This window comes from Lutra lutra, chromosome 7 (genome assembly GCF_902655055.1).
Source record: "Lutra lutra chromosome 7, mLutLut1.2, whole genome shotgun sequence".
NCBI lineage: Eukaryota > Metazoa > Chordata > Mammalia > Carnivora > Mustelidae > Lutra > Lutra lutra.
In genome coordinates this window covers 117,004,769-117,061,370 of record NC_062284.1, presented here as the reverse complement: position 1 = coordinate 117,061,370, position 56,602 = coordinate 117,004,769, and the positions used below count along the sequence as shown (strand labels likewise).

General features: G+C 39.7%; 1 protein-coding gene across 2 annotated transcripts; it reads left to right on the top strand.

Annotated features, from left to right (window-relative positions):
• The first annotated feature begins 293 nt into the window (after window positions 1–293).
• Window positions 294–32,761, top strand: CPSF2 (cleavage and polyadenylation specific factor 2). 2 transcript variants are annotated; one of them, XM_047736985.1, is made up of 16 exons: window positions 294–442; window positions 3,667–3,728; window positions 8,920–9,094; window positions 10,138–10,297; window positions 10,374–10,479; window positions 11,468–11,597; window positions 13,253–13,368; window positions 15,607–15,794; window positions 16,447–16,737; window positions 21,829–21,929; window positions 23,226–23,426; window positions 25,143–25,295; window positions 26,878–27,103; window positions 28,210–28,509; window positions 29,890–30,024; window positions 30,421–32,761. In XM_047736985.1, the coding sequence occupies exons 3-16, from the start codon at window positions 8,946–8,948 to the stop codon at window positions 30,511–30,513; spliced, it is 2,349 nt and encodes a 782-aa protein (XP_047592941.1). In that variant the 5' UTR covers window positions 294–442; window positions 3,667–3,728; window positions 8,920–8,945; the 3' UTR covers window positions 30,514–32,761. The 2 variants fall into 2 exon arrangements, with proteins under 2 accessions (XP_047592941.1, XP_047592942.1); XM_047736986.1 differs by lacking the exon at window positions 294–442 and adding an exon at window positions 1,832–1,884.
• Window positions 32,762–56,602: the final 23,841 nt, after the last annotated feature.

The window sequence follows — 56,602 nt, the reverse complement described above, 5'->3', positions numbered from 1 at the left end:
ACGAACTCAGTCACCGGCGCCGGCGGAAGCTGCGGCCGTGGGACCTGCCATTCGCCACGCCGGGTCAAAGAGAGGGGTGGCGCTGGGAAACTGTACCTCTTCTCCCTTGGGATGTTGGGATCTTCTAGTACTTATTTTAGCTTTTAGGCATTATAAATTATTTAAAAATAAGACTTCGGCGCAAGCTGACGAGACTTGTTGTCGTAAGAACCATCTCCTTTCCACAGCTTCGTCCCCACCCCCCGGAACATGGTATCGCCCTGGGCATTACCCGCCTCAGAGGGTCGCCTCCAGTTTCAAAATGGCGGCCGCCATCAGGGATCTTCTGCTGGCTGGTCTTCACGGGTGGTGTTGAGCGAGTATCAGCTTGTCTCGCTCTTGAACCTGGATTCGACTAGGGGTTGGGAAGGGCAGTGGACGGCGTTGGGGGAGGACTGACGAGGCAAGTGGGGGCGGAGGGAAGGAGTGAGCCTTTGGATGGGGGAGGGGGCGTCCTCGGCCCTCAGGGAGACCCTGGCTCCACCTTGTCCGGGTCTGCGCTGGGGACATGCTCCTGGGATTTCGGTGGCGACTGTCCTGGCCCGGCGTGGCAGAAGTGCTTATCGAGGGAAAGAAGTGATTTCTCCGTGGGTCTAAAGCCCCCGGTCTTTGTGGCAATCCGCACGATTCACTCGTGTGTTCTCCTTCCCTCTTTTTTGCTGTTTCCCGGCTGGATGAGTTAATCCGGCGCCAGCTTTGGCGCCTTTGGCCCTCGTGGTTGCCGTGTTTTTTAGCCTCCTCGCTGGGAGTCTTGCGTGGTCTCGGGTTCAGAGACCACGAGGTAGCTAAGCACTGGGCACAAAGTAGGCGTTCTTTTTTAGTTAGTCGATTCCAGGGACCTTTTAAGAAGTTACTGTGCTTTATTAAAATGGTCTCGGCCTTCTGCTCCTCCCGCTACCCCCAGCTCCCCAGCTCAGCCCCGCAGCCCTCCAGGCTCCCTTTGCCCTCGAGCGCTTCCATCTCTGTTTTATTTGCTCTTAGGTAAGCAGGGAGTCAGACTAGCCTTAACCCCGTCGAGTCCGGCCTCCTGTCACCAGCCGAACATGAATTATCAATTGCCCATACCCTAATTTTTTATCTTCTAACCCCTGTGATATATATGTATATTTTTTAGAAAGCCAATTTTCTTCCCGAACTGACCAGGAAGAGACTTTTTGGACTCCGTAAGCTCGGGGGCCAATCCAGATTTCTTCGTTTTCCCTTGGATTTTTGCCTAGTTCCCTTTAGCTGTCTCCAACACGCAAGGTCATCATTTCTCTCGCAAGTAACTGTGAAAGATAATTGATACTAAATGTAGTAGTGTCCGTCAGGAAGGAATTGATGATCGTTGGGGTTCATTCTTTAAGCACACATGTATGTCGCTTTGAGTGCTGTGCTTGAATTTGGCAATACAAAGATGATCGCTTTTGCTCTTCGCGTATACATTCAGCATCCATTCAACAAATATTCTTGGTTCCCCTTTTGCGCGAGGTGAAAAAAAATAACCTCCTGAGACTATGAAAAAAGCTTCGTAAAGGAGAACTATTTCAGCTGGGTCTTGAAGGGTCAGAAGGAATTTACAAGGCTCAGGAGAAGGTCATTCCTGAATCTAGAGACTTGGGCAGGCTTGGCATACTGAGAGTGGGAGGATAAACGTCCTTGAGCATGCAGTGCAAGGGTGGTTGGTGAAGGAAGAGGGAGATTGAAAGCAGCTTGTGAAGGACCTTGATTTCCAGCTAAGGAGTTCAGATTTCATTTGTTAGAAAGTGCATACTTTGCACAAGGAAAGGGCATGAGTATATTTGTTTTTTTTTAGGGTGGTCTCTGACAGCTGTATGGAGGATCAACTGGGAACAGGAAAACTAGGTAAGAGGAAATTGTCACTGAGGTAAGGTAATGATTGCCTCAGTTGAAATAGGATAGTGAAGGGTGTGAGAGAGACCTTTCTGAAATGGCAAATAGGATTCAACAGGTGGCAGCAGTTCGGTGGATGGAGGGGGACTCCAGGGGTTTTGGTCCAGAAGACTAAATGGTTGGTGATTCCATTAAAATCAAGCCCAAGATATGTACATAAAAATAGGGTGGTGCCAACCTGCACCTTATGGAGTGGCTGAGCACAGCGGAGTACGGTACAAAGCATTGATTTTAAAGTCTAGATTTGTGCTATTACAGTAGCCACTAGCTGCATGTAGCTGTGGAACCCTTGAAATTAGGGTTAGATTGAATTGAGATGTGCTGTAAATATAAAATACACACTGGATTTCAAAGACTTGATATAAAAGGTAAAATATCTCAATAATTAATTGGTTGCATAGGAAAATTATATTTTGAATAAGTTGGGCTCAATAAGGTATATTAAAATTAACTTCACCTGTCAAACTTATCAGTGTGGCTATGAAAAAAAAGTTTTAATTACGTTTGTGGCTTGCATTGTATTTTTGTTGGGCAGAGCCAGTGTAGTCTAGGAATTCATACGGAGGTGCAATTTGAGCTGGGCCTTGAGACAGCGGTGAGCAGGGATGTCAGCAACTTGCTGGTGCCCCCCATTGCTAGTTAAGGCATTCAGGTTTTTGTTTTTTCAAGCAGTGAGAAGCTTTCAGAGGTTTCTGAGCAAGGGTTAATATGTGGAGGGGTGTTTCTCTAGATTAGTCTGACCGTCATGTTTAGGTTGAGATGAAGGGAAGAAAGCCTGGAGGGGGAGAAACAGAAACCCAAATATAAGGTGATGAGGCCCTGCTTTAAGGTACTGGTGATGGGAAGGGAAAGGGGGTGATACACAGGTGAGGCATTTTGAGGGGAAAAGAATCAGGAGTTGGTAACAGACTACTCAAGAAGTAGCCTTGGTTAGATGAGGACTAATGAATTCATGTCAGAATTATAAAGTACATTTGAGGCTAAAGGAATTTAGTCTCAAAATAGAATCCGCAAAGTTGGAAGGAGGAAGTGATCTGCTAAATAGTCTTCCTTTTTATCTCCTTGCTTTCTGTATCTTATCTAATCAATCATACCCACCAGGTAATTTTCCTGAAATACGGAGTTTCCTGTATTGTGTCATCTTACTTCATAGTAGATCTTAAAATGTTTCTCTCTTGCTTGAAGAGCTAGGTCTAGAGTCCAAGACCTTCCATTATCTGGCCCTTTTCTATTCATTAGGGCTTTTCTTTCATTTTTGCTTATATGAAAGTGTTCCTGGCTGGTTTTTCCACTAAAACTCTGTCAGTTCTTATGTGCCTTTGATCATGTTATTCCCCCGTTTTCAATGCCTTTTCTTTTTGTCTCTCCTCAGGTACTCCTAATCCTTAGCAAGTAATTTAAGATCACACCTCTTTTATGATTCTTAATAATATGAGCTAATGTCGGTTTTTAAAATCTTATTTCCTAAATTGCATTATTTTAGCTTGTGATTATGACCAATTTGGTACATTATTATTTTTGTCTTTTATTATCCTTTTATTATCTCTGTTTTATGTAAGCTTTAGCTTCCTAAAATTATAACAAGTTTCTTTTTTTAAAAAAGGACCGTTTATTACACTGCTTGCTGCCGCTCATGGTGTTCATCTTAGGGCAAGACATAGAAGTTAAACACCATAAGTAAAAACAGAAGTAAATCTGTTACACCACATTCATCAGACTCTCTTTATTTTTTAGATTTATAAAGAACTCTTCCCTTGAATTCATGGTGTCTCACCCTATGTACAACTGAGATATCAGTAAGTAATGATGAGCAATTGTATTAAAAATATCTTTTCACCTGTTGAAATCTGGGTCTGTGTGCAGAGCTTTAACATGAACTGATTTACTTCTGTCTGCAAGATCTTTTGTATTTTCACTTCATGATCTAAAGAAAGTGGAAGTCAAAGTGGATTTGAGTAAAAAAGGGTTTCTCTTAGACCATTAATATAATTGTTGCACAGGAAGCTTTTTGGCAGGGAGAATTTTCTTTAGATCCTTTCCAAAGGATTCTTTCCATTAATACCTTTGTATTTACGAAGATATTAATCTTCGTATTTCTCCCACCTTATGAATAGGAACATGCTAAGCCAATATATTTTTAATTTTAACTTATTTATTTCATCAGTTCTTTACTGAACAACTGCTGTGTGTTTAAAACATGTGCTAATATAGTAGGATACAAACATGGGTCAAACCTGGCTTGCATCCAAGAGACCTCTCCCAAGCAAGGAGAAGTGCATATAAATGGGTAACTGTTAATGATGCAGTAAGGGCACTAAGCTCACCTGACACTAGCCATGCTTCATTCATTTAATAAGCTTTTATTGACCCCCCCCCCACTATGTGTTAGACCCTATAGAGGCATTGGAGGGTAACTGTACCCAAAATAGACAAGGTCTATTTTTACATGGAGTCCATAATCTACTGCTGGGGTGAGCAGGAGAGAAGGGAGTAGGCAAAGCAAGTAAATAAAGAGCAGGTAATAGCGAGCAGTAAGTCTTTCGAGGGAAGCGGAGTGATGTTACAGGATGTAACAGGTAAGCAAGGACGTTAGGGTTGTTAGAAAACCATCTCAGAATAAATTTGAGGCAGGGAAAATATACAAACTAGCTAGAGATCTTCGTGACAGTGGAGATAGACGGAAACTTGAGAAATCGCATGGAGGTAAAGATGCAGCACTTAAAGAGGGACTGGATGCGGAATACAAAGGAAAGGCAGGACTCAAGGATGATGCCGTCAGAGGTCAGATGATAATTTATAGCTGTGGAACTGGTGAGATTACCTGGAAAGAAAAAAAAAAAAGTCCTACTGAAGAGCCCTGCTGTGTTTAGAGGTTGAAGAAAGAAAGGAACTAGCAAAGGAGATGGGCGAGTGACCTAAGTTAGATACAAGGAAAACCAGGAGAGGGTTGACACGGAGGCAGAGTGAGGAGAACATTTCAAGGAGGCCGAACACTTACTTTTGCTGAATGCTGCTCTGGTTTCCACCAGTTGTGGCCAGAGAAATAAATGCCCAGTGGCTTAAATTACATAGAGGTTGGTCAGTGACCTTGATGAAAGCACTTCTGATGGGTTGGTGGAGAAAGATGCCAGCTTTGGGAGGAGAGAGAGTGGAGACACATTTGTGGACAAATATTCTGAGAACCTCTGCTGTGAAAGGGGAGCATAGAAATGATGAAGTGCTTGCAGGGGATTGTAGGATTAAGAGAGGGTTCTTTTAAATTGGGAAATTCTAGACGATCTGCGTCTGCTAATAGGAGTGGTACATCTGTGATACATGGATAATGCAGGGAAAAAAAGGGGTGACTGGAGAGGTTCAGTCCTCTAGAAGACAAAAAATTAGAATGGGATCCAGAGTACTCATGGGGATTGGCGTTGGATGAGAGCAAGGCTATCGATTCCATGTAATTGGAGACACAACAATGTTCATGCAGATGCATTAATAGAGTTGGTATTGGAAAATGGGTTATTGTCTAACAGCTTAGTTTTCTAGTTGAAGAATGAGGCGAGGTTATCAGCTGAGAGTCGGTTGGAGGGAGTGGAACATGATGCTTGAGCAGAGGAGGCAGTGTAAAATCACAGTCTCAGAGATAGTCAACCTACTACAAAAACTCAGATTGATAGGTAGTGCTTAGTGCCTGTTTGATACATGTATATATATATTTTTTCCATTTGAGATTTTTGACCATGAATTTAAAGAGCAAATAGCACAGTCTTGGGATTCTTTTTTCCTCTGGCAACATTCAGTTTCTGGAATAGGCAAAGTGAAGGATTGGAATCAGTCGGAGTTGGGAGTTCTACCAGGCTGCTACAAGGAAGGATCAGAGCAGCCAGATGCCTGATAGTGTTTTCAAGATACTCGTGATGGATTGTGGATCAGCAGGAAGGACGTGAATGGAGACAGGAGAGGGTGAAAGAGTGGGGGATGGGTTAGAGATTCAATGAAGCCGAAGGATTTTCGAAGTGGGGTTACTGAGTAAGCAGGGCAGGAATGACAGCATGAGACACCGGAAGGTGAATGTTTGGAAATGGTGCAGCTCAGGTGTGATGAGGTCCAGGGGTTGAAGTGAGATGAGGTTATTGGAATTGAGAAAGTCGGGGGATTAGAGTCAGTAGTTAAGTTACTGAGGAAGATGGAGTCAGGAACTAAAGTCTCCAGTGAATGAGGTCCAATTAACCCACGTCAGCAGTGAGGAGGAAAGTGGGAAGGCTCCTGGTGAACTAGCTGGGAGGGCCCGGAGTATATGGCAGAGGAAGGAGAAGATCTGGTTTGGGAGCTGCGGGGAGGAGCAAGGAGCATGAGTGTCCTGCTTTGGAGGCACAGGGGATGTACAAGGAAAAAACCCTGGGGAACACCGTAGGAGAAACCGTTTCGGTGAAGAGAACCTTCGGTGCAGTTACAGGTGAGGGTAAGTGGCATCGTTCCAGAGGGCCTACTGGAAGGACTTGGGAAGGATAGAAAGTAGAGGAGTGGATCCGACTGGCAGATGTGCACATCAGTGATAATGGACAATCCAGGAGTCTTGGGTCTTCATCTGTGACTGGGAAGAAAAGAATGGTAGATGTGGTGGGATTGGTCTTCTGACACCCTGTCATGAAAGGTGACAGTTTTCCTGAGTTTATTGATAGGACCTTCGGTAGCTGGTAAGAGGTCATCAGGTGTGCTTGATCTTTCCTTCTTGAATAGGCTAATTTACTTCAAGGAGTGCAGATCTGAAATACTGCTGTGGAGTTGTACTTTGCTAATGAATGTTTTTGTAACATCTGCTTAATAGCACACAATTCTAGGTCTTAAATCCCAGTAATTGTGTTGATGTTACATCTCCTTGAACTATATGTAATAGGCATCCCAACATAAATTCCATCAAATATATGTTGAATACCATCTGTGTGTCAAGTTCTTTTTTAGGAATTGCAAACATGAGATTCTACCTGTTTTTTTTAGTTGCTTTCCAATGCAAGCATTTTTAACATTCAACGCCTGAAAAGTATGTGGGTTTCTATGTGTATGTGCACCTTGTTTGTTTTTGGACGACTGAGGGGAGAAGGAATAGTCCATAGCTTTTTATCAGATTCTTAAGGGGGTCTATTTATTTAAGGACCAGTGGTCTAATAGGAGAGAGAGACATGAAAGCTAATCATTGTAATGCAATGAAATCATTGCCATCACAGAGAAAAATATAGGAAGCACAAATTCACCTTGAAGAATGAGTTCATTAATTCATTATGTAGTTATTTATTGAGGAACTTGGTAGTCTCCATTCTAGGTAATTTACACATTATTTGAAATCTTCCAGCATCCTTTTTATGTGTATTATTATTAATGATTGATTTATTTTTAAAGATTTTATTTATTTGAGAGAGAGACAGAGGTAGAGAGAAAGAGAAAGCATGAGCAGGGAAAAGGGAGAAGCAGGCTCCCCACTGAGTAGGGAGCCCCACACAGGGCTAGATCCTGGACCCTGGGATCATGACCTGAGCTGAAGGCAGACATTTAACCAAATGAGCCACCCCGGTGCCCCATAAGATTGATTTATTTATTTTAGAGACAGAGAAAGCATGCTCTTTGGGGTGGGGAGGGTGGAGAGCTGAGCATGGAGCCCCATGCAGGGCTCTAACTCATGACCCTGAGATCCTTATCGGAGCTGAATCCAAGAGTCAGATGCATAACCAACTGTGCCAAGGCGGCCCCCCTGGCTTTTTTTTTTTTTTTTTTTTTAAGATTTTATCCATTTATTTGACAGAGATCACAAGTAGGTGGAGAGGCAGGCAGAGAGAGAGGGAGAAGCAGGCTCCCCACTGAGCAGAGAGCCCAATGTGGGGCTTGATCCCAGGACCCTGAGATTATGACCTGAGCCAAAGCCAGAGGCTTAACCCACTGCTCCACCCAGGCACCCCTTTTTATATGTGTTGTTAATACTCATGTTTACAGGTGAGGGTACATAAAGTGAGGAAAGGTTAATTAATTGCTTAAAACCACCTGGTAGTAGTTTTAAATCTAAAACTGATTGTAAAGTCTACCACTTTTCTTTTCTTTTTTTTTTTTTTTTTTTTTAAGATTTTATTTATCTGACAGAGAGAGATCACAAGTGGGCAGACAGGCAAGCAGAGAGAGAGAGAGAGAGGAGGAACCAGGCTCCCTGCAGAGCAGAGAGCCCGATGCGGGACTCGATCCCAGGACCCCGAGATCATGACCCGAGCTGAAGGCAGAGGCTTAACCACTGAGCCACCCAGGTGCCCCAGTCTACCACTTTTCATTAAGCTTCACTGGGGAGCCACTGAAGGGCTCATTGTAAACAAGATTATGTAAGATCATGTTTGTACTTTCAAACTTAGCAGTGATGGAAATAGGTCTTTTAAAGTGTTTGTTTTCTGGGGTGCCTTTGGTGGCTGAGTCAGTTGAGTGTCTGCCTTTCAATTCAGGTCGTGTGTCCCGTGTCCTGGGATCAAGCCCTGCATCTGCTCTTTGTTCAGCGTGGAGTCTGCTTCTCCCTTTGCCCCTACTCCTACTCCCTTGCTCTCTTTTTCTTTGTTTCTCAAATAAATAAAATCTTTTTTTTTTTTTTTTTAAAAACAAAGCATTTGCTTTGTATGTTTATGGAATTTCTGCCCACTTAGAAACCTGTTATGGGGCACCTGGGTGGCTCAGTGGGTTAAAGCCTCTGCCTTCAGCTCAGGTCATGGTCTCAGGGTCCTGGGATTGAGCCCCGCATCAGGCTCTCTGCTCAGTGGGGAGCCTGCTTCCCCCTCTCTGCCTGCCTCTCTGCCTACTTGTGATCTCTGTCTGTCAAATAAATAAATAAAATCTTAAAAAAAAAAAAAGGTAGACTTGATGTCTAAGCCATTCCATGTTTAAAAAAAAAAAACAACCTGTTATAATCTTTATTTGTACGTTATGTTTGGGAGACTATGATGTATGTTTAATTATATTTTTATTTCTTTTGAAAAGACTTTTTGGATTGTTATTGGACCAAAATGACATCTATTATCAAATTAACTACCCTCTCTGGGGTTCAAGAAGAGTCTGCTCTTTGCTATCTTCTGCAAGTTGATGAGTTTAGATTTCTGTTGGACTGTGGCTGGGATGAGCACTTTTCTATGGATATTATAGATTCCCTGAGGAAGTAAGTTACTTTTCATATATCTAGACTTTTATTAAATCAGCTTCTCTTTTCTACACTGTAATACCATTTTGTGTTACACAGTGTTTGCTTTCCTTCCTCTGTTTTAATTCATAGAAAAGACCGAGTTTTACTTTCTCCGAAGATCCAAATAGTGAATGTTTCCATTTGTAAAGTTTTGATTGCATTATGAGCTGTGTTTATTGAAATTCAGTAAAATGTTAAGTGTTACTCGGCTAATGAATCTCAGTAGAGACTTTGCACCTAATTTGAGAGAAGAGTAAGTTTACAAGAATTTGAGGAGAGGATAAACCTTCCACATGGAGGGTCTGCCAGCAGATCACATTAGCTTACTTCTATATCTTTTGATCCTCCATACTGAGCTTTGGTGCCCAGAATAATGACCATGAGATACAAAAGGATACTAATCCATCAAAAAAAGAATTCGGTTACGCTGTCGTATTGTACTAATTATGGAAGGAAAGATAAATATTTAAAAACTTAGAACTTGTAGCAAAACATTTTTTTTCTAATTTCTTCTGTCAGTGAGACCACACGTTTTATTAATTGAGGTTTCACTGTAGTGAATATGCTATCCGTTGCCATGCTGAAAAGCAGAGGTAAAAATTCATAATAAAAATGTGGCCATTTAAATATCCTCTCCCTCTCTGAAACAAATAATACATTATATGTTAATAAAATGTAAAATAAAAACAAATAAATATCTTCTCCCTAACCATTTCTGAAATTCTAAGTTGAGTTCTTGGATTTTAATAAATAGTATATGAAGTAGTCATTCAAAATCAGCTTATGTGTGGTATCGACTGGTTCTCTTTTCTTTTTCCTTCTCTTTTTGTATGTGTATAGACATCATCTATTTTGTAGAACACACCATACTTTTGATATCTATGCAGGACGGGGTAATAATAATTGATACTGATAGGTATCATAATTTCAGCCCCTTTGCTCTTTTACCCCAACCTAGTCTTTACTCTTAAAAACAAGATTGGAGAAATTGAGAAGGCCTTTTGATCATGTTTTCCTAGGCATGTTCACCAAATTGATGCAGTACTTTTGTCCCACCCCGATCCTCTTCATCTCGGTGCCCTCCCCTACGCAGTCGGGAAGCTGGGTCTGAACTGTGCCATCTATGCGACCATTCCTGTTTATAAAATGGGACAGATGTTCATGTATGATCTTTACCAGGTAACTCACGCAGTTAAAAAACGCTTTTTACACTCCAGCAGTGACCATGTTTAACCTCTGGTTTGTGTTCTTTTAGTCTCGACACAATACGGAAGACTTTACCCTCTTTACGTTAGATGATGTGGATGCAGCCTTTGATAAAATACAGCAGTTAAAATTCTCTCAGATTGTGAATTTGAAAGGTAAAATATGTTTCCAGTAGTAAGTAATTGGACTAATGGGGTTTAACTGACTTTGAAAAGTACAAGGGGAATTTGTAGTAAAAATCATAGGCCCTGTGGTCTGAAAAAGAAGAGATTAGCATGTTCAGATATGTAACTCTGAACTTCTCCCAAGTCATTTGGATTTTAAAATATTTCAGACTAAATACTAACACAACGTTAATAGCTCAAGCCTTTTGACCTGTAACTTGGGAAAGACTTTAGTGTTTACTGTGTATGATGCGCAAAGGTAACATGGCCAGGTCCTCCTGGGAGTTCAGTTAGGTTGAGGGGCTCAGATGACTAAATGTAGTGATCAAAGTCTTGAAGGAAGTGCAGTGCTCTGGCAGCATAGTAGAAGATAATGGAATTCTAGAATTGGATATTAAGAAGTTTATTATTTAATTAGGTCAGGAAGTTGTTAAGTATAGATTTCTCATCTGTGGAGGGAGATGTATTAAATATGAAGCCTTGCTTTGAAATTGAGAAAATGGTGCCACGGTGGACTCTGATGATTTAGCCAAGAAATACCAACATCACAACAGTTTGACTTGTACTTAATTTTTCTATAGGATAAATTGTTTACCATGAGATTTGAATTGTTACTTCGTCAGTTTAGAGGTTCGCAAAAATGGAAACATTTGATGATTGTGTATGTGAATAAATATTCACATTTATTTGTTCATACTAAGTAATTTAATAGGGTACTGGGTCCAATCTCTTTGTAATATTTCAGTTTATGAACACAGGTATGTCTCCAAGAACTCATAACAAAACAAGAATGTCTATAGGGAGGGAATGGAGTAGCTGGGGGGCATAAGAGTGAGATTTGCATTTTCACTGTTTGCCTTTTTACTTTGGGATTTTGTATCATTGCATATATTAGCTATTAAAAATAGCTTACAAATAAATAAGCTTTCTTTAGGCTTGTAAAAGAAATCTGAGTATTGTCACTATCTTATTGACACAGGTAAAGGACATGGCTTGTCTATCACACCTCTGCCAGCTGGTCATATGATAGGTGGAACAATATGGAAAATAGTCAAAGATGGAGAAGAAGAAATTGTCTACGCAGTTGACTTTAACCACAAGAGGGAGATGTAGGTATATCAAGACAAAAGCTAATGGAAATGCAGTTGATATTGTTTCATTCTTTGGGGGGAAAATTAAACTAAAAAGTTCTTTTCTTTTTAGCCAGAAATCTTGAACTACTTAAAAGTCTCAAATAGTGAATTTTTTTGCATTGTAAGGGGGAAACTTTGATATAAGAGATAATGTATTTTATAAATTGGCATGTAAGTATCCACTATATAAAGCAGATATCACTCTGGAGATGCTGTAAAGGAGATGAATTTTTGTACATAGGATTGTATTTTATATGCTACTTGACCTACTATTTAAAGGAACTTTGTGGGTTGTTTTTTTTTGGTAAAGTTAGTGATTATGATATAACTATATTTAAAGTCAGACTCCTTTTAAAAGGGGACACAGTAGTTGTAATTTTAAATACTTCATTTTGTACTCACACCATTAGTATAAAATTGTTTTGGTGTTTAGTTTCATAGAGGCTTCTTTTGTAATTTCTGTACATTAAGTTCATAGTTGTTTTATATGAGATTACAGTAGCCTCAAGATCTTTTGTATCTTATTTAGAAATATATAAGACTAATAAGTTTTAGGCTCTTGTAATCATAGGATAATGAGGAACGTATGGGTATTCGAATAAATGGTATTTAAACATTTTGGGAAAAAGTCAGTTTGTGGGTTTTTTTGTTTGTTTTTTTAATCACATAACAAATAAATTTCAGATGGAGTTAAATAGAAAATGAAACAATACAGGTGAGTCTAATCTTTGATATGAAAAAGGGTTTTCTGAGTATAAAGGCAGTGGACCAAGTTACAAAGGAAAACTTTGATAGATTTGATTACATACAGATTTAAAACATCTGAAACAATAAACTAAAGAACATTAAAGTAGGGAGATTATTTGTAGCATTTTGCCTAAAGGCTTACATGTGTAAGACTAGGTTTTAACCAATTAAAAAGATGCCAGTTACAAAATGGACAAAAGTTATGAAAATCAAAAAATTTAAACCATAATTCTTTTTAAAATTAAATATCATTAAAATGATTTTTAAATGGTAGTATTCTTCTAGGAGATATTTAACGAATTGCTCATTCCTTCTGGAAAAGAGAGCTTTCTGAAAAAGATTAAATCTTTCTGGAAAGCCATTTAGCAAAATTGTATATTGTAGTAAATTCTAGGAATGTGTCCTAAAGAAACAGTCAGAAATGCAATTGAAGCTTCTTGCAAAAATGTTCTTTGAGATTATTTATAATGATGAGAAAAAGTAACCTAGGCAGAGGTTTTTACAATTGTTAAAAAACCGATTTAGAAACCAGTTTTAGTATCATTGGGAGAAAACCAGGCTATAGAACTGAGTATAGAGACATATACATGAGATACCTGTTTTGTAAAATATATTCACATACATATGCCTAGAAAAGTGTATTTGTGTGCTTAGAAGGATATATACCAAAATATATCGATTTCTCTGAGTGGTGGTACTCTGGAAGATCTTAATTTTCCTTTTTTTTTTTTTTTTAAATGTACTAGATTTCTTATTAATGAGCACGTGTCCTTTTATAGTTAGGGAAGGAAAAATCTTATAAAAGAAAGTTGCTTATGTTTTTGGGTGAGATACGCAGTTGTTTATTTGAAATGATATAATACTCTTCTTCAACTTTGTTATAGTCATTTAAATGGATGTTCCTTGGAAATGCTAAGCAGACCCTCCCTGCTTATCACAGATTCCTTTAATGCCACATATGTGCAGCCTAGGAGAAAACAGAGAGATGAGCAACTTCTGAGTACGTATTACGTATTACGTAGTAATGTCCTCCGTGGAGGGGCATGGTGGTATGAGTTACAGTTTCTTCTATTTTGTTTAACACTTTTCTTGTCATGAGAGATTGATTAACTCTAATTTTTTTTTTTTTTTTTTTTTTTTTTAAAGAGAGGGAGAGGTCGGGGAGGGGCACAGGGGGAGAGAGAATCTTAAGCCGCCTCCATACCCAGTGTGGAACCTGTTGCGGGACTCAATCTCATGACACTGAGTTCATGACCTGAGTCAAAATCAAGAGTCAGGTGCTTAGGGCACCTGAGTGGCTCAGTGGGTTAGGCTGCTGCCTTCGGCTCAGGTCATGATCTCAGGGTCCTGGGATCGAGTCCCGCATCGGGCTCTCTGCTCAGCAGGGAGCCTGCTTCTCCCTTTCTCTCTCTGCCTGCCTCTCTGTCTACTTGTGATCTCTTTCTCTGTCAAATAAATAAATAAAAAATATTAAAAAAAAAAAAATTTATAAAAAAAAAAAAAAAAAAGAGTCAGGTGCTTAACTAACTCAGCCAGGCTCCCCTAACTAATATTTTTGAAAAAATATTATGTGACCATATTTTGTAGAAAAAGATACTTTAGTTCATTTGAATTCAGCTTTTGTGGGATAGGTGTTGAGATTGACTTCTCCCTGTCATTCAGCACATAGCTAGCTCTACCTGGCATTCGCTGATACATGTCTAGGGAATGCCAGAATATAGAAAGAGCTCATAGAAATCTGTTAAAAAAGGGTTCCTAGATGGCTCAGTGGGTTAAGTGTCTGCCTTCAGCTTAGGTCATGATCCCAGGGTCCTGGGATAGAGCCCCACATTGGGCTCTCTGCTCAGCAGGGAGTCTGTTTCTCCCCTCTCCCTCCCCTGCTGCTCCTCCTGCTTGGGTGCTCACTCTCTTATGCCCTCTCTCTCTTAAATAAATACTAAAAAAAAAAAATCCATTAGCAAAACACTTACACTCTAAAAGAAAAATGAGCAAAGGTGATACCTGAGGGTGCAAATAGTTCACTGATTTTTGATGTTGGGTGTCTTAACACTCTAATTTAGTAGTCTCAGTTCTAAAGAGCAGCCTCTGGGCCATCCCTCATTGCTTCTGCTTTGGCTCCAGCTGCCTTACCTTCTTACTCTTCTTTTATAAGCTACACAGGATTTCAACAGGAAAATTGGATTCTACTTTTTTTTTTTTTTTAGGATTTTATTTATTTGACAGAGATCACAAGTAGGCAGAGAGGCAGGCAGAGAGAGGGGGGAAGCAGGCTCCCTGCCGAGCAGAGAGCCTGATGCAGGGCTCGATCCCAGGATCCTGAGATCATGACCTGAGCCGGAGGCAGAGGCTTTAACCCACTGAGCCACCCAGGCGCCCCTAGATTCTACTTTTAAACATGTTTGAAACCACTGCTTTCATTTGTCTACTTAAAAAGCAGAGCTTGTGGGGCGCCTGGGTGGCTTAGTCGGTTGAGCATCTGCCTTCGGCTCAGGTCATGATCCCAGCATTCTGGGACTGAGTCCCAGGTTGGGCTCCTTGCTCAGCGGGGAGCCTGTTTCTCCCTCTGGCTGCTGCTCCCCCTGCTTGGGCACATGCACTCTTCTCTGACAAATTTTAAGTAATATCTTAAAAAAAAAAAAAGGCAGAATTTGTGTACTATATTGTTTTCACTTTAAGAAGGTATCAGTTTGTATGTTTTTTTGTTTGTTTTTGCTAGAGTTTGGTTTTACCAAATGTTTCCAAGCCAACTTTAATGTAGAGTGAGGATATCTACTCATAAAGATACTTTTGTTGGAAGAGGGAATTGGATCTATATTTTATTGTGTGGGCATGCAAACATACAAAATGTGTACGTATAAAATAGAGAGTATGAATGTGTGTATTAGGGTGTATAAATTTGGGAATCATTTATAACAAAGTTTTAAATAGCCACAGTATACTATAAGAATGTCATTTTCTATGTGTACTGTGGGTGAAGAGGGCTGGGGACCACTGATTTACGCTTTTTCAGTGGAAAAAAAAATTGAGAATGAATGGCATTGTCTTTCATTCCTATGAACTTACATTCACAGAATAAAAACTAGTTGTAATAACCTGAGTGGAATTTTTAAAATTGTGTACCTGGCCCAATAATCGCTTATTTATAAGTTACAGTCTTTATACTGGAGATAAAGTCTTCTTTAATTTTATAGCAAGGTATTGTTATGTTCTCTATGGATTTTACATTCTTGTTTTCTAGCAAATGTCCTGGAAACACTTCGAGGTGATGGAAATGTATTAATAGCAGTGGACACTGCAGGCAGAGTTTTGGAACTTGCTCAACTCCTTGATCAAATCTGGAGAACTAAAGATGCAGGCCTGGGTGTCTATTCGCTGGCACTCCTAAATAATGTCAGCTATAATGTGGTGGAGTTTTCCAAGTCCCAGGTTTGTTTTCATGGTGTCATTTGTATTACAGAAGTTTTCTACAGAAATTGGACTTCTAGAAAACAATTTAGTTGCTCTTTGGATTTTATTTTCCTGTGAAAGAGGTTGATGATGATAATGGTAACGAACCACTTGTTCTGTCTGTTCACAAGGAATATTTCATTTAGTCCTTCTAGACCCTATGAAGTAGGTTCTGTTTTTGTCCCCATCTTACAGATTGGGCAAGTTGCTTCTCCTCTAACACTTGGTATCACAATTTGTAAAATGAGGACAAAAGTAGAACCTACCTCATAGGATATAAATGTTGGAATCCATTTTTCTCTTCTTTCTGAATAAGCTCTTTCCCCTGAAATAGCAATCTCGGGTAAGATATTTATTTAAAACTTAACACTCTGCTTTCTCAGTAAGAGTTAAGGTGACTTGTAACTGAACTACAATGCAGAATTGGATTTTTAGGGATGAGCTATGGGGTGGAAGGATGTAATGGGGGAACAGAACAGAAAATAAGCTGCTTATCAGAATGGTACAAGTTTTAAGAACTACTGGTGGTAAATACTTAAAAGAAGACAGAACATGAACTTTTAGACCTTGAAGAAGACATTGCAATTATAATTTAGTATTTTCTAATTATGGCCATCCTTTCCCCCTATAGGTAGAATGGATGAGTGACAAATTGATGAGATGTTTTGAAGACAAAAGAAATAATCCATTTCAGTTTCGCCATCTCTCTTTATGTCACGGTCTTTCCGACTTGGCTCGGGTACCTAGCCCCAAAGTGGTACTCGCCAGCCAGCCTGACCTGGAATGCGGATTTTCAAGGGATCTCTTCATTCAGTGGTGTCAGGACCCTAAAAACTCAATCATTCTAACTTACAGAACTACTCCTGGGACTTTAGCCCGTTTCTTAATTGATAATCCTTCTGAAAAAATTACAGAAATAGAGGTAAGTGCTTGTATGTGAATTTTATCTTAAAAGTGCTTGGGAGACACATGTGTGATGTTTATATAAATGAAATGAAACTTGAAATTGTTTCCAGATTTTTACCAGAGTAACAGTAGAGAGCCTTTAAGAGCACAGATCTGAGCTTCCTAATTGGAAATCCTCATTCTTTAACCCTTCCATGGTATCCACTGGAACCATGCCCAGAAGGTGCCACATACATACCTTATATTTTCAAGCACTCTTTGAAAAGTTCTTTTCACATCCTTTCCCTAATTGAAATCTGGCTGTTTCGTAACAATGACCTTTTTCCTGTAGGTCTCTCAAGTAGATGCTCTTTTTCTCTTTCATGCTTTGTGAACTTTGGGTGCGGCAGGGATCCTTTTTCTGCTTTCAAGCCATTTCTCTTCCCTTTCTAGGTCGTGCCATCAGACTTGACAATACTCTGACCGCTTCTGACATTTACTGATCCCTTGGTTGTTCTCTGTCCTTCATTGGTGACTTTAATCCTGGTCCACAGTCTTCCTGTGCACGCACTCAGGACTGCATTCTTGATGACTCTAGCATCCGTACATGTGATCTGGCCAAGTCCTCAGCCCTCTCAGTCCCTTCACACCTTATTTCTTAATGATCTTTTCCTTCATTTCACCTTAGCCATCCCTTCCCACAATCATGCTATCTACTCTTGTGATCGTACCCTTCACCTTGTTATGGGTTACCCCTGAAGATCTCCACCTCAAGCATCCCACTCTGATCTTACCTCAGACTTACTCTGATAGCCCCATGCCAACAATTCTTTGGTTCCATTGGACTTTTAATTTGTGAACCTTTCCACTTCTACTACTATCCATCATTGCTCCAGCTTCTAGTCAGTGGTCCATCATTACTTACAAACACTTTTATCTCTGTTACCCTCCTATTTATTGTACTCACCTGGCAAAGCTTTGACCCTAGTTAAACCATTTGCTTAACTGTGCTTATACCCAAGCAACCTTATGTTACTGGCGTTAAACATACTACTGTGTGGGCAGATTGCCCTTCACATTTGTGATGTCACATCTCAGACGGGTACCCAGCACCAGTCCAACATTCTCTAAGATACTCTTTTTTCCTACTCTCCAGTTAGATAGCTTTATACCCCCCTTCTATTCAAATATCCCACAACTCAACTCAGCCCTCACCCGTAGCACATGAATTTGTTTCGAACTTAGCTAAGAAGTAGAAGCAGTCAGACAAAAATCCCCATATCTTCTCCCCACTAAATAGCCTAACTTGTTTCTATATCCACATTGGCTGCTTTAGCTCTTGTTACCAGCACAAAACAGTAGCCAGGTGAACGGTATGCCAAAAGATCATTTTGCTTAATAACCAATGAGCACATCTGTCAGTTTTCCAAAGCTAGTATCATTAACTGAAATCTGTAGTAGTGGATACTGAATGGGCTAATAACTGCCACAGTTGGGGACAGCTGTAGATGATTCTTTCATTTTTCCTTCCTAGTAGACCTGTTAAGGAATGTTGTTTGTTAGAGGCTGAGTGATAAGCATAACTTAGTCTTTACTCAAGAAAAGCACAAAAATAGTAACTGAAATCTCCTATACCTTCACTATAAATACAGAATTATTGAGGAAGGATGCAGAGCAAACATATCAAAGTAAAAACTGCCATTTGGGTTATTCAATAGCTTAGAAACATGGAGTTTTCTTTAAATATTAAAAGAGCTCAGGGGCACCTGGGTGTCTTAGCTCGTTAAGTGGCCAGCTTTTGATTTTGGTTCAGGTCATAATCTCAGGGTTGTGAGATTGTGTGATGGAGTGGAGTCCCAGGTTAGGCTCCTGTGCTCAGCGGGGAGTCGGCTTGAAATTCTCCCTCTCCCTCTGGCCTCCCCCACCACGTGCATACATTCACTCTCTCTTTCTCTAAAATAAATAAATCTTTAAGAGAAAATGAAAAGAGCTCTTTGAAATACTTGTGAAATAGTTTCATCAGATACGAAATACTGAATTTGAAAATAATAATTACTAGAAATTCAAGTAAGGTTGATAGGCATAGGCCATTTGAGGAATTAATAAAGAGAATATTAAAAGCTCTTTCAAAAAAAATTTAAAAAAAGCTGTTTCAGTTTGAAAAAAATAGGAAAGGACATTTGGAGGTATAACTTGAAACATTAGCTTTTGACTTTTTAATAAGTAGTATTGACACTTAGGATTCTTTTCCTTTTCCCCTCGTAGGAGTGTTTCTTCTATAATCACACCTTCTCTCTCCATGACCTATCAGTTTTTCCCTCTACAAGGTCATCTGCAAAACACTGTACTCTTTCTTCTCCCCCTAGTCCCAGACTTAACTCTTCTCTGAGTCTTCCTCATTTCAGACAATAGCAGCACTTTCCACAGATTTACTGTAGCCAAACAAGTACAGATTTTTTTCAGTGTCCATTGCCACGTAACATACTGGAAGTGTGCGTGAGAGACACCTGTCTGGTCTGTACCCAGACCAAGGAATATCAGCAGTACCTCATACATCCCCTTCCAGAACCTTCCCCTCCGAGGAAAACCGCTCTCCTGACTTCTCATGCACAGATGGCTATATTATAAACACTCAGGTGTTTTCAAATAAATGAACTCATTTTAGTGACTTTATAATTGCACACGTGTGTGTATATACAGTGATTATTGAATACAGTGGTTCCCAAGGTATGGTGTGAGGGCCCCTGGGAGGGGGTCCCTGAGACCCTTTCAGGGAGCGCCAAGGGTCAAAACTACTTCTGATAGGAATATGAAGATATTGTTTGCCATTTCACTGTGCCTACATTTAACATGGCAGAGTCAAAGCAGTGGTGGGAAAAGTGCTGGTGCCTCAGCGTAAATCCAGCAGTGGCACCAGCCGCCAGCCACTGCCCCAGCTGTAGCATTGTACATCAGCACACAAAGTTCCAAAAGGGTCCATTTCACTTAAGAATGTTCTTGATGAAGCAGTAAAAGTTATTAATTTTATTAAATCCTTTTAGTAAAAGGTTTTTAAAAATAATCTGGATGGCAGGATGGGCAGTACGCACATAGCACCTGTGTTGTTTACTAACACACGATGTTTGCCTCGAGGAAAGCCACATGTGTAATTAAGTTAACTGGCCACTTTTTTCTTGGAACACCATTTTTATTTGAAATAATGACATGGTTATTCAGACCTGGGTATTCGGCAGATACTCCCCCAAAGATGAGTTAAGTTGAGCTTGTCACTCTAAAGAAAACAACTGATAGCATTGATTGCCTAAGTCTGATAAAATCTAAGCTTCGAAGTTGAAAATTAGAATCTTAGAAAGGGATATGCCCATCACTGTGAGATTGACAACTGAAACTTAGGCGGTTTTGCTGATTGAGTCTGGTGGTGATATTTGCAAATGTGATTTTTAAAATATTGTCAACATTTGTAAGATCTGTGTAACTTGGTGCACTAGTATTTTGCAAATAACCAATGCCTGTAGGTACAAAATAGTGCTCAGCTAAAAGAGCCATTCAAAGTGCAAGATAAATCAGTATATTTTAATATAACAGCATAAAAAGTTGTTGGTTTCAGATTCCACGTTACAACTAATCTTTAAGAAACCACCAGTTTTTGAGTTTTGATGTAATACCTAGGAATATTCATGGAAAGGCTATTTAAATATTTTCCCCTTTTCCAATTATACATCTGTGTGAGGCTGCATTTTCTTCATATGCTTTAACCAAAACAACATATTGCAAGAGATTGAATTCAGCAGATGTGAGGATCCAGCTGTCTTCTATTGAGCTAGATGTTAATGAGACTTGCAAAAATGTAAAATAATGCCGTGCTCTCCAATATTTTTTTTGCTTTAGAAAATATAGTTACCTTTTGCAAAGATATGATAATGTTAATATGCAATGATTTTATTTTTTAGTGAACAGATGAGTACTTTAAAACTCATTCTTGATTTCTGATATGGTGGACATTAATAAATGTAATCTACAAAAAAACCCACAAAAACTCTGGGGTTCTCAGTAATTTTTAAGAGTCTAAGGCAATCCTGAGATCAAAATGTTGGAGAGATCTACTGATTTAATCATCCCATGTTGGTGGATTTTAAAGTTGAGTCTGGTTTTTTACTGTTACAAACATAGCGGCAATTTTACTTTTTTCCTTACACTTGGGATTGTTTCTGAGGATAAATTCCTAGAAGTAGAAATGCAGTGTTAAATTACAGGCACATTTTTATGGCAAATCGCCTTCTACCATATTTGTGCTAATTTTTCCATAGATATATAGTAATTAGCTTTGCCAATCTAAAAGATTTTGCAATGGTATTACAGAGTACCTGGGTGGTTCACTAGGTTAAGTGTCTCTGCCTTCAGTTCAGGTCATGATCCCAGGGTTCTGGGATTGAGCCCCATGTCAGGTTCCCTTCTCAGTAGGGAGTCTGCTTCTCCCTTTCTGCCTCCTCATGTCCACCCCCCCAATAAATAAATAAATAAAATCTTAATGGTATTACGTTTCAAAAAAATTGCGTTTTTCAAAAACCGGCAAAATGAGACATCTTTTCATAGCTACTGGTTTACTTGTTTTTCTTATTTTGTAAGTTGCTTATATATGGATTTGTCCTTTTTTGACATGTTGATCATCTTTTTCTTAACTGATTGGGAAGAGCTCTTAGGAAAAAAAGAGCCTCTGATAGTCAAGTAGTGCTGCAGATAATTTTCTCCATTCCCTATAATTTTATGAGATTTTTAAATGTCAAAGAGATGTATTTTTTTTTTTCATGTTGGCCATATTTATTCATCTTTTCCTTTGTGGCTTTTGGGTTTTATGTCTTGCGTAGGCCTCACCTACTCTAAATTATAAAAATACTTATCCGTATTTTCTTTTCCTGATTGGTGATTTTTAACCAGTTTAAATTAAACCCAGCCTAGAAATGTGGCAGCTCAATTTTGGTCTTAATCTAAGGAGGATCTGTAATTGCATGTAATGGGAACTTGAATAATTTCAAATTTAAGATGGTAAATTCACAGATGTGTTACATCTCACACCCCAACACATAACCCCTGATAACGATGCTTCCTTCTGTCTGCTGTTTTTCTCCAGTTGAGGAAACGTGTGAAGCTTGAAGGGAAAGAACTAGAAGAATACTTAGAAAAAGAGAAACTAAAGAAAGAAGCGGCGAAAAAACTAGAGCAGTCAAAAGAGTGAGTTATTTTCAGACAGATTAGAAGCTTATATGTAAATTACATATAATTTAAGAACTTATTTCTAAGATACAAAAGTTTATTTGAAAATATTTAAATTTTCTTTGAGAAACAAAACAGATGAACATAGGGGAAGGGAAGGAAAAATAAGATAAAGAGAGGGAGACAAACCTAAGAGACTCTTGATTATAGGGAACAAACTGAAGGTCACTGAAGGGGAGATGGGAGGGGTAATGGGGTAACTGGGTGGTGGGCATTAAGGAGGGCAAGTAACATGACGAGCCTCGGGTGTTGTATGCAACTGATGAATCACTAAACTGTATAAACTAAACTAATAATACACTGTATGTTAACTAACTTGAATTTAAATTAAAAAGAATATGTATTTAAATTTTCTGTTGACTTCATTATTTTTGTGAACATTTTTAAATGGTGCTAGAATGCCAAGTTCTTCTGGTGCCAATTTTTTTTTTGTTTTGTTTTTAAAAAATCAATTTTAGGGGCGTCTGGGTGGCTCAGTGGGTTAAAGCCTCTGCCTTTGGCTCAGGTCATGGTCTCAGGGTCCTGGGATCGAGCCCGGCATTGGGCTCTCTGCCCTGCAGGGAGCCTGCTTCCTCCTCTCTCTCTGCCTGCCCCTCTGACTACTTGTGATCTCTGTCAAATAAATAAATAAAATCTTTTAAAAAAAAATCAATTTTATTTTTTAAAGAAATTTTTTAAAATGACTTCTATTGCACATATATTTCTAATTTCTTATTCTCATTCCTCCCTTGTGTGGACATACTGCCACATGGTATCATCCTCTCTCCTCTGAAGGAATGCCTTTGATATTTGTTTCATGGACTGCGTATCTGCAGGCAATATCCTCCCATCAGATTTTTCTGGGTTTTTTTGTTTGTTTGTTTTTAGTCTGGCAAAATTATATTTTTTTTGAATGATATTTTTACTGGGAATACGGATTAGCAGTTTACAGACTTCACTCCTTTGTTTCTGGCAGGCAGTTTCAGAGAATGCTGTCACTGTTTTCTTTGTTCCTCTGTAGTATGTGTGTGTGCATGCATTTTCCTTCACTGATTATGATGTACCTTAGTGTGTTGTGTTATTAAAAATTTTTTTGAGTATCATTGAGACTTTCAGTGCTAGTATTAATGTGTATTTATTAACTGACAGTTAATGCTATTTTACAAAATTACCAATCCAATAAAATTATCATTGAATTCAAAAATAATTTTTTAAATATTAATTCAAAATCTTGTGGGGACTTGATGACCTTTATCTATTCTACAATCTTCTTAGGGCAGACATAGATTCCAGTGATGAGAGTGATGTTGAGGAAGACATTGATCAGCCATCGGCTCACAAGACTAAACATGACCTGATGATGAAAGGTGAAGGTAGTCGTAAAGGAAGTTTCTTCAAACAGGCTAAAAAGTCTTACCCTATGTTTCCTGCCCCGGAAGAAAGAATTAAATGGGATGAATATGGAGAAATTATCAAGTATGTAAACAAAGCAACTATTTCTTTCTTCCAGATTAGACTGTGTAGTTTGTGTGTAACTCAGTGTATCATTAGAACTCAATAAATTTGGACTTTCTGGTCATATCATGTACTTTGATAGTTTCTGAGTACCCCACTTTGAAAGATACAGAGGACTTGTATAGTGTGAAAGTATAGTATAAAATAGAAAGGTTGCAGGGCATCTGGGTGGCTCAGTGGGTTAAGCCTCTGCCTTCAGCTCAGCTCATGGTCTCAGGGTCCTGGGATCGAGCCCCACATCGGGCTCTCTGCTCAGCGGGGAGCCTGCTTCCCTTTCTCTCTGCCTGCTGCTCTGCCTACTTGTGATCTCTCTGTCAAATGAATAAATAAAATCTTTTAAAAAATAGAGAGGTTGGGGAACATCTAAAGAATTAATTTTAAAGGCAGAGTAGCAGTTTTATTACCTAGGTATGTGAAAAGTTTAAAAAGATGAGCAAGAACTTTCTTTCCCCATTTTAGAGAGGGAAAGTGGGGCACTACTTGGTCCTCTAAAATAGTGCAGAGGGAAAATAATCTAAATAGCATTAGTGAGTTTATTTACCATTCCACTCAATTAGTGTCCACAGTCTGTTTAGCACATGGACAAGTGTTCTTTTGCTTCAATTTCCTTATCTGAAAAGTGGGGGTAAGATTTAAGTGAGGTTATATTTTTAAGGCCCTTAGCACAGAATCTGACCTGTGACTCATGACTCCTAGTAAATGCCCTTTAAGTGGTTGCTTCTGCTATTATGTGGATTACAGAGGGAGAAGTTGGACTCCAGGATGTGAGAAGCTACCATAACAATCTAGGTGTTGGGTAACAGAGGCCTGCATTCCCAGAGAGGGGAGTGAGTGGATTTGGGGGTGGGGCGTAGATAATTATGGGAGGTGAGCAAGAACATTTTTAAGTTTGTTTTTTAATTTTTTTTTTTTAAAGACATTTACTTTAGAGAAAGAGGGGAGAGAAGAGAGTGTGGGAGTGGTGAGGGGCAGAGGGAGAGAGGATCTCAAGCCGACTTGGCGCTGAGCATGGGAGCCCAACACTGGGCTTGATCTCATGACCCCGAGATTATGACCTGACCCAAAACCAACAGTCATTTGTTCAACCAACTGAGCCACCCAGGTGACCCTGTTTTTTTACTTTTAACATACAACTCTCTCTCAGAAGTAAAAATGGAGAGATAGATGCATTCATGTTTCATTGAAATGAAAGTAAAGGCTTTCGAGGGAGCTCATGATTTTGTATCTCAGTCTTCGTGGTAATGTGCCAACGGGGAGTCCTACGCTTTCTTTGGGCACAGGTGGGATAAGTGGGGCTCTTACAGAAATCAGAAGCTGGGATTTATAATAACTGGGAATTGGCAAGAGAAACCGTAGAGATGGAGAGAAAGAATGACTGAAAGGTGCAGGGCCACGTTATAATAGTCCTTAAGGTAGCCACGGAGATTTTCTAATGGTGTAGGCTTCTTTACTAGCCCCCATGGTGTGTTTTAAAGAGCATTCCTCAGGGGTCAGGAGGAACAGAATATATGCAGTCATTTGGTAATTGATACTATAAAGTTGCATTAGCTTTGCATAAGTTGTATACTTAAATCTGAGATACGTGAGATGTCTAAAACTTGCGCCATCTACTAGTTACGTATATTATATAATATTAGCTTGCTCGTTACTGCTTCTAATTAGAGACTTATCATTTAGACCAGAGGATTTCTTAGTGCCAGAACTTCAAGCGACTGAAGAAGAGAAAAGCAAATTAGAATCTGGCTTGACAAACGGAGATGAACCCATGGATCAGGATTTATCTGATGTTCCTACCAAGTGTATTTCTACGACAGAGTCTATCGAAATAAAGTAAGTGCTTTTTGTTGCATTTCTGAAACTAGATTATAAGATAAAATTTTAAGAACTTAAATTACATAACTTACGTTGTTTCAAAAGTGAAATTTCTGAATATCCTCTAGTAAGTTTGTACTTTTAAAATTTAATTTCTTTTTCCATGCACAGACCTGTGAAGTATGGTGGCATTTTGTTTTCATTAATGGTATTTGAATTCCAGTGTGATTGAATGGGTGGTGAGGTGGGGTTTAAAAATTAAATTATATATTTATACAAAGAAACATTCTGGCCTTTTTTTTTTTTAAAGATTTTATTTATTTATTTGACAGAGATCACAACAAGTAGGCAGAGAGGCAGGCAGAGAGGGTGGGGGGAGAAGCAGGCTCCCCGCTGAGCAGGGAGCCCGATGCAGGGCTCGATCCCAGGACCCTGGGATCATGACCTGAGCCAAGGGCAGAGGCTTAACCCACTGAGCTGCCTAGGTGCCCCACATTCTGGCCTTTTTATTAAGTCTGGTAGCATGTGAACTTACGCAGGTCACAAGTTTAATTTTTCTAAGTGTTCATAAACATACTCCTTGACTTAAACATCTCTAGGGCCCCAATGTCTTAAAATTGTTACTATAACCTGAAGTAGTAAATAAACCTTTTTTTGTTTGTTACAGCTTGTAACAGTAGTAAATCAACATTCTGGAATTTTTTTTAAGTCATTAGAGAGCACAGTGGTTTATTTGTCTAGTGCTATTCTTTAGTATGTATTTGGGTATAACTTATATCTAAATAATGCATATTAACAGTATCAGAAAATTCTCTCCTGAATGGCTGTATCAGTTTATATTTTTGCTAGTGGAGCAGAAGGCTTTTTTCATCCCTGTTTCCCTAACAACATTTGGCATTATCTAACTCTAAAGCTTTCTAGCCTGGTAGGTATAGAGTAACGTATCACTACTGTTTAAATTTGTCTTACTGTGGTTATTAGTTTATCTTCTTCAAATGCTTCTTACCTTTTTTGTCTTTTGTGAATTCCAAGTGCGTGGCTTTCGTGCATTTTTCTCTAGAGGTTGCTGCCTTTTTGTTACTTGCAGGGGTTCATTGTATATTTTGGATATTAGCCCTGGTTAGTTTCAGACAATGCAAATATCCTCTCCCATTGTGTTACTTATTTATAAGAGTTGTCCATGGTCTACTTTGTTTAAAAATACCTTTAATTTTGATGTAATGAAATAATATTTTCTATTACGGTTTTGTGATTACATAAAGAAGTCCCTCCTTGTCCATGGTCACAAACATAATTTGTACATTTTATTTTATTAAATTTAAATCTTTACATTTCTCTTTTATGGTTTCAACTCAACCTGCTGTTGTATGTGACATTAGATCAGGATCCAGGTTTATTTTTCTTTATATAGTGAGTTATTTTTTTTCTAAGAGCTACTGAATAATCCCATTCAAATACATATCAACAGTATGACACATGTATTCCTAAAATCCTCATTTTATATATCCTATACATTTCTTTCCTGATAAAAGCCATTAATAACCTGGTTTTGGAGTTAACTTATAGAAAAATAAGCTTGAATTATCCTGTCTAATTACAGAGCCAGGGTTACTTATATAGACTATGAAGGACGCTCCGATGGAGATTCCATTAAAAAGATTATTAATCAGATGAAACCACGACAGCTGATCATTGTCCACGGACCACCAGAGGCTAGTCAGGATCTCGCAGAGTGCTGTCGTGCATTCGGTGGGAAAGATATTAAAGTGTACATGCCAAAGCTACACGAAACAGTTGATGCCACTAGTGAAACTCACATCTACCAGGTAAGTGCACTGGCATTTGAGCCACACAGAAACGAAGACTTTTTGTTGCAGATGAGGACAGGTATATTAGGAATTCAGTGGTGAGTGAGACAGACATGGTCCCCTTGTCTTAGTAGATCTTATGGTCTGGGGGCTTATAATAAGGAAAGATCATTTATCACATTGTTATTACCTCTGATGGAGGAAGTACAGGATGTTGTGAGACTCCAACCCAGATTTGGAAGTTTAAAAGAGATTTCCCAGAGGCAGTGATAACTAAGCTGAATCCTAACAGATGTTTAGATCAGTCATCAGGGTGGTATAGAGAGGGGGAAAGGGTATTCCAGGCAGAGGGAACAGCATTTGCAGAAGTGTGAAGGTGAGGGGAATGGGGAGTATTCAAGAATTCAGATGTTTTATAAAAATTCACTGATGTCAAGGGTCTATTCCTAATTGAAAAAAAAAAAAATGGAGGCAGGTATAAAAAAATAGGAGTAGCACAGAGGAGAGGTTAGATTTTTATCTGGTGGGGGGCGGGGGGATGGTGTCAGTTAAAGCAAGAGCGATGTCTGGATTGGGTTGGAGAAAATGGGTTGGAATTCACCAGGCAGCAAAGTTATTCTGGGCAGAAAAGAGGAAGCAGCGTTCCAAGAATAAGGATGTGTGAATTCATGGTAATGAAGGAAACAGTAAGTAATTCAGTACTCCTGAAGAGTGGCAACCACTAGAGGATGAGGCTTATCAGTGGTTCTCAATGTTGGCTGCACGTGAGAACCATCTGGGGAACTTGGGGGGAGGGGTGGGGGGACTCAGTGCTCTGGATTTAGTCTCACCATTTGTGTTGGAGTCACTGAAGGTAGAACCTGGCATTAACATGTATTTTAAGAAATTGCCGTGTGATCCCAGGGTGCAACCAAGGGTTAAGAACCTTTTGGGAAGTAGACAGGGGTCCTAATGATTTCACAGGTCACTAGGTCATTACCAGTCACAGTGAAGATCAGACGAGTGAAAGATTTTCGAATCTTAATAAGCATTACCAGAATTAGGAAATAATAATAACTGGCTATATTTTATTGCTAATTTATACTCAGGGTTTCATCTCTCCCTCCCTTTTGCATCGTGTCTAGGTGAGATTGAAAGATTCACTTGTCAGCTCCCTTCAGTTTTGCAAGGCAAAAGATGCCGAATTAGCTTGGATAGATGGTGTCTTGGATATGAGAGTTTCCAAAGTGGACACAGGAGTTATTTTAGAAGAAGGAGAACTGAAGGATGATGGAGAGGACTCAGAAATGCAAGTGGACGCTCCTTCGGATTCCAGCGTTATAGCACAACAGAAAGCCATGAAGAGTCTGTTCGGAGATGATGAGAAAGAGACAGGCGAAGAGAGCGAGATCATTCCGACCTTGGAACCCTTACCCCCCCACGAGGTAAACAAGCACATGCTGCTTCTGTCTCTTCCTTAATTTGCCATCCTTTGGATTTTTCTTTTATGTTTTTAACTCTAAAATATGTGTTTGGGGGCACCTGGGTGGCTCAGTGGGTTAAGGCCTCTGCCTTCGGCCTGGGTCATAATCCTAGGGTCCTGGGATCGAGCCCCGAATTGGGCTCTCTGCTCGGAAGGGAGCCTGCTTCCCCCTCTCTCTCTGCCTGCCTCTCTGCTTACTTGTGATCTTTGTCTGTCAAATAAATAAATAAAAATCTTAAAAAAAGAATAAAAATAAAAATATGTGTTTGGTGTAGGCTGATTTTGGAGTTTTAGAAAGTGATTACTTAAGATGTGGTTGTGTGTGTGTATATCCTGGATGACAAGGGAATGATAATTTAAAGGAAATTTTAACAAATATTATAAGATACATTATTGTTTCATGATTTATTTTTTCAGTATTTAAATTTTGATTGTGAGGATTATATCACATACCTGCTTCCAGTCAGAAGATTTATAGTTTTCTAAGACTGAAACTCTTGTCCTCCATTTTTGTATGTTGTCAATTCAGCTGAAATCATTTTTGGTTTTGATATAGTTAGAAATCTTTTATTAAATGCAGATAAATTTTTAATTTAGTATTTACATGTTCTCAGGAGATAACACTAGTTAGCAAAGATTTCTGGTAATTAACTTACAACAGCAGTGTTAAAACTGTGTCAACAGTCCTGTGTGCATGTCAGGGGACTCCAGGCTTTCTGTGCAGTAAGGAGTAGAGGGACAGTCTCTGTCACTGGATTCCCTTCTAGTGATGATCTTGAGATTGGGGGAGGAATAAGAATCTTTTTTTCTGTGTGCTAAAGCTAGTGCTCTTCAAGGCAATTTCCAAGTAGCACCAATAGGTTGAGCTGCTTGTTCTTCTGATTCTAAAACCTTTTGGCATTCACTCTCAGGGAGAAGGGAAGGTGAAAGTGGGATCAGGGGAGAACTCCCCTCAGAACTAAGTGAAGGAGTTGGATCTAGAAAACCAAGTTTTTGGTTCAGTTTTGCCTACTGGCACTCTCCTTGACCCCCTCAGGCAAGTGGGTGAGTGGAGAGCATCACATCAGCAAATGTCTCTCTGTTTCTGTGAGGCATGACTAATAAAAATTGATTGGGAAACATTCAGAAAATCTGAAGGGCTTTGTAATGTTAAATAAGGAGGTAAAATTCAGAATAACAACTTGGAGTGTGATTTACAGCTTTCATACAATCTGTCAGAGGTCTTCAGAGAATGACAGAAAGTATCTTAGAGATCCTGTGTTAGTTACTTCACTTTATTCAGTACAGCTGTGTGTCTGCTGTTTTATCTGAAGTGATTCTTTCCCCTTTAACCTTTTCTAAGGTTCCTGGACATCAGTCAGTTTTTATGAACGAACCAAGACTGTCAGACTTCAAGCAAGTTCTTTTACGGGAGGGGATTCAAGCTGAATTTGTAGGAGGTGTACTTGTTTGCAACAACCAAGTAGCAGTCCGTAGAGTAAGTGTGTTTTTAATAAGGGATGAGTTGAACAAGTACTTCGTTCTGATGCGTTGCCATTTTGAATTCTGTAATTCTTGACTGGTAATTTCACAAACTGGAGACCATAATTTATATTCATAATGATGACCTTGAAGGCTTATAAAAGGGACTGTCAAAGAAATGATGTATAATTTTATTGTAAATTTTTATTATTTGAATTCTGACATTTACATGTCTACGTTAGATTCATGACTCGAATGTTCTATCCGTGTTCTATGCAGAGCAACCCATTCCAGACCAATCACCAAATAACCCAGTTAATGTATCTTGTTTATTATGTCTGCATATTGATGATTAGGAAATGTGCTAAAGAGTTGTTTTTTGTTTTTTTTTTTTTTTACTTTTACTTTCTAGACGGAAACTGGACGCATTGGATTAGAAGGCTGCCTTTGTCAAGATTTTTATAGGATAAGAGACCTTTTATATGAACAGTATGCCATTGTGTAAAGGACATGATGTCAAGAAGTATCTGTTTGACCTTTCTAAGAAAAAGCATTCTTATTCTAAGCTTTTCCTTTTTTGTTTTGTAACATACAAAAAGAATTGCCAGCAAAATTTAACATGCATTAGTTTTTTTTAAAAAAGTGTAAATACAGTCCATTTTGCTAATGTTTAAGTGAGCATTCTACCTTTTGGCTTTCAGAGTGATAGAGATCCTAACAAGTGTGCAGGCCAGAGAATTGAGGGTGATTGGTTTCCTCTACAGACCCCCTATTCTAGAAGGGCTTTTTACTTGAATAAAACAATGCAACTTAGCAAACCAGCTCATGGCCTTAGAGAAACATGTTTGCATGTTTTGAGTTCTTGCAAACAGTTTCTTACATTTTCTGGAATGAAAAGTGAGAATTATTTAGAAAAGATGTGCTATATAAAAAGAAAAAACAAAACAAAACAAAACTGGTGAAATGGTTTTTTGAGGCCTCTGTGTTTAAAAAACAAAAAACAGTTTGTGCTCTAACTGTTCTTTGGAATTCTGATAGGCCGTTGTCTTCACATGGGGCATATCTCCTTACCCTACCTGTATTTCCCAGCTATTCAGTCTACTGGAAGGTGGTGCACATTTGATTCAGAAATCAATTTTTATTTCTCCCATTTTTTGTTCTATCAAGATGTTGTTCAGTTAGAACTACAACACCATCCTTTGAATACACATAATGCAAAAGAACTCCTTGCCATGTTACAGTCTTAAGGATTCTCTATGCATTTTAGCTATCAGCTAGGTTACTTATCGGAGACCCCTCAGTGCTGTTTTTAAGGAAACAGATGTTGAACATCATTTTATAAGGTAATAGTATAATTTAATCAAAAGATATAATTGTTTCATCTCTTAGGCTTGCTCCCTCCTAAGGTTGCTGAAGCAGTGGATTGATTTTATACACCTAAATACAAAAAGAATACTGAAGTTGGTTAAGGTCATCCTTTCTGTGTTCCTGTCTTTCTTGGGGCTGGCAGCCCTGGTACAGTATAAGCCACTTGTGTTTAAGAGTAAAAACTGAACATATGCAATTTTCATTGAACCTAAAAATGAAAATCATGTTACCCTCTTGTAATCTGCTGATGCTTTTTCATGTGTAGCTTGATTGTGGCCGTCCTTGATCTTTATTTCTTAAGTATTTAAGCCCTCTTCCACATACTTCGCATCTTTAGAAGGATCATTCCTGTTTAACTTATATGGATCTATGTATAGTATAGTACTACCCAATGATATCAGGCTGGGATTAATATTTTATTTCAAAGCTGATGGAGAGTTCATTGTGGATTATAGTGCTAACACAAAGTTACAGTCCTCTGATACCAAAAATCAGAATGCAAAACAACATTACAGAAGGTGACGATAAAGAGTATTTTTTTTTTTTTTTTTGGAGAGCTTTGAAAAAATTTCACATAAATTCTTGTTACTGAAGAGAGTAAGCCTGGAATCCTATTTATATTCCAGGGGAAAGAAAGTCTGCATTTGTTACATGGCTTGAAGCATCTAGTTATACATATTATATTGCAATACTAATACTGAAAAATTGTTTCTCGCTTAGCCTTCTTATTGTCCTATGAAGAAGGAATTAAATTTCAAAGTACTGCTTGAAGACGGCTGTGTGAATGTCATTGCAAGAGCAAAACTTTGACCTGTTTCTGGATGACAGAATTGCTAAAATTTCAAAAGGAAGACATTTGTTTAGCTTTAGTCTCTTAAGAAAAATATAAATTCAAAAAATAAATCATGAACTCAGAGGAACTTTCAGATTTTGTTTAGAGGCAAATTAAATACAAGTGGACGATCAACTGATACGTATAAATAATTTGGTTAAAAAGAAATTTTATTGTAGTATTTGTTATAATGGATTATAAATGTCAAGTATCATTGCAAATGTTTCTATTTTCATGAACCAGTAGGTGGTCTGAAATAGAAGTGAGGAAATCAATTTTCTAAGGAGGGCCTTTTATAAAAAAAATTGAAATTCACATACCATAAAGTTCACTATTTTAAAGTATATAATTCATTGGGTTTAGTATATGTAGAGTTGTGCAACCCTTACCACTCTAATTCCAGCACATTTTCATCCTCCCCAAAAGGAGCTCTATACCCATTAGCAATCACTTCCCATTTTCCCTTCATCTCAGCCCCAGGCAACCGTCAGTTTATTTTCTGTCTTTATGGATTTGCCTATTCTGAGTATTTCATAAAAATGGAATCCTACAACATGTGGCCTTTTGTGTCTGACTTCTTTTGCTTTGTATAGTATTTCCAAAATTGATATTACAGCCTATATCAGCATCCTTTATGCGGTTGAACAATACTCCATTGTGTGGATACACCACATCTTGTTTATCCATTCTTCAGTTTATGGACATTTGGGTTGTTTCCACCTTTTGGCTCTTAGAAACAATGCTGCCATGAACATTCCTATCAAGTTTTTTGTGTGGATGTATGTTTTTAGCTTTGGGAGGTTTATACCTAAAAGTAGAATTGCTGGGTAATAAATATGGTAACTCTTGAGAAACTGTCAGTTTTCCAAACTTTATTTCTAAACTGCTTCCCAAAGTGCCTATACTATTTTACATTCCCACCAGCGGGTTGCGAGGATTCCAGTTTCTCCGCATCCTTGGTGACACTTGTTACTCCCTGTTTTTTATTTTAATCATCCTAGTGTGTGTGTAGAGGTTTTCATTTGAATTTCCTTAATGACTAATGATAATGAGCATCTATTCTGTGCTTATTGGCCATTTGCATGTCTTTGGAGAAAGGTCTGTTCAGATTCTCCTGCCTATTTTTTAGTTATCTTTTTTGTTGTTGAATTAGTAGTTTTTAAATAAAGTTTGGATACTTAAATCCTTATCAGATATGTGATTTGCAAACATTTTCCCCATTCTTTGTTTTTCACTGTCTTGATTGTGTCCTTTGTAGCATAAAAGTTTTTAATTTTGATGAATTATGCTTTATGCTTTTCTCTTTTGGTTCCATGTGCTGTTGGTGTCATATCTTAGAAACCATTGCTTCATCCAGAGTCACAAAGACTTATACCTGTTTTTTTCCTATGAGTTTTATAGTTTTCAAATTCTTGAAGTCTTCAAATTCTTTAGAGTTAATTTTTGTATATGGTTTGAGGTAGGGGTTCAATTTCATTCTTTCGCATGTGGCTATCCAGTTGTTCCAGCATGGTTTGTTAAAAAGACCATTTCCTCATCAGATTATCACCTTTGTTGAAAATCCATTGCTCATAAATGTTTGAGTTTGTTCTTGGACTCTCAGTTCTATCTCATTGATTTATGTAATACATCCTTTTGCCAGTACCACATTGTCTGGATTCCTGTTTATTAAGTTTTGCGATTGGCAAGTGTGAGTCCTCCAACTTTGTTCTCTTTCAAGATTGTTTTGATTTTTCTCGTTCTCTTTGAATGTCAGTGTGAATTTTAGAATCAGCTTATCAGGGTCTGCAGAAAACCCATAGGGGAGAAAAAAAGTAGTTGAAATTTACAGCTTAAAATCATCTGGTGTTGCAGCTGAGGAAGACTGGGATTCATCTAGTTCAGCTCACTTATTTTACTTTTGGATGAATCGGCCTCAGGAAGGGAAGGGATTTGCTTAGGAGCCTCATAGCCGGTCAGAGTGGAAACAGGACCCAGCTTTATAGAATCCCTTCATTGATCTAGAATCCTTACAGAACGCACTGAATACTAAAATAAGTGTGTTGAACTAGGTAAGTTCCACAGTCCCTACTGTAACATGAGGTATAAGGCTGTAAATTTCAACTACTCGTCTTCTGCACTGGCTGTGTTTTCGTTTCTTAGTTTATGTTCACTTTGGGTAAGTACTAGTGATTAGTACTTCAGCGATTGAGAGGTTGACTGTTCCGGTGCTACTTGTTCCTTGTCATCTCCTTCCCCTCTTATTCATCCATTCAACAGCTACAGAATGAACATGAAAGTGAAGATGTAGTGGGAACTAGAGAAGGAACATTCAGATCTGCCTACTTGAGCAGAGATCAATGAGGGGTAATTTTCTTCTCCTTTTGCCTATCTCTTTTAACTACCTTAGTTGCATTTATGAGAAAATACCAAAAATTCCCAAAATAAATAAACCGAAGATTTTGCTGGAAGTTGAGGGTATCTTTGTTCTCTCCTTTTTCTCCCCCCTCCACCCCCGCAGCGTGCACACACAGCTCTCTTTCTTGGGGGGAGGGTGCTTTTCATTTATGACTCAGGCCTATTTCATTTTAGTTCTTGAAGTCAAAATATGATTTCAAGGAGCAAAATAGAAGTTTGGGGAGTTTTAAATTTCTCTTCACTGTAGTTGAAGTATATATGCTTTCTTTTGTGAAATTGTTCATGGATTCCATGGGTCCTGCTCAAATTTTTGATACTGAGTGATAATCTCAAGTGGAGAATGTATAAAGGATTCATAAAGTCTTACTACATCATTTTCTGAGTTTTTCTTGATTGTAATGTTAATATTCAACTGATCATATTTCCTTTTTGTTTTTGTTTTTAAGGCACTGCTAAATTGTACATTCACAACTAGTGAAATCCTTCAAACAAATCTGTTTTTATTTTATTTTATTTTTTATTTTATAAAAAGCTGTTTTTATTCCAAGGGTGCTGCTGCAGTCCTCGTTTTTAATATTTTGGGAGTTCTCATTTCTCTTTAGATTCATTTACCAAGCTTATGAGGAATGTAAATTATTTTAGAAACAGCTTGCAGTCTTGACCCAACATGATATTATCACTTGACTCTAAATGATGGGGGTGGGGGGGAAATTTAAAAAAAAAAAAAACCTCTTCTATAGACATTTGCTACCATTGGAGATTTTTTTATATTAAACATTTAATTCCAAACTATAATTAAAAGCAGAATATACCAGAAATCATAAAGATAATCTAATTTCCAACACAAGTCATGGTTTAGGTTAAATTTCATATTTAAATAATAAAGGATATAAGTCTCTAATGAGACTGTGTAAATCCTTTATCAGTTATGAGAAAAAATTACTTGAATGTACAGGGCTCAAATTCTCAAGGTTTTTCAGTATCATATATGTGATTTTTTTTTTCAAGGAGATAAACTACTGCAAGAAGAAAGAAGCATGTTTAATGAAGATTCAGAATATTGTACATTTTTAACTATTAAGTAGGATTTTATTATCTACATTAGTGTCCATTCAGAAAAGCTTCTTCCACATTTATTTCAGCTACTCTTTTGAATAGTTTACCTGAGATAATGAAAGCATCAAGCAGAGATTTCTCCAGTAGAATAAAAACCAGTATAATAAATTTCTTATAGCTGAAAGATCACTTTGTATATATTTCATTCTTTAACTTACTTTGAAATAATTTTAAACTGATAGAAAATTTACAGTAATTTAAAAAGTTATATATCACTTCTGTTAACATTTTGCCCTATTTACCTTATTCTCTCCATATACATACTAATTTTTTAACTATTTGATACTAAGTTGTGGTTATGATGTCCCATTAGCCATAACTAGAGTAATTCCATCAAAATCAGGAAACCAGTACTTATAAAATTCTACCACTTAATCTACAGACCCCCCCCATGCAAATGCTACCATTTACTCTAAAAATGCCCTTAAGATAATCCTTGCATTTTTGCTCCAGGGTCCTGTCCATGGTGCTGCATGTGTCAGTTAGGTTTTCCCTCCTCTTTTCCACAACCTGGAGCACTTCCTCGGTATCTCCTTCTTTAACAGAAGATTTTTTAAAGGCCTTGATATTTTTGAAGAGGGCTGCCTCGTTACTTTGTAGGATGACCCTTACATTGGGGTTGTCTGATGCCTCATGGTTAGAATCTGGTTATGAATGTTTGGCAGGAAAAGCAGAGAAACGATGCTGTGTTCTCTGTGTTCTATCAGGAGGCGTTTGGTGTCTGTTTTTGCTGTTACAAGTGATGTTAATTGCTAATAACTGGTTATGTCTGCAAGGGTTTTCCACTGTGAAGTTAATAAGTATCTTGTACCTATTAATTAATGAGGAATAAGTGTCTTGTGGGGAGCTGCTTTGGGACTATATCAATATCTTTTTGTAAAATATTTATCCTCTGGTTTTAGCATCCATCGATGATTATCTGAATCGGACATTGCCAAATGGTGGCTTTCTAATTATACTCTTGCCATCTACATGTAATTGGCATTCTAGTGTCATACTTTATCTTCTCTCCCACTTATTTATTTATGGCAGTATGGAACATGGATGCTGTTTGATAATCTACAAACTAACGTGATTGATTCTCAGTCTCCAGTTTCCCTAGATCTGGCTAGTAGGAGCACTCTCAAGCTGGCTTCTGTGTTCTTGAACATGGCCTCAGGTTCTTTTTTCCTTTTTTAAAAAATTTTTGTGAAAAAAACAACATTAAATCATCTTAACCATTTCATGTGTACAGTTCAGTAGAGTTAAGTGTATTCATGTTGTGCAACAGAGCACTTGCACTTTTCCGTCTTGCAACACTGTGTCTCCATACCCCTTAAGCACTAACCCCCAGGCGCTCCTCCCAGCCCTTGGTAACCACCTTTCTCCTTTGTTTCTGTGATTTTTGACTGCTTTAGATTGTGAGTGGAACCATAGAGTATCTTTTTTGTGACTAGCTAATTTCACTCAGCATAAATGTCCTCAGGGCTCATCCTGTTTGTGACAGGATTTCCTTCCTTTTTACTTAAAAATTTTCCTTCCTTTTGAAGGCTGCGTTTTTCATTGTATGGATATACCACATTTTCTTTTTTTTTTCTTTTTCTTTTTTAATTTAAAGAGTTTTATTTATTTGACAGAGCGATCACAAGTAGGCAGAGAGGCAGGCAGAGAGAGAGAGAAGAGGAAGCAGCAGGCTCCTTACTGAGCAGAGAGCCCGATGTGGGGCTTGATCCCGGGACCCCAGGATCATGACCTGAGCCGAAGGCAGAGGCTTTAACCCACTGAGCCACCCAGGCGCCCTATACCACATTTTCTTTATCCATTTATCTGTCAATGGACATTTGCGTCACTTCTCCCCCTTTGCTGTTATGGCTCATGCTGTGATGAACGTGGGTGTGCAAATATCTCTTGGAGATGTGGCTTTCAATTCTTTGAGCTATGTATCCAGTGGAGTTGCTGGGTCATATAGTAATTCTATTTTTAAGTTTTTGAGGAACTTCTAGTTTTCCATAATGGCTCATGGTTCTTTGCACCTATTCTCCCTTTTAGGCACCACAAGGTATTTCAGGTTCCATCTTGTATTATTCCTATCCCAACCTGGGATCAGATGTTTCTCCAAAGAGTCCTGTTTTGGTTTAGTGGAGAATGGTATTTACTTTTTTTTTTTTTTAAGAGCAAGAGGGAGGTGAGGGGGTGCAGAGGGAGGCAGAGAGAGAATCTTAAGCAGCCCGATGCAGGGGCTCCATCTCACAACTCTGGGATCATGACCTGAGCCAAAATCAAGAGTCAGTCGCTTAAGTTACTGAGCCACCCAGGTGCCCCAGTGGAGAATGGTATTTAGAAACAAGATCTGGGTGCTGGGTTGTGCTCATTGCCACTGTGCTATCATTGCTGCTAGGTCTTCTGAGCAGAGTAGGGAATATATACATCCATGTTTGCTCCTCATTCACCCATCTCTATATATTAAAAACTATACGTGCACACAGATCTCCAATTCCTCTTCCACAAGTTTTATTCTAGTCCCCCCCCCATTATTTTTACCTCCTTTACCCTATAGTAAAAAATGTGGGTCCCATAATCCTCAGTATATTCACTTATTCACTCCCCCTGTGATTAACCAGTCTGACCACAGGTCTGACTGCTTTCCTCCCAGCCCCTTGCACCTGGCTGCCATGACTCAAGTGTCTTCCCATCCTTTTTCTAATTATTATTTTTATTAACATATAATGTATTACTTGCCTCAGGGGTACAGGTCTGTGAATCGTCAGGTTTACACATTTCATAGCACTCACCTTAGCTCATACCTTTCCCAATGTCCGTAACCCAACCACCCTCTCCCTCCCCCCTCCCCCCAGCAACCCTCAGTTTGTTTTATGAGATTAAGAGTCTCTTATGGTTTGTCTCCCTCCCAATCCCATCTTGTTTCATTTTTCCCTTCCCTACCCCCTAATCCCCCACTCTACCTCTCAAATTCCTCATATCAGGGAGTTCATATGATAATTGTCTTTCTCTGATTGACTTATTTTGCTCAGCATAATACCCTCTAGTTCCGTCCACGTCATTGCAAACGGCAAGATTTCTTTTGATGGCTGCATAGTATTCCATTGTATATATATATACCACATCTTCTTTATCCATTCGTCTGTTGATGGACATCTAGGTTCTTTCAATAGTTTGGCTCTTGTGGACATTGCTGCTATAAACATTCGGGTGCACGTGCCCCTTCGGATCACTACATTTGTATCTTTGGGGTAAATACCCAGTAGTGCAATTGCTGGGTTGTAGGGTAGCTCTATTTTCAACTTTTCGAGGAACCTCCATGCTGTTTTCCAGAGTGACTGCACCAGCCTGCATTCCCACCAACAGTGTAGGAGGGTTCCCCTTTCTCCGCATCCTCTCCAACATCTGTCATTTCCTGACATTAATTTTGGCCATTCTGACTGTTGTGAGGTGGTATCTCATTGTGGTTTTGATTTGTATTTCCCTGATGCTGAGTGATGTTGAACATTTTTTCATGTGTCTGTTGTCCATCTGGATGTCTTCTTTGCAGAAATGTCTGTTCATGTCCTCTGCCCATTTCTTGATTGGATCATTTGTTCTTTGGGTGTTGAGTTTGAAAAGTTCTTTATAGATTTTGGATACTAGCCCTTTATCTGATAGGTCGTTTGCAAATATCTTCTCCTATTCTGTCAGTTGTCTTTTGGTTTTGTTAACTGTTTCCTTTGCTGTGCAAAAGCTTTTGATCTTGGTGAAGTCCCAATAGTTCATTTTTACCCTTGCTTCCCTTGCCTTTGGCGATGTTCCTAGGAAGAAGTTGCTGTGGCTGAGGTGGAAGAGGTTGCTGCCTGTGTTCTCCTCAAGGGTGTTGATGGATTCCTGTCTCACATTGAGGTCTTTCATCCATTTGGAGTCTTTTTTGTGTGTGGTGTAAGGAAATGGTCCAGTTTCATTTTTCTGTATGTGGCTGTCCAATATTCCCACATCATTTGTTGAAGGGACTGTCTTTTTTCCATTGGACATTCTTTCCTGCTTTGTCACAGATTAGTTGGCCATAGAGTTGAGGGTCTATTTCTGGGCTCTCTGTTCTGTTCCATTGATCTATGTGCCTGGTTTTGTGCCAGTATCATACTGTCTTGATGATTACAGCTTTGTAATAGAGCTTGAAGTCTGGAATTATGATGCGACCAACTTTGGCTTTCTTTTTCAACATTCCTCTGGCTACTCGGAGTCTTTTCTGGTTCCATATAAATTTTAGGCTTATTTGTTCCATTTCTCTGAAAAAAATTGATGGTATTTTGATAGGGATTGCATTAAATGTGTGGTTTGCTTTAGGTAGCATAGACATTTTTCACAATATTTGTTCTTCCAACCCATGAGCATGGAACATTTTTCCATTTCTTTGTGTCTTCCTCAATTTCTTTCATGACTACTTTATAGTTTTCTGAGTGCAGATTCTTTGCCTCTTTGGTTAGGTTTATTCCTAGGTATCTTATGGTTTTCAGTGCCATTGTAAATGGGATCAACTCTTTAATTTCTCTTTCTTCTGTCTTGATGATAGTGTATAGAAATGCAACTGATTTCTGTGCATTGATTTTATATCCTGACACTTTACTGAATTCCTTTATGAGTTCTAGCAGTTTTGGAGTGGAATCTTTTGGGTTTTCCACATAAAGTATCATATCATCTGCAAAGAGTGATAGTTTGACTTCTTCTTTGCTGATTTGGATGCCTTTAATTTCTTTTTGTTGTCTGATTGCTGAGACTAGGACTTCTAGTACTATGTTGAATAGCAGTGGTGATAGTGGACATCCCAGCCATCTTCCTTATCTTAGTGGAAGAGCTCTCAGTTTTTCCCCATTGAGAATGATATTCGCTGTGGGTTTTTTATAGATTGCTTTGATGATATTGATGATATGTACCCTCTATCCCTACACTTTGAAGAGTTTTGATCAGGAGGGGATGCTGTACTTTGTCAAATGCTTTTTCAGCACCTATTGAGAGTATCATATGGTTCTTGTTCTTTCTTTTATTAATGTATTGTGTCACACTGATTGATTTGCAGATGTTGAACCAACCTTGCAGCCCAGGAATAAATCCAACTTGGTCGTGGTGAATAGTCCTTTTAATGTACTGTTGGATCCTATTGGCTAGTATTTTGATGAGAATTTTCACACCTGTGTTCATCAAGGATATTGGCCTGTAATTCTCTTTTTTGATGGGGTCTTTGGTTTTGGGATCAAGGTAATGCTGGCCTCATAAAATGAGTTTGGAAGTTTTCCTTCCATTTCAATTTTTTGGAACAGTTTCAGGAGAATAGGTATTAATTCTTCCTTAAATGTTTGGTAGAATTCCCCTAGGAAGACATCTGTCCCTGGGCTCTTGTTTGTTGGGAGATTTTTGATGACTGCTTCAATCTCCTTTACTTGTTATGGGTCTGTTCAGGTTTTCTATTTCTTCCTGGTTCAGTTTTGGTAGTTTATACATCTCTAGGAATGCATCCATTTCTTCCGGATTGTCAGATTTGCTGGCATATAGTTGCTCATAATGTGTTATTATAATTGTTTGTATTTCTTTGATGTTGGTTGTGATGTCTCCTCTTTCATTCATGATTTTATTTATTTGGACCCTTTCTCTTTTCTTTTTGATAAGTCTGGCCAGGGGTTTATCAATCTTATTAATTCTTTCAAAGAACCAGCTTCTAGTTTTGTTGATTTGTTCTACTGTTCTTTGGTTTCTATTTCATTGATTTCTTCTCTGATCTTTATTATTTCTCTTCTCCTGCTGGGTTTAGGCTTTCTTTGCTGTTTTTTTTCTCCAGCTCTTTAGGTGTAGGGTTAGGTTGTGTACTTGAGATCTTTCTTGTTTCTTGAGAAAGGCTTGTATCGCTATATATTTTCCTCTCAGGACAGCCTGCTGCATCCCACATATTTTGAACAGTTGTGTTTTCATTATCATTTGTTTCAATGTATTTTTTCAATTCTTCTTTAATTTCCTGGTTGACCCATTCATCCTCAAGTAGGATGCTCTTTAGTCTCCATGTATTTGAGGTCTTTCCAACTTTCGTCTTGTGATTGAATTCTAGCCTCAGAGCATTGTGGTCTGAAAATATGCAGGGAATGATCCCAATCTTTTGGTAACTGTTGAGACCTGATTTGTGACACAGGATGTGATCTATTCTGGAGAATGTTCCATGTGCACCAGAGAAGAATGTGTATTCTGTTGCTTTGGGATAGAATGTTCTGAATGTATCTGTGATGTCCATCTGGTTCAATGTGTCATCTAAGGCCTTTATTTCCTTGTTGAACTTTTGCTTGGATGATCTGTCCATTTCAGTGAGGGGAGGTGTTAAAGTCCCCTACTATTATTGTATTATTGTTGATGTGTTTCTTTGATTTTTGTTATTAATTGGTTTATATAGTTGGCTGCTCCCATGTTAGGGGCATAGATATTTAAAATTGTTAGATCTTCTTTTTGGACACACCCTTTGAGTATGATATAGTGTCCTCCCTCATCTCTTATTATAATCTTTGGCTTAAAATCTAATTTATCTGATATAAGGATTGCTACCCCAGCTTTCTTTTGATGTCCATTAGCATGGTAAATTGTCTTCCACCCCCTCACTTTAAATCTGGAGGTGTCTTTGGGTATAAAATCAGTTTCCTGTAGACAGCATATCAATGGGTTTTGTTTTTTTTATCCATTCTGATATCCTATGTCTTTTGATTGGGGCATTTAGCCCATTTACATTCAGGGTAACTATTGAAAGATATGAATTTAGTGCCATTGTATTGCCTTTAAGTTGACTGTTACTGTATATTGTCTCTGTTCTTCTACTACTTTTAGGCTCTCTCTTTGCTTAGAGGGCCCCTTTCAATATTTCCTTTAGGGCTGGTTTGGTGTTTGCAAATTCTTTTAATTTTTGTTTGTTCTGGAACCTTTTTATCTCTCTTTCTATTTTCAGTGATAGCCTAGCTGGATAGAGTATTCTTGGCTGCATATTTTTCTCATTTAGTGCTCTGAATATATCATGTCAGTCCTTTTCTGGCCTGCCAGGTCTCTGTGGAAAAGTCTGCCGCCAATCTAATATTTCTACCATTGTATGTTACTTCTTGTCCCAAGCTGCTTTCAGGATTTTCTCTTTGTCACTAAGACTTGTAAGTTTTGCTATTAGATGATGGGGTGTGGACCTATTTTTGTTTTGAGGGGGGTTCTCTGTGCCTCCTGGATTTTGATGCTTGTTCCCTTTGCCATATTAGGGAAATTCCCTAGTATAATTCTCTCCAATATACCTTCTGCCCCCCCCTTCTTCTTCTTCTTCAGGAATCCCAATTATTCTAATATGGTTTCATCTTATGGTATCACTTATCTCTCGAATTCTCCCCTCATGGTCCAGTAGTTGTTTTTCTCTCTTTTGCTCAGCTTCTTTATTCCCCGTCATTTGGTCTTCTATATCACTAATTCTCTCTTCTGCCTCATTTATCCTAGCAGTAAGAGCCTCCATTCTTGGTTGCACCTCATTAATATCTTTTTTGATTTCAGCTTGGTTAGATTTTTGTTCTTTTATTTCTCCAGAAAGGGATTTTATTTCTCCAGACAGGTTTCTCTCAATATTTTCCATGCCTTTTTTCGAGCCCAGCTAACACCTTGAGAATTGTCATTCTGAACTCTAGATCTGACATATTACCAATGTGGGTATTGATTAGATCCCTAGCCATCAGTACTGCCTCTTGTTCTTTTTTTTTGTGGTAAGATTTTCTGCCTTGTCATTTTATCCAGATAAGAATATATGAACAGAGGATAAAATACTAAAAGGGTGGCAAAGACTCCAGAAAAATGTATACTAACCAAATAAGAGGAGACCCCCAAATGGGGGGGGAAGAAAGTGGGTAAAAAGAAATTAAAAGGGGGAGGGGTGTTGGGAGGGGGGGTGGGGTTATGGACATTGGGGAGGGTATGTGCTATGGTGAGTGCTGTGAAGTTTGTAAACCTGGCGACTCACAGACCTGTACCCCTGGGGATAAAAATATATGTTTATAAAAATAAAAAAAAGAAATAAAAAAAATATATATATGTATATATATATTAGACTGGTGAATAGAACAGAGCCACACACTTGATTTTGGGTGTATTTTGGTCTCCAAGAAGAAATTACTTCCCAAAATTTTATTTTATTATTTTTTAAAGATTTTATTTATTTATTTGACAGAGAGAGATCACAAGCAGGCAGAGAGGCAGGCAGAGAGACAGGAGGAAGCAGGCTCCCTGCTGAGCAGAGAGCCCGATGCGGGACTCGATCCCAGGACTCCGAGATCATGACCTGAGCCGAAGGCAGCGGCTTAACCCACTGAGCCACCCAGGCGCCCCTAATTCCCAAAATTTTAAAGAAAGAAAAGCTCATATATATATATATATATATATATATATATATATATATATGGGTAAACACAATGAGGGGATGGAATATGACAGTAAAGTTGAAAATTTTAAAAAAATTTCTAAAAAAGGAATTGATAAGTTGGTTGGAAAAAGAAAGAAAAAATAAAGGAGAGAATGTGCTCAGGCTGGAGACTAGAACAAAGCCCTGTACTAGTTTTATGGTATATTTAATCTATTAGAAAATACTGTATCCCAAAATTTTTTAGGAAAAAAAAAACCTTATATGTATACCAAAAATAAAGATAAATACAATTAAGGATAAAGTATGGCTATAATAATGAAGGTTTAAAAAGATTTTTTTAAAGAAAGATATTAAGATAAACTAGTTAAAAAATGTTAAAAGATGAAAGAGGAAAAGTTAGAAAAATTAGAATAAGAAAAAAAATTTTTTAAAGATTTTTTAATTTATTGGACAGAGAGAGAGAGATATCACAAGTAGGCAGAGAGGCAGGCAGAGAGAGGAAGAAGCAGGCTCACTGCGGAGCAGAGAGCCTGATGCGGGGCTCAATCCCAGGCCCCTGAGATCATGACCTGAGCTGAAGGCAGAGGCTTAACCCACTGAGCCACCCAGGTGCCCCTAGAATAAGAAAAAGTTTTTTAAAAATTTAATTTAACTTTGCAAGACTAAAGGATCATGGGGAGAAAGCCATGAATTCCATGCGTTGCTTTCCCGTAGCTCTGAGTTCTGCTGTTCTCCTTGATTGGTGAACTTGGTCTTGGCTGGATGTTCTTGCTGGTCTTCTGGGGGAGGGGTCTATTGTAGTGATTCTCAAATGTCTTTGCGGGAGGCAGAATTGCACCGCCCTTACCAGGGGCTGGGCTAAGTAATCTGCTCGGGTTCGCTCTTGGGAGCTTTTGTTCCCTGAACTCTTTCTGTAGAGCTCTGGAGGACGGGAATGAAGATGGCGGCTTCCCAGTGTCTGGCCCGGAGGAGCCGAGAGCTGGGGGCCCCACTCAGTGCGCCCTCAGAGAAAAGCAGTCAGTCCTTCCCATCTCCCTGGTCTCTGGCTGTGCTCCAAGCTCACCCAGCCTGTGACCGAGCATTTCTGTCTCTGGTGCACGGCCCCGTTTGGAGTCTCCAAACCCAGCAGATTCCTGCTATGCTGCTCCTTTGAAGGAGGAAGGTGAGTCTCCCTGGATCTGCCACTTGTGGGGTCCCTGTTCGAAAAGCAGTGGTCCGACTGTGCCTTGGATCATGGTTTAAGGCAACCCAGAGCTGAGAGCTCACTTCTCAGCTCCATCTCTGCAGCCTGCCTCCCCACTCCGATACCTGGCAGCTCTGCCACACTCAGACAATCTTGATCTTTCTGTGACCCTGCAGGTCCTGAGACCACACTGTCCCCGTGAGGGGTCCACCCCCGCTTAACCTCTGAGCAACGTCCCTCAGTGGAGCAGACTTCTAAAATTTCTGATTTTGTGCTCTGCTGCCCCACCACTTGCCAGAAGCTGGCCCCTCGCCTCACGGTCTATCTTCCTGTCACTTCAGATTCACTTCAGATTCACTTCTCCGCAGGTCCTACCTTTCAGAAAGTGGTATCCCAAATACAATGCCAAGTACTTTATATGCATTGTCCCATTGAATCCTAATGATTGTCGGCGGGATGTTGCTACCCCATTTACAGACAAGGAAATGAAGCTTCTGGTCTGTCCATGGTCCTCCAGCTCTCACACAGAACAGGCATTACAGTCTGTAGTGGTTTTGATATATTAATATAGTTCTTTGGTCCTGAGCAAAAGAACTCTTTGGCTAACTTAGAAAAAAAAAAGCTTATTGAGACAAAAACCCCAAGTAGCTCTGGGGCTCCAGGCACCTAACACAACAGTCTTTCAAGTTACCACTGAGGAAATGAGTTGGTTACTCACTGTACAAAGTCATTAGGGAAATCCACCATTGGCCTGGCTTTTGTTACAAGCAGACTCTGTGGCTAGAGATGGACCCCTTAGTTGGCAGGCTCACCAAGGTTCGACACAGAGAGGGAAACTTCACCCCAAGAACCTGAGGGGCTGTTACTTCAAGGTGGAAGGTTGGATACTGGAAGGCAGGACCCAGTACCCAGTCTATGAAGATGTAGTAGTTAGAGGCACAGGCTCTGAAGTTGAGGACTTCAGATGCTTAGGGCACCACTTTCTGTGGGGATTGGGCCAGTAACCTTCTTTCTGAATGCTTAAAATACACAGGCATGCTTCATTTTCTTGTGCTTCCCTTTGTTGTACTTGGCAGTTACTGTGTTTTTTACACAGTGAAGGTTTGCGGTAACCCTGTGCCGAGCAGTCTTGGAGCTGTTTTTCCCAACAGCATTCCCTCACTTCGTGTCTCTGTGTCACATTTTAGGAATCCTCACAAAATTTCAAACCTTCCTATTATTAAACTAGTGATGGTGATCTGTGATCAATGATCTTTGATATTACTATTGTAATTCTTTGGGGGCACCATATAGGATGGTGAACTTAATTATAGCGTATGTGTGTTTTGACTGCTCCACTGGCTGGCCATTGGAATGGCCATGCTATTCCCCCATGTCCTTGTCCTTGGGCTTCCCTATTCCTTGAGACACAACAAATTAGGTTGGTTAATAACCCTACAGTGGCCTCGTAAGTGCTCAAGTGAAAGGAAGAGTCAATGTGTCAAACTTCATTGTTCTCTCTCTCTCTTTTTTTTTTTAAAGATTTTATTTATTTATTTGACAGAGATCACAAGTAGGCAGAGAGGGAGACAGAGAGAGAGGGGGAAGCAGGCTCCCTGCCGAGCAGAGAGCCCGATGTGGGACTCGATCCCAGGACTCTGGGCTCATGACCTGAGCCAAAGGCAGAGGCTTTAACCCACTGAGCCACCCAGGCACCCCATTGTTCTCTTTTTTAAAGAAATGGCCACATGGCGCGCCTGGATGGCTCAGTGGGTTGGGGCTTCTGCCTTTGGCTCGGGTCATGATCTCGGGGTCCTGGGATCGAGCCCCACGTCGGGCTCTCTGCTCAGCAGGGAGCCTGCTTCCCCCTCTCTCTGCCTGCCTCTCCACCTACTTGTGATCTCTCTCTCTCTCTCTCTCTGTCAAATAAATAAATAAATAAATAAAATCTTAAAAAAAAAAAAAAGAAAGAAATGGCCACAGGCACCTTCAGCAACCCCCACCTTGGTCAGTCAGTGGCCATCAACACCGAGGCAAGACCCTCTACCAGCAAAAAGGTTATAACTCACTGAAAGCTCGGGTTAGCCTTTTTTAGCGATAAAATGGTTAACAATTTTTAGCAATAAAATATTTTTTTAAATTAAGGTACGTACATTTTCTTTTAGACATAATGCTATTGCACACTTCATAGACTATAGTTATGGTGTAAACATAACTTTATAGGCACCGGGAAACCGAAATATTCATTTGACTTGCTTTATTGCAATATTCACTTTGCTGTGGTTGTCCGGACCCAAACTTGTTATATCTCCGAGCCTGTACAGGAATGGGAATGGTACTATTTCTAAGGGTTGTATGAGGATTAAATGCTATGAACCATGCAAAGCACAGGAAGTATCTGGCATGTAGTAAGTACCTCAGCAAATGCTAACAATTATTTAGTGCTGCCTTCACATATATTGCCTTATTTACTCCATTCCAACCCTAAATGCTCATCTCACCTCTGGTTTTGCAAATACAGAAGCTGGCTCTGGGGGAGGGAGTTCCTAAGTGGCTTATTCAAAGTCACACACCTGATCAATAGTGGATCGGGTTCTTCACCAACTCACTTGATCTACAAAAAGGTCCTCTAAGAAACTTTTAGCTTCTAGACAAGAATCCTTTAAAGATATTTTGTTAGAGAGAGAGAGAGAGCACATACACATGAGTTGGGGAGCAGTGAGGAGAGGGGCAGAGGGAGAAGCATACTCCCCGCTGAGCAGGGAGCTGGACATGAGGATTGATCCCAAGACTCCAGAATCATGACCTGAGCCAGAGGCAGACACTTAACTGGCTAAGCCACCCAGGTGCCCCGATCTAAGCCATTTTTATCTTTAGACATTAAGATAATTTAAACGCAGCAAACTTTCTGTTTTGGTCAAAGTGATAATGCATTAATCTGGAGATACTGAATCTTTTCTTGTCTTTGTTGTGCATTTTATGCTATTTCCCATAGAATTAGAAAAAACAGGCATCCCTTGGTGAAAAATGAGCCTGCAAATCTTGGAACATATTCATCCAGGAACGCTTATATATTAATTCCAAAATGCTGTCTAACACTTAGAAGAGGGAGATATGGGGGTTGGGTTAGGATTTAGTCAAGTTGCTTTCTTCTCTTTCTTTTTTAAAAGATTTTATTTATTTATTTGAGAATGAGAGAGAGAGAGCACAAGCAGGTAGAGGGGCAGAGGGAGAGGGAGAAGTAGACTCCCCACTGAGCAGGGAGCCCTACACGGGGCTCAATCCCAAGACCCTGCAATCATGACCTGAGCTGAAAGCAGATGTGTAACCAACTGAAGCATAAAAGTGCCCCGGTCAAGGGGGCTTCTAACCCTTCCAAAGCTATTTGCAAAGCCTCATCGATGGATATGTGCTAGCCCGAATTACCAGACTGTTCTCATCTTACCTTAACTGGACATTTTTATAAATTTTCTGTTTGAGGATATTGGTAGCAGGTTCAGGAAATTTGCAAATAACCTGCCACTGGAGGAAGTAGGCTCTTGTATGAGAAGACAGAAAATTGGTACCTACAGGGATCCTAACAATCTGGACTACAGGCAAAATCTGAGAGAGTAGAATTTCACCTGTCTTTCTAAACCCACAGCATAAATAAATATATAATGGAGAGGGGGAAAAAAACCCCTAATATTCTAGGTTTAAAATAAAGCATTTGATTGTATTATAAACTGAGTATAAAGATGGATGCCAAAAAGGATAATGAATTAGGGCCATAGTACTAACAGACTAGTGAACTAATTGCTGATCAAGTGTTCAAAATAAAAATGGTGATTCTGCTTCATGCTATTGGTAAGACCCTGTTTAGAGCCCTTCATTCAGTAGACATTCCCCCTCCCTTCTAACTTTTCTCTGTAGTAAGTAATAAATACATATTATAGAAGATTTAGAGGGCATAGGAAAGACAGAGAAACAGGAAAAAAATCTTTTACTAAATGCAGTACTTTTTATCATTTTGGCCTCCTTCCAGCTTTTTTTAAATGAAATGTTTATGTAATTGATATGTAAGTTTTCATTGTGCCTTTAGAGAAAATTTCCCCATGTTTATAAATATCTTTTAGTGGCTATAAATACTCCATCATATGGCTGTATCATTGTTTGTTTAGCTCTTCCCAATTGTTGGATGGTTTCCAATTTTTCTCCAAAATCTGAAATGCAGACAGATTTATTCACAAAGTCATGCATCATGGTGATATTAATACTCGCACATAATGGCAAAGAGCCACTATTACAAAATACCACATTGTGAGGACAGTCATATCTGAGTTAGGTCCCTAGTAGGTAACTAGTTTGTTGAATAGCCTGGTAACCATAGCAAACAGGAACCAAGGATGTAGGTTGGAGTATGCCATAGGGATTACTTTTGGGAAAAGGGTACCTTACCAAAAAAAAAAAAAAAAAAAAAAAACCAGCTGAGGCTCACTCTAAGAAGCTGGCCATCAGGGAAGTTGCAGTTCTTCAGCTTCCCGATAGTGACCCCCAGCTTTAGGTACTCAATGTGCAGTAAAGCGTCTGTGAAAAAGAGAAGTTAGTTAAGTCTTCATCATTCAACCACTGAATGAGAGCATCAGTGCCTATCACCAATCCCCAAACATAATGGTCCAGGAATCTGCTTCCAACCCCAGCATCTTACATGAGAATGATCTTCTAAGTGAATTATAAGTTTATTTTTTCTTGCTGCCCCCCCCATATTAACATACAGTGAAATATTGGCTTCAGGTGCAGAATTTAGTGCATCATCACTTACATTCGCAACCCAGTACTCATCACAGTCAGTGCCCTCCTCAATCCCCCTCACCCATCTAGCCCACACCTCCACCCACCTCCCACCAGCAACCCTCAGTTAAGAGGGTTAGGAGTCTGTTTTCTGGTTTGCATCACTTTTTCTTTTTCCTCCGTGTTCATCTGTTCTGTTTCTTAAATTCCACATATGAGTGAAATCATATGGTATTTGTCTTTCTCTGACTGCCTTATTCTGCTTAGCATAATACTCTCTAGTTCTGTTCTTTTTTAAAGATTTTTATATATTTGAGAGAGAGAGAGAGTGCACACACACATAACAAGGGGGTGGAGGGGCAGAGCGAGAGGGACAAGCACACTCCCCACTGAGCAGGGAGCCTGATGCGGGGCTCAAACTCAGGACCCTGAGATCACGACCTGAGCCGAAGTCAGATGCTTAACCAACTGAGTCACCCAGGTGCCCCTGTTCTTTTTTTTAAGTTTTCTCTCACTGAAATTTTGTGAGATCACATTTGACCCTGACCAACCCAAGGGAGCCAGAACTCATTTTTTAAAAAGATTGGTTAGAACCACCATTCTTACTCCTTTGTTACCAGTAATCATTAAGATGTGTTTCACAGTGGGGAAAAAACATCTATTGTGGCACCTGTACAAAACTCACACACAGACGTCAGCCTCCAGCAGCCAGCCCAACGTGAGTTCTTCATTCCATGACTTCAGTTTCCTAAAAAGGGAGGCCAGTATTAGCCTATTTAGCTCTCGAGTGCTTAGAAAGGATTAACTTCTACTGGCAATCCTACAGAAGCTGATGAAGGGCAGCGAATGAATTGCAGGAAGAGTGTGCTATGCACTGTTTAATGCACCAGGGAGGGAAAGGATCTGCATTCCTGGTTAGTTGCTGACCCAGATCGAAGAGGACTGCCAGCAAATGCTTACTATGTATCTCACACGACCTTGCCTTGCATTCCTTGCACTGAACCCTCACAGCCCAGTCTCTGCCAGATGGATAGCATCATTCTCCTGGTGTCAATTGCTAGGAATGAAGAGCCGTAGCCAGGATATGCAACCAGATCGGAGAATTCCAAAGTCCACAGGCTTTGACTGGGACAGATTAAAGAGCGGCTACCATTGAGGACCTATCCCAGAGCGGCCACAAATAAGTGTTTAGGAAAGAAGAAGGAATCAGCTGCATGGATTGAATAGAGAACATCAGTGGATGTCAAGATGTTCATAAACCAAATCAATTTCGTATCTTTCAGAGAAGGAACGCTCCATACCTCTCTGACCATTGTTGAAGCTCCAGGGTCTGGATATTCCCAGGGCTTCAACTTGCTTTCCTCACCACCCTTTCAAAATAGAAGCAGGGGTTGCCTTAGTGTGTCATCGGGGATCATGTGATGATTCCCCTGTTGTAAATGTTTCACAGCAGCACGCTGCTTCCCTGTTCCACTTTGGGAGCATTTTCCTGCTACTGCTAGAGCCTTTCCAGGCAGATTTCACATTTTTGAAATCTCCACCCTTGAGATAAAGTAGGGAAAGGACTAGGGTCAAATGCATATTCAGAAACCAAGGAAAACCCATGACTTTAGCAAACAGAGATGTTCAAAATGATTAGCAGGTCTTTGGCGTCACTAATCCTAACTTCTATTATAACTCTCTTTCTGATCTCAAAGGCACCAAGAGGTAAGGAAGATAGGGATCCAGACACATGGACTCACTACACCACAGGCACTGGGCTAGGCACTTTATTTTTATTTTTTGAAGATTTATTTGTTTATATTAGAGATTAATAAAGGGAGAGAGAGTGAGAGCACACACGCATGGGGGAGACATGCAGCCTAGGGGTCAAGCTCATCCAAGACCATGACCTGAGCCAAATTAAGAGACTGACACTTAACCAACTAAGCCACCTAGGTGCCCTTAAAGATTTGTTTATGAGAGAGAGAGAGAGAGAAAGAGATTGAGAGACAGACCACATGAGTAGAAGGGGAAGAGGGAGAACACATTTCAAGCAGACTCTGTGCTGAGGGCAGAGATGGACGAAGGCTCAATCTCATGACCCTGAGATCACGACCTGGGCCAAAACCAAGAGTCAGGTGCTCAACCGACTGGGCCACCCAGGTGCTCCTGGACTAAGCACTTTATTAGTACATTTTTTTTTTTTGCAATAGTAAACCTGATTGGCACTGAACATTCATGGATAGGGAATAGTTGATTACAGCATAGCCATACAGTGGAAGAGTTAATACCTCTTTTAAAAAGCAAATTTTAATTAATTGAGGGGCTCAGTTGTGACCCTTGGCTTCAGCTCAGGTCATGATCTCAGCTCCACACTCACTGCAAAGTCTGCTTCTGATTCTCACTCCCTCTCCCTCAGCTTCTCCCCACCCCACCATGCTCTTTCTCTCTAAAATAAATAAAATCTTCATATCACTCGGCATCAGGGAAATACAAATCAAAACCACCGTGAGATATCACCTCACACCAGTCAGAATGGCTAAAATTAACAAGTCAGGAAATGACAGATGCTGGCGAGGATGCGGAGAAAGGGGAACCCTCCTACACTGTTGGTGGGAATGTAAGCTGGTGCAACCACTCTGGAAAACAGCATGGAGGTTCCTCAAAATGTTGAAAATAGAACTACCCTATGACCCAGCAATTGCACTGCTGGGTATTTACCCTAAAGATACAAACGTAGTGATCCTAAGGGGCACGTGCACCCGAATGTTTATAGCAGCAATGTCTACAATAGCCAAACTATGGAAAGAACCTAGATGTCCATCTACAGACGAATGGATAAAGAAGATGTGGTATATATACACAATGGAATACTATGCAGCCATCAAAAGAAATGAAATCTTGCCATTTGCGACGACGTGGATGGAACTAGAGGGTATCATGCTTAGCGAAATAAGTCAATCGGAAAAAGACAACTATCATATGATCTCCCTGATATGAGGGAGAGGAGATGCAACATGGGGGGTTGAGGGGGTAGGAGAAGAGTAAATGAAACAAGATGGGATTGGGAGGGAGACAAACCATAAGTGACTCTTAATCTCACAAAACAAACTGAGGGTTGATGGGGGGAGGGGGTTAGGAGAGGGGGGTGGGGTTATGGACATTGGGGAGGGTATGTGCTATGGTGAGTGCTGTGAAGTGTGTAAACCTGGTGAATCGCAGACCTGTACCCCTGGGGATAAAAATATATGTTTATAAAGCTGTAAAAAAAAAAAAAAGATAAAATAAATAAAATCTTTAAAAAATAATTTTGATCAATAGGTTGACCCTACCTACGGACCTGGAAAGGTGGTTGTGTTATATTAAAATGACAAACAGTCCATTTCAGAGCAATAGAGAAGGTATGATGCCATTTTTGTGAAACTACACAGACAAATGGCTGAGGGAAGCTTCTAATCCAGGTCAGCATTAAAGGTGAACTTTCTGGGGCACCTGGTTGGCTCAGTGGGTTAAAGCCTCTGCCTTTGGCTCAGGTCATGATCCCAGGGTCCTGGGATCAAGCCCCACATTGGGTTCTCTGCTCAGCAGGGAGCCTGCTTCCTCCTCTCTCTCTGCCTGCCTCTGCCTACTTGTGGTCTCTATCAAATAAATAAATAAAATCTTAAAAAAAAAAAAGGTGAACTTTCCCCCCCAGTGTTTAGTTTATGAATTTTACTAAAGCTTTTATTTTGCCTTAATGAGTAATTTGTCTGAAAGGAAACTGTTGCAGATGTCACCTGAAAATTCTCACCTCATCTTTCTCAGCAACCTTCGGTGGTGCAGAGTGGAACAGAGCTTCAGAGAGAAGGAGAGGAAGGAGACAGGGCAGGGAGGCAGAGAGGCAGGGAAGACTCCCCCTGAGCATCACTGCCTTGGCTTTCATTGCTCTCACCTTGCCTACCCTGGCCGTAAGAGGAGCCCTGTCTTGGAAAGCTTCACTGCGTAGTATGATCACTGCTCCTTCCATTTCCAATATATGATCCCTTGCCCTTTAAAAATCGTAAAGTCTGGACAAGTTCTGATGTTAAATATGGTTTCAAGTGAGATGTTTAAGAATGTGTACACTTTGTTTGGCCCTAGTGTTTGGGTCTCATCCCCAGTTTGGCTGCCTCAAACGGGTGATGAGTATGATGAGTGAGAACCAAGGAGTGTCTCGGTATAGAAAGAATACTGGAGATTCAGAAGACTTGAAAACTGTCACCTTCTATGGAACCTTGGCCAAATCTCTAGTCCTTCCTGATCCTCATTTACCTTTGAAACGGTCCTGGGGTGGGGTAATAAGACCCTCTTCTACATTATGATTCTATCATCCAAGTCAAACATATTGTGGCTCTTCAGGTATGGCATTCTATTGTTTAGATCCAAAACACCATAGGGGAATAGGTAATAAAAGCAAGATCTGGCAAATGAATGCCTGTCTGGGTCCCTATAGCTCTCATCCTCCACATGGCCCTCCCCTTTCTCATTACCATTATAACCCAGTGGGTAGAAAACAAATATTACATTAATTCAGCTCACTGCTCTCAGCAAAGGGGAAAACTGCTCACATAATTTTAGCACTTGCAACCAACATCCCTTTGTTGGATGGATTTACGACAGACCTCAAATCTGAACTGGGGAAGATTTTTCTTGTACAAATGGCTGTCCCCTGGAGGTATTTTTGTATCGAAACCACATTTTGTCCATAGTAAGTTGGTTTTCTTAGTCATTTCCAATGGTGGTAAACCTAAAGGCTTCAACCTAACGTCTAATCTTTAAAAGGGTAATTAGTTGAAGTTATTAAAAGCTCACCATCCTACAGATTTTTTGAAGATTCTTGAGGGGCTTCAGAAAACCATAATTCCCCTTTCTGCTGCAAAATAACCTAAGCAAATGAGTTATTCCTCAGAAATAAGAGAAGTCCTATAAAGAGTGATGGAGACGATAAATCTTTAATGCTCTGGGTAACCTAACTCCCTGTTCTCAGCCTGATGTAGGGGATAGAATCTAAAGAAGACACATTAAAATTTGAGGGAAATGAAATATATTAATTCATCTATATCTATCTACGGAAAAAACGAGTATCTCAAAGAATGAAAAGAGAAACGTAAAAGAGGAGGTTTTTTTTTTGTTTGTTTAATTGTGGGGAACTAAGAAAGGGCACCCTTGGGAGAAATTACTTTCTAAAAAATATACTACAAAGCAAATGAAAGATGCTTTGATTAGAAAAATAACCCTAAGACAAATTCAGACCCTATATAATGCTTAGGAAATTTCTCCTATCCATTCTGGAACAATCTGGGGCTTGGAAAATTTAGAAATGGGAATGAGTGATGCCTCTACATGCACCATGTGTTCTCTTAGTCTACTGAATGTTAACCCTCATGTCACCCAAAAAATGGGTCTAGTGCAAATCAGTAGCATTTTTTTTTAAGTGGGCTCCGCCTGGGACTTGAACTCATAACCCTGAGATCAAGACTTGAGCTGAGATCAGGAGTCAGACACTTAACCGACTGAGCTCCCAGGTGCCCCGCAAATCACTTTTTTAGTGAAGGCTGACCATATGTAGAGTGCTGAACTGGCCACTCAGGGGGAGAGGAGAAATAAGGCTCGGTCCCGGGCATTAACCCTTGAAGGACATCATATATGTTTAAGAACATAGACACAACAGCCTTTTCAATAGATCAGAACAGACAGATGCCCAAGAGCAGGGTGGAGGACAGGAAGAGGGATGGCGTACATGAGCGAGCACCACAGAGCACCTGCTCGTGGCAAGGAAGCCAGGGTAGGGCAGGGCCAACCTCAGAAGGAGAAATGGTGGCTCGGGTCTAGACAGCTTTCCTTTGCCTCCCAGAAAATCGAAAGGAAGGACATGAGGAAGCTGACCATGGACCTACTGTGTCCCCAAGAATATATTCTTCCTACATGAAAGGTGATGCTTTACAGGGGTGCAGGGGCAGGAGGAGCTAACAGTGTGAAGCTCTGTGAGATGAGGAGACGCTGGCGTTCCCGACGGGAGCAGGGACTTCAAGCTGAGCAGCAGGTGGACTGAGGTCAGCTCTGCCGCTTGGAGGCATCCCAGTGGACCCACACACCCATGCACACGGGCCACGGGATCTGGAGGCAGGTCTGGCTTGGGGACCCAGGACCATGCTTCTCTGCCTCCCGTATCTCACCGGAATCATGACAATGGCTAAGGTGATAGGTTTGCACAGTTTTTGCCTCCCCAGCAACTTTCCCTTCTGCCGTAACAGAGCCTGGATTGCTTTCGGAGACCCATCCCTTCTGGGCTCTCGTATCACTTGCCTGGGAGGGGAATAACCAATGCCCCCTGCCACAGTGATTGGCACAGGGTTGGGACCGAGACTCAGGCCAGGCTAGAGAGGCCCAGCTCTGGACTTGGTTGAAACGCTGCTGGGAAAGGACTGTGCTTTCTATGAGGCTGCTGAACTGGAGGGCCTAATCCTCTGTGTACCGGTCATCTCTGCCTCTTTGCCACTTCTTGTGGGGACAGCCTGCCTGAGAAGGACACTAACATGGGACAAAGCTAAGGATGGAGGCAAAGGGCGTGG

Coding starts and splice junctions, on each gene's coding strand:
- CPSF2 (XM_047736985.1), top strand. CDS start 8,946: ATGACATCTATTATCAAATTAACTACCCTCTCTGGGGTTCAAGAAGAG. Junction 27,104..28,209: donor GTGAAACTCACATCTACCAG/GTAAGTGCACTG, acceptor CATCGTGTCTAG/GTGAGATTGAAAGATTCACT. Junction 28,510..29,889: donor AACCCTTACCCCCCCACGAG/GTAAACAAGCAC, acceptor ACCTTTTCTAAG/GTTCCTGGACATCAGTCAGT.